Source organism: Botryllus schlosseri, chromosome 12 (genome assembly GCF_051294905.1).
Source record: "Botryllus schlosseri isolate E-star chromosome 12, Bs_hap1, whole genome shotgun sequence".
Taxonomy (NCBI): Eukaryota; Metazoa; Chordata; class Ascidiacea; order Stolidobranchia; family Styelidae; genus Botryllus; species Botryllus schlosseri.
In genome coordinates this window covers 25,321,201-25,393,289 of record NC_137247.1, presented here as the reverse complement: position 1 = coordinate 25,393,289, position 72,089 = coordinate 25,321,201, and the positions used below count along the sequence as shown (strand labels likewise).

General features: G+C 39.6%; 5 protein-coding genes and 2 long non-coding RNA genes across 7 annotated transcripts; 5 read left to right on the top strand and 2 right to left on the bottom strand.

Moving 5' to 3' along the window:
- Positions 1-13,715: 13,715 nt before the first annotated feature.
- LOC145452456 (uncharacterized) lies at positions 13,716-14,892 on the bottom strand. Its single transcript, XR_013919376.1, has 2 exons — positions 14,382-14,892; positions 13,716-13,871 (listed from the first exon to the last, which is right to left on the bottom strand). It is a non-coding gene; the product is annotated as an uncharacterized LOC145452456 (long non-coding RNA).
- Positions 14,893-23,982: 9,090 nt separating this feature from the next.
- LOC145451781 (3-oxoacyl-[acyl-carrier-protein] reductase FabG-like) lies at positions 23,983-24,719 on the bottom strand. The gene is made up of 3 exons (XM_080330017.1): positions 24,572-24,719; positions 24,461-24,497; positions 23,983-24,284 (listed from the first exon to the last, which is right to left on the bottom strand). The coding sequence occupies exons 1-3, from the start codon at positions 24,615-24,617 to the stop codon at positions 24,077-24,079; spliced, it is 291 nt and encodes a 96-aa protein (XP_080186143.1). The 5' UTR covers positions 24,618-24,719; the 3' UTR covers positions 23,983-24,076.
- A 6,319-nt stretch (positions 24,720-31,038) lies between these two features.
- Positions 31,039-31,812, top strand: LOC145452690 (uncharacterized). Its single transcript, XM_080330857.1, has 3 exons — positions 31,039-31,252; positions 31,312-31,380; positions 31,441-31,812. Exons 1-3 carry the CDS (start codon positions 31,187-31,189, stop codon positions 31,714-31,716), a joined length of 411 nt encoding a protein of 136 aa, XP_080186983.1. The 5' UTR covers positions 31,039-31,186; the 3' UTR covers positions 31,717-31,812.
- Positions 31,813-31,977: 165 nt separating this feature from the next.
- On the top strand, positions 31,978-36,553 carry LOC145452562 (uncharacterized). The gene is made up of 4 exons (XM_080330730.1): positions 31,978-32,136; positions 32,451-32,564; positions 32,757-32,861; positions 34,900-36,553. The coding sequence occupies exons 1-4, from the start codon at positions 32,032-32,034 to the stop codon at positions 35,209-35,211; spliced, it is 636 nt and encodes a 211-aa protein (XP_080186856.1). The 5' UTR covers positions 31,978-32,031; the 3' UTR covers positions 35,212-36,553.
- Positions 36,554-45,291: 8,738 nt separating this feature from the next.
- LOC145451495 (uncharacterized) lies at positions 45,292-48,366 on the top strand. Its single transcript, XM_080329710.1, has 9 exons — positions 45,292-45,557; positions 45,614-45,709; positions 45,822-46,080; positions 46,440-46,548; positions 46,611-46,808; positions 46,880-47,086; positions 47,144-47,273; positions 47,336-47,412; positions 48,090-48,366. The coding sequence occupies exons 1-9, from the start codon at positions 45,320-45,322 to the stop codon at positions 48,195-48,197; spliced, it is 1,422 nt and encodes a 473-aa protein (XP_080185836.1). The 5' UTR covers positions 45,292-45,319; the 3' UTR covers positions 48,198-48,366.
- A 2,768-nt stretch (positions 48,367-51,134) lies between these two features.
- On the top strand, positions 51,135-54,793 carry LOC145451509 (uncharacterized). Its single transcript, XR_013918936.1, has 4 exons — positions 51,135-51,270; positions 52,103-52,161; positions 52,519-52,596; positions 54,622-54,793. It is a non-coding gene; the product is annotated as an uncharacterized LOC145451509 (long non-coding RNA).
- A 12,847-nt stretch (positions 54,794-67,640) lies between these two features.
- LOC145452760 (uncharacterized) lies at positions 67,641-70,190 on the top strand. Its single transcript, XM_080330914.1, has 2 exons — positions 67,641-67,961; positions 68,582-70,190. The coding sequence occupies exon 2, from the start codon at positions 68,628-68,630 to the stop codon at positions 70,188-70,190; it is 1,563 nt and encodes a 520-aa protein (XP_080187040.1). The 5' UTR covers positions 67,641-67,961; positions 68,582-68,627.
- The last annotated feature ends 1,899 nt before the right edge of the window (positions 70,191-72,089 follow it).

The following is a 72,089-nucleotide window of genomic DNA, read 5'->3' as shown; positions in this document are numbered from 1 at the left end:
CTCTGTTGACGGATAATTTTCCGCTGAGCTAAAAAAAATTCGGTATACCTGGTCTTCATATCAAACGAGAAGCTTACATCTGGCATCTTTGATGGACCTCAGATTCGAATACGGATAACGGATCCTAATTTCTTATTAAGAAAGGAGCTCACTGCATGGAATACCTTCTAGGACAGTGGTTCTCGAACTGGGAGATCCCCCATTGGGGAGAGAGAGAGCATCTGAAGGGAGGCACGAAGTTGACGTCAACGGAATTGATTTTTCGCGCTCCGCGCGATTAACTTCCATCCCATGGTCATTGCTCTGTCTATAGTCCGAATTTCATATTTGAAAATGATCTCATTAACTGTCATAACCGTCCATGCCATCAAACTAGCCAACGGATTGCCAGCATTCAGGCTCCATTTTGTGATATGACGATGGGCGCGAAATGTTTCACTACCATAAAGGGGGCGTGTCTAAAAAAGTTTGAGAACCACTGTTCTAGGATGTAGTAAATAAACGTTTTTGAAAGATCACAAAGCACCCAACTACAAACAGTTGGTCTGAGAATTGGTATCTGCATATGGAAACCTTGGAGCAAACATGAGCATTAAATCTCACTTCCTATTCAGTCATCTTGATATATTTTCTGATACTATTGTTAATTAGAGGGAATAAAGGGGAAAGGTTCCACCAATACATCAAAACAACAACAGAAAGATATCAGTGCAGATGCGACGAACGTAATATAGGAGGCTATTGCTGTACCGTTCGAGAAACTGCACTTTCAAGCGAAAATAGTACAAGAGACAATTTTGCTTTAAAATAACCTATTATTATTATATTCTAACTGATTATTTTGAATTTAAAATATAGGGGGTTGACATAAAACTGATTCAATTAATGCACTTTATTTCAGTATCTAGATAAACACCTATACCATGAATGGAGTTTATTTATGTACATGATATCCGTGAAAGTATCCAACTATGATAAATCTAATACCCCGAAATATAATTCTGTTGAAGTATTTCAACAGTCTTCAGCGTGTAGAAATAATAAGTAGATTGAATTTCTCAACTTTATCTTACGACTGAGCCGATTTTTAATCTAGCCCGGTGGTTCCCAACCTTTTTCGGTGTCAGGGCCAAATTTAGAATTTCAGAGTACGGAGTAGTTTTATTGCCCTGGCGAGATTTCAATTCGTATTTTTGGAATCAGTGCGACACTGGCTTTCGATAAAGACCGGACCTATAAAATTATTCGGACGCTTGGGTCGGGAGTTATAGGGCTACCAATTATGCTGCTTTTTGCGGCTAAGCAGTACACATCTCGGCGTATTCAACCGTCAGTCACGTGTTGTGCATCTATCCGTAGATTACACTGGTCAACAAAATGAAGAAAAAAAATTCAGGCAGAACATCTGAGAGCCGTTTCTGGGGTTTTTGAGGTTGCTGATTACGAATATCACATTAGTTTTGTCAGATTGGCTCTCTGTCAGAAGATATTTATACCCTTAAAAAAGCCCTAAATTACTGTATTAACCCTTAAATATTTCACTTGGTAGGAAGAAAATAGTAGTTTTTTCTCATTTTATACTGCGCCTAAATGGCTAATTGACTATGAAGAACCCTCATGTCATTCTCAGTCATTCTATCAATATTAACATGGCATGAGGCGAAATATTTGTTTGTCAAAAAAGCAATTTGTCAAGCCTAAAAATTGTACTTTTGCACAACGGAAATTCATATTCTCCCGTATCAATTGGTCATTCTACCAAAATTAAAGATGAGTATAAAACTATAAAATTTGTCCTTGAAAGGCTTGACTACAATACTCATATGTGTCTTATTTCGTTTGACTGGTAAATGGATAATTTTCCACTGATTTAACAAAGTGGGTATACCTAGTAACCCTATCAAACGAGAAGCTTAAATCTGGTATCTGGTATATTCGAATACCGATGAAAGATTCCAATTTCACATTAGGAAGGACTTCACAGCATGTAATTTCTCCTAAGATGTAGTATATAAAACTTTTTAGATGATGAACTACAAACAGTTGATCCGAAAATTCGTATCTGCTTATCGAACACTTGAGCGCAAACATGAGCATAAAAGCTCACTTCCTGTTCAGTCATCTTGATATATTTCCTTATCATCTTGTTGATTAGCAAGGGAAGAGGTTCTACCAAGACATCAGAACAACAAACGAAATATACCAGGGCAGATGAGATGAACCATTGCACATATCATGTCACACCATTTCCGGAATCTTTCGAGAAACTGCACTAAATAGCTTACTGGCGAAAATCGTGCAAAAAACAATTTCGATTTAAAATATATCAGTATTATTGCATTCCAACTGATTATTTCAAATTTATAATAGGTTGTTGACGAAAAACTGATGGGATTATTGCCACGTTATTTGAGTATTTAGGTAAATACTTATATACATGACTGGAGTTCATTTATGTACATGGTATCCGTGAAAGTCTGTGACTATGATAAATCTAATACCCCTAAATTTAGTCCTGTTGCTGTATTTTGATTTAAAATGGTCTTCTGTGTGTAACAAGTAGATTGAATTTCTAAACTTTATAGTACGACTAAGCCTATTTTATATCTAGTCAATACCGCGAAAATGGGAGATTTTGGTCAAAATAGCCCCATGGGTTATCTCAATAACAAGAGCCAATTTGAAAAAACTAAGGTCATATTCGGAATCAGTGCCCTTCAGAACCCCCAAATCACTCTTACTTTGTCTGCCTAAAAATATGTGTTGACCAGTGTTATTTATCAATTCCTATAGCTATACCTATATCTATAGCTACTGCTCGTTCAACTGGAAAGTTAGGGCACATTGCATTGACACAGCAGTGACGTAGCGTTAGCACTCAACTCACCACTTTCCTGCAATCCCAATTAAAAACTCCAGACTCCGAGTCAAGCAAGAGTATTTTATAAATACAATTTTTATTTTTTGTCATAAATCGATTTCTTAATATTTTTGGGAGCCGCAAGAAGGCTAGCTGGGGGCACGGTTGGGAATTACAAATCTAGCCCATACAGCGAAAAAATAGGATTTTATTCAAAATAGTCCCATGGGTTATCTCCAAAACAGAGCCAATTTGAAAAAAACTAAGGGTATATTCGGAATCAGTGCCCTTCAGAACCCCAAAACCACTTTTACTTTGTCTGCCTAAAAATATGTGTTGACCAGTGTTATCATTGCAGTCACGTCTCTCTATTGGCATCAACCGTTGATGCGTTGTGTTCAGTAGACATTATATTTTCAGGATATTATTGAAGGACTGCAGAAAAAAGGTCACGACGTCCGGTTATTTCGTCTACCTTCATCGGTCGTCCAGTCTATCAAGTCAATGAACGACACGGGATGTCTTATTGCAGTAAGCGATGCAAGAAAAGGAGGCTACACTGATGGATATTGATAGGTGGAATTGCGTGCTCGAATTCGCTGCCACCATAGGCGGGAACATTGTTGCCAGTAATAATATATCATGCGTGCATGCCCTTATTTCTCATTAAACGTTTGGTCAGACGAGGCGCATTACGCTTAACGCAAGCGTTCACGGGCAGAACAATAACGAAAAATTTATTTCAATCTTTGTATAGCTTTGTGCTGTCATCCGAAATAAGATAATTTAACGGCGCTACTAGCAGTGTTGGGATGACTCGAGTCATGACAGTTAAAAATTTTACGACAGTTATTCTTTTATCCAAAAATATTTAAAAGAGCAACTGAAATGTTTGCAATCCCAACGCATAAGTTGCTGGCATGGAAGGCTATGACTGTCGAGAGACTTCTCAAATATGAAATTTCGTCTATACACAGAGCAAAAATCCCGAGCTGGAGGGATATCGCACTAAGCGCGACTAAAATTCCAGATGAAGATTTTGTCAAAATATTCATGTGCAATGGTAGCACGCAGCATATAAATATTTTGGCAGTCCTAATGTCTAATCCATTCTATTACCCAACTTGAGCTTAGTTCAAACGTACCTGACCATAAGCTAAATCAAAATCCAACGGCCGCGTGCAATTCAAACTTGGTACTTCTTCGCAGGACTAACAGTTTTTCTCTACGAGCCGCAGGTCTTCTGGTTGAATTGGTCAAAAATCCATTTTGCACAATTCTCCGTCAGTGCGGTAAAAATTGTGTCTTCACATCTCCTTTAGTGTGTTGTTCACACTGTCTGTAGTGTGCTGATAATGATGCATCCCACTGAAAACCAGGATCGATTTGGAGGTAACATTTTCGCATCATTTAGTAGGTCCGACCCACAAACGATCAAAGGGTCTGAATCCTGCCCTCGGCCCAAATCTAGTTCGACAAGCCCGCTATAAACAAATAACATTTTACAATGGAGCATGCTAAACTTTTACATTGTGGCGGTCATATATAGCCTATACACGGTGTCACCAAAGCAAAATAAAAATTAATTGCGTTTTCTTTTTTTGCTCCTCATTGCTGCTACAATGAACATTCTGCTAACTCAGTGGTTCTCAAACTGATAACAATTCAATTGAATACTTTTTAGGCTGCTATAAATGCGCTTCTTAAGAGTGGTACTCTACAAAATGTGTCCTAATTGAGTATCCTCGGACTGGCTACTTCGAAGTTGTAAGCCACTTCGATTTAAAGGTTTTTTGTAGATTCGAAAGGCATTTTATACATGGCATGTGACATGACGTTATAACGAATTGTCTTTTTCCTCCATAACTTAGTGTCTGTGTACGCACGTGCACGGATGCCTGATACACAGACAAGAAAAGCAGCATAGACCAACAGCTATACACGCATTTACCAGTTACTCCTAATTCAGAGACATCTATTGATCGATGCAAGGCCCGGTATCAGTCAAAATCTGTCATCGGTGTATGTATGGTACGAAGCAACTGTTCAGATGTGGTCAAAGTAGTAAAGAAAGCTACTGAAGTAGAAGTAGAAGTAGTGACGAAATATTTACTCAAGTATGAGTAGAAGTACTTCTACATGAGCAACCTGAAACTACTTGAAGTAGAAGTAGAATTGACTGACTTTAATTATACTCATGTAAGTAGTTTTGACAACGATCGCAATTCGTTCGCATGGATTGTCAAATGCTGCAAATGGAGCTACGCGGAAGAAGAGCTTCATTTAACTACTTCTACTTGACAAACTGAAAATAGCGAAAAGTAAGTAAAGAGATCACAAAATATTACGAAGTAGAAGTAGAGGAAAGCTACTTGAGTACCTCGAAAAGTAGTAGTACTTCGTCACTGACCACCTCTGCAACTGTTAAATTTAAAATGTTAATATAATTAGGATTATTGCCGTTGTTAAAACTTGCAAGTTTCAGCAGAAATTAAACTCATTCGTAGTTCACAAAACATCAATCCTCACAGGCGGCTTCGCGCCCCCCTTTAAATGCTTTCACACCACCAGTTTGAGAACCACTGAGTTAGCAGAATGTTCATTGTAGCAGCAATGAGGAGCAAAAAAAGAAAACGCAATTATTTTTTATTTTGCTTTGGTGACACCGTGTATAGGCTATATATGACCGCCACAATGTAAAAGTTTAGCATGCTCCATTGTAAAATGTTATTTGTTTATAGCGGGCTTGTCGAACTAGATTTGGGCCGAGGGCAGGATTCAGACCCTTTGATCGTTTGTGGGTCGGACCTACTAAATGATGCGAAAATGTTACCTCCAAATCGATCCTGGTTTTCAGTGGGATGCATCATTATCATCACACTACAGACAGTGTGAACAACACACTAAAGGAGATGTGAAGACACAATTTTTACCGCACTGACGGAGAATTGTGCAAAATGGATTTTTGACCAATTCAACCAGAAGATGTACAGCAGTTCGACCGCCGATATTTGATTTACATTTATTAGGACAGAGGTCAAAACGGGTCGGGGGCCACTTTGTAAATTTCGTAGAGTCCGCGGGCCGCATGAATTCAAGATCGAGATGAAATAGGCCACACAGTCTAACAACAACCTTTTAAAACTTTACATTAGTATAACGCTGTGCTCTCTAACATGGCGACGGGCATAGTTACCACAAAAGAAAAAAAATTGTTGAAGAAATGCTGATGGAACAAAAATATCATGATCGTCACTTTCATTTTATTTTGAACTATGCCTGACAAAACTTAGGGTAGGGTTACCATATTTGTTTCAAAATGAGGTATTAGCACATTGTCAATCAATATGACGTCACAGCAGCAAAGCTTTGTCTATCGACTAGAAGTGGTCACGATCCGGCTCGGGAGTACGTGGTTGTGTGTTGTAAGTTGTAACCAGGACCGAAACCTACCTACCACCCAAATGAATACTGATCTTGGGCCCACCGTACGGTAATAGACACAACTTGTAGGGGCTTACTATACGCATCTGGTCGGTAAATTATTTGAATGAATTATGTCAATAATATTGGTTCTTCCATATATTACTATATAATCTTGATCCTCTCTCCGCCCACATGATCAGAGTTAGCGTTAGAGCTGATGGAGGATGATGACTTCGAAAATGCCAGAAGCGTAATTGTACATCGTTAAGTCATGTCCATGTCACGCCGATACGATTTTTATCAGCCTAATGCCGATGCGCACTGCACCATCGAGCTATATAAACACCCCACATCCTGTGGTTTACAGCATTCTATGGTCGCAACTCAATTTCCGATTGGAAAATGTTCCGTGGCCCAGCTCAAAATTTGATGAGCTGATTACTATAATTAAAGGTCGGCACATTTGCCCAGACTTACTCACGGTCTAATCTCATGGAGCTGATTGCGTTCAACATGTTCGCGAACCCGAGAATAAAGGCAAACTACCCAAGGTTTAGAACCACAATCTTTGAATAAAAGATCCAAACGGCCTAAACTGACTCCACGAATACACAGTTATCTTGTAATTGCGAGCACAATTAAACTTATTTTTGTAAAGCAATGTAATTTTGATTTATTTTCGATCGCAGTTCTGGCGAGGGTGGTAGCCCCCCATAATAAAATCACTATACGTGATACGAAATCATGTAGCATAAATATACCCAAAAATATTATTGTTCATGTCGATTTACGAAAAACTCATGACCTCAGGCCTTCAAAATTCCGGACATTTGGGCGTATTTTAGAAATTCCTCCCGGACGCAGTTTTAACAGTTAAATTCCGGACATGTCTGGGAAATTCCGGACGTATGGCAACCCTAACGTAGGGATAGTTAGACATGGTAGCCCATTTGCTGGATAACTATCTCTTCTTAAAGATTGATCTTGTGGGGAAGCCCCAAGTCATTTTGTAAGCGTCTTGGTCTTGGCAGTGTCTCGGGGTCTGGGCCATCGCACGTCAAGGCAATATGCACATACATATCACCTAATTCTTCCTCCGTGGAATACCATCGCCGAAGCCGTGAGTAATAGTGATGTTAGACACAGGAGAATAGCTTATTTTGAACAAGAACAACAATATATTTTAAACTGAAATCAATTTCAGCATTTCAAAATGATTTATTAAGCGTTCTTCCGAAATCTCAAATCATGTCGCGGGCCGCATCATATGACCTCGCGTATTTTCTCTGTAAAAACTCTTGCAAATCATGCCGGTTGCCTTATTTGAGCAAGCGAAATTTAAGTTAAGTTTTCGAATGTTAACATTCGATGTTTACATTCGATAGTTACTTAAATCTTTTGCAAGTTGCATTCTTTAAAATGTATTTCGGTGATATAGGTTACATATGGTATTTTTGAAGCTCAATACAAGTAACATTTAGATTTCCAACAGCTGTAGACAACACTAAAAGTGTGAATCTACGATTTACACGCTGTTTACACACAATGCATCTTTTGATGTGGCTTGGTATGCTTATTACTGATGGCTTTGTAATCTCGTTGATGTATAATTGGTGAGGTTAAGCTTCATAAAAACCTTGAGAGTTTCGTCAGTTAAATGAGGTCATAAGCTCGTCTTGATGCTTCTTAAATGCAAGAAGGACTGCCCAGTACCCACCCGCGCAGGTGGAGTCAGACATAGTCACTGAGGAAATACAAATACAACAAAATAAATCACGATCATCACTTCCATTCTATTTTGAACTATGAGCTGCGCACGATACCTAACAACACTCTTCAGCAACTAAAGCAGGGGTGGCCAACCTTTTTGCTATTCACGGCCACATTTCGATATCTTAAGTAGCCTACGGCTGCATTCCAGTGCATAGTGGTGATGAACTAACGGGAGGCCAAATACTCACGTTAAACTGTCCATGTCTATTACCGGTGAACTCCGAACTATCCTATTTAGTTATATCGGCTTACTATGCGAACCGAAATCGTGAGCAGTCATGGTATGAATGGTCACAGGGATCGATTTTCTAGGCGCGCGAAGCGCGAAAAGCTTTTTTTTATATTAACGAGCGAATTTCGTCATTAATATTAGTATAGTTTCACATATTACTATCAAATATTTATTCTTTCTCGGCCCATGTGATCGAATTCACAAGGAGAGTGGATGCAGCGGGTGTGTTCGAAAATTTAGGGGGGGGCAGGTAGCACGCCTACTTGGGAACCCCTAGGAATCAAGATGGGATGAAATGTGGTGACCTAGTGGGGAAACCAACCGGGACCCGTACCTTTTTGGCCCCATATTACAGAGGTATTTTATGGAGTACCATGTGGGTAACCCACTAAGCTGACAGAGAAGACAATATTCCCAGCTAGCACGCCCACTTGGTATCCAGGTGGAATTTAAGTGGTTAGGTGGGATGGATGATCGGAATGGGTGAGTAACATGTAACCCACATCGACACCAAGCGGGATTTCCATCCATAAAGATGCGTGGTTATACCATACCAATCTCAGGTAGATTGCAATAAGTCTCTTCTAATTGTACCTATCAATTTGAACTCGGGGAAGGTTTACTTGTTGAGTTTTTGATATCAAATCATCTTGAAACATGAGAAACCCACTTATAGAGGAGCTCAGATTTCCCATATATCACCCACACAGGAACCAACCTTATTTTCCATCAATGTTATTTGGTTTATTTCATCGAATAATAAAGGTGGTTCCGTATGTAGTAAAGTTTTCTAGCTATTGCTATCCCTGTTGGTTGCTCGAACCTCGAACATTAAAACCCCTATACCATGCTTTACCTCGTCAATGTGATTTGAACTATTTAAAATTGACCGTTTGTCACGCTGAAGTGAACTTAAATTTCCGTTGCTAGAGTACTCAATTCCTCACAGCGTGCGTTATAGGCGCTTATCGTCACTACTACCCGAATTCAATTCATATGGAGAAAGCAGTCTGGAGATGGAAGTCAATTTGGAAATGTCCCAGCGACCATCATCGCAAATGAATAAATCGGAAACCGATTATAATATGACTTTACTACACAGATCAACAAACCTTGCTGTAGGAAAATAGAAAAGAAGCATCGATTGGGGAAAACTACTCGGTCGCATGTGGGAACCGTATGGAAAATCGACACGTCTTCATTGATGAAAATCACAAGTTCAAATTATTTGATCACATATATTTTACGAGTAAAATTAATCCCGAGTTAAAAATAGTAGATACAGATAAGGGATCAAGGTAATGGGATCTACGCTAGAAAATTATATCGCACGCTGTGAGGAATTGAGTACTGTAGAAAAGGAAAATTAAGTTCACTTTAGTGTGACAAACGGTCAATTTTAAACAGTTCAAATCACATTGACGAAGTAAAGCATGGTAGGTGTTTTAAAGTTCGATGTTCGAGGAACCGACAGGGATCGTATATTAGCTAGGAAACTTTACTACATACGGAACCACTTTATTATTCGCCAAATAAACCAAATAACATTGATGGAAAATAAGGTTGGTTCCCGTGTGGGTGATATATGGGAAATCTAAGCTCATCTATATGTGGATTTCTCATGTTTCAAGATGATTTGATTACAAAAACTCAACAGGTAAAACTCCCGCGAGTTCAAATTGATACGTACAATGAGATGATAGACTTAATGCAATCTACCTGGGATGGGCATGGTATAACCAAGCATCTTTATGGATGGAAATCCCGCTTGGTTTTGATGTGGGTCACATGTTACTAACCCATTCCGTTTTTCCACCTCACCTCATCACTTGATTGTTATTAGTACCCTTTGTTGCCATCAGGATTCTCAGTACAGTGGAAAGATATTGGATTTGTCCAAACGTAGGCCTAGCAGAAACAAATTCCCTCCGTCATGAGGAGAACATGATTACCAATCGGTATTTTATTACGCAGCACATCATTTCCTCTGCTGTTCGCATCTGTGCTGTAGGGCTCAGATTACAAAGGACACTTATATATTACAATTGAATATCAACTCGCATTGAACCGCGCATGGCGCGAAGAAAATTTCAGGAAAAATTCAAACCTCTCAATAATTAGGGAGTTATTTCGTAAATTAAATTTGCATATTGACAGCCGCCAACACACCCTAGTCGAATTAAGTGACGACAGCCGCATAATTTTAGTTCTACTGCCGCAGATTGGCCACCTCTGGAAAAAATAATTCATATTTGGGTTAGCTAGACAGGGTACTTGCTGAAAAAACCATCTCCTCGTGAAGCTTGGTCTTTTGGGGAGCCCGAAGTCGTTTCTAAGCGTCTCTGTTTTGAAAGTGGTTGGCCATTGCACGTCAAGGCAATTTGCCCATGCATATCAGCAAATTCTTCCTCGATCGAATGATATTACTATCGCCGAAGCCGTATCAGTTAGTGAGGAATGGTGTTATTTGGCACAGGAGAATAGCTCACAACAATGTGTTTAACTGAAATCAATTTCAGCATTTCAAAATGCTTTACTAAGCGTTCTTCTTAAATTTCAAATCAGGCCGTGGGCCTCAAAATATGACCTCGGGGGCCTCGTGTTGGTGACCCCGGCACTATGACATCACAATTCGTCCACCCCCAGGTGCTTACAAACCTTACGAAGCCACACAGTAGAAACGACACGGTGAAGTCACGCAATAAGCATGCGCAATTTGATTGGCTACTACCAATCTGTCTGGCCGACGGTGGAAAGAAGAACCATATAGGTCTTTTGAATTCGAGAGCGACCAGTTTTTGTACACCAAAGGTGCCGCCTCTTCTTCGCTGGGTTCGGCATTGAATATACACACTTTCGACTTCCGAATTCCGATACCTAAGTGTTCGAGGTTTACCTAGGCTCCTCATCGCCACCTCATCCGCGTCAGCGGTGTCTAACAAAAGCCTAGAGGTGGGCCGTGCTTTAAGTCGGCAGTTACGGAAAATAAGAAGAATATCGGCCTGGTGTAAATGACCATAGTAGTCGACAAACACCATGAATACCCCAAAACAAACAAACAAACAAACAAACACTTTTGTTGGCCGGGAAGTGTGGTGCAACAGCAACAAACTGTCTCGGAGGCGTGGATTACTTGATTGATTTCCTTGATTGGATTATTTTACTGTTTGGCACATTGCAAACATCTTGTGTTTGAAGACATGGGTGGCTTCATCACATGCATACAAATGAATGATCCGATTGAATATGAAAAGGCAGCCGTACATGATGGGCAACCAAAAAATTGACCATGCCCTAGTCAAGAAAGTTTAGTCAGGGGCCAATTACTAGAGTACTCAAGTGGTTATTTGTTTAGGCTACTTCCACCTCTACACCTCTAGGACAGTTATTGAGCAAAACTAATTTCTTTTCAGACTTTGGATTTTGTAAACTGAAAGTAGTTTTGGCGCATGATTGCATCCCCTCTAATTTTGCGAAACATCAGTTTCAAACGTTATGATGGGCCATATAAACTGTGATGAAATATTGTATGTGGGCGACAATGCGGTGGGAACGGAACCACGCAACCCGCCATCTAATTTATATTCACCGATGCCTTTGTGAAATCATATTGGTCACTCCATAACCGCTGTGCGCAAAGCGCGACGAAAATTCTGGGCTTTACTCAACTTTTATTAAACTCAAGTGTTTATTCTCCGTGAAAACAGCCACTAAATTTCTCTGACTATCTGGCTGATTAAAGGGTTGAGAGTGAAATTGGCATACAAACTCGTCAAAATAGCTCTAGTACCAAGATGACCAAACTTATTTTTGGAAATTGCCATTATCATTTTGTGTTAGTCAAGAACATGCACCATGCAAAGATAAAAGTCGTCACCTCGCAATAAATTGTAAACGTAGTCGACCCTCGACCAAAGCAACTTCATGTAACCAATTCCTTGACTGCTTTCAAGACACTCATTTCTACTTCCACTTAAAGTACTTCTGACACGTCTTGTAACTAATTACTTCTACTTGTACTGGAGTAGAAATTACGGCCTTACTTCCACTTCTACTCGGTTACCAAGGATGACTACTTTGACCACTTCTGGGTATAGGATGGCTTATCTTGTCGCATCGGTGAGCTGTTCTAAAAATATTTGATGGTTGCATTACTGAAATGCGCACATGCAAGCGACGTCTACTATTTATCGACATCCCGCGTGATTTTCCAAATCTACTTCAATCGTATTAGTTGTGAAATAGTCACCCACAGTAACGAAATTAAGTTCAGCACTGACCCTGCTGATTCCAGCTGCTTCGGTCATATCTTCCATCCAAAATCAGGCGCCACAATAGCCGAATAGTACTACTTGAAAAAAACAAATAGTCTTACCACAATATAAATCAATCGCCCTACTTCAAACGCATTAAAAAAGTACTGACGATCAGAGTTGAGTACCGTAACAAGACTACGTTGCGGAAAGATTTCACGAGCGCGATGCACGAGCAAGTAGCGTGCTAACCAAATCCTGGTTGCTATGTGCTACGAGTCACGTGATCAAAGTCCTGCAAATAGCCTATTACAAAAATCCAAATTAATTCAAATACACCCCTAATGGAGAAGGGCTGCCCCACCTTCTGCACTTAGGTAATGACTAGGGCGATTTTTTTTTGACATGTAAAAAAAAGTCAAAATTAGGTCAAAATTGTAGCGTTAGGTCAAAATTTGTCAAAATTGTTTACAAAGTCAAACATTTTTTGACCTCTGCATTTCGTTTGTATCGTCGATTATGCGCTGTCGGTGAACTTATCATTTGATATTTTACAGATTGTAGCCTACATTATAGGGCCACAGTTGTAATCGGCCCATCGTCTACTCATTGTGAATCATAAACGGTCAAATGAAACAAATAGTAACATGGTTTATGGTCAACGTACCGCAATATCCTAACTGAAGCAAGAATGCTTGGACATTGATGTTCTTACGTCAAGAAGCGCAAACTGAAAAATTGTGATGCACACAAAAAAAAATTTACCTCGATTTACCGCGAAATGTCTGGAAGCAGGGTGGCCAGCCACTTGGCAGTAATATAACATTACCGTCACTCAATGTAAATTCAACTTACACCCGTCCGGTAATCTAGCTTTACACGTCAGACTGTAATGTTACAGTCACCTCTGGTATATTCAATCTGCATTCTCTCCTGTACATTTACGAGCGAGACTGTAATTTTACCGCCTACCTAGTACCTACGACCCTACATGCTGTTCTTTGTAAATCAGATTACATGCCAGCTTCTAAATTCACGTACATCCATACCTATCCCAAAGCAACGCGATGCCAAAATACCGCAAAAGTTTCTTCACGCTCTAAAACGACATTGGGACAACTGTATAATATATAACAGTGTATATTCATTCATGATTCGCAATGAAAAAGAATTGCTGCTGGAGGTCTAATTCTTCTTTAGGAGGAATGCAAATATAGCACAAGTGGTCCCAAGAAAAGGTGAATTAATTCCACCGCCGGATAAACTTCCAAGTGTTTCTTTTTTCTCGTCTTCATTCCTTCTGTGTGACTAGTATCTTGCAGTTCCACTAAAAAGAACTCATGCGTAAGTCGCTACATTAAGCAAAGTTCCTAACCTAGACATGACATTACAATAACTATCAAGACAAATAGGCTAACAAAAATATAACAATTTTTGAAGTACCGGTACTGGTACATTTTGTGATGACGGCTCCGCCCTTTACATGATATAGTAGAGATTCATGACTTACTTTATCTAATGCAGCGGTTCTCAACCTTTTTGGACATGCGCCACACTAGGCAATGGCCAAAAAGTTTGCGCCCCTCTGCACTTATCGTCACGTCAGAAAGAGCACATCATCGAATACAGAGATAGGCAACCTTTTTGCTAATCACGGTCACATTTCAATTACTTAGGTAGCCCAAGGCCGCATTTCAGGGCAAATCTGCCGCGTAGCAACCTATATTGCATCTAAGTCTGTCTTAAGCAGTGCAGTTCGCCAGCTATTACCAACAGCTACCCAGCGCACTGAGCTTTAGGCTACTGCCAAATCTATGAAGTAATGAATGACTTATACACGTGGGAATTGCTGTAAATCTTCAAAGAATATCAAAAAATTGCTCAAATGAAGTTGAGTGCGACTGCTGGAGTTTGAATTTGGCGAGCTTTCTTGAATACGAAATAAGTTTCTTCTTCAACAATCGTCTTCTGAAAATGGTTGTGAAACACATGTTTAGTCAGAATTCAGACAGACTTAGTCAATTTCTCGCGCCCCGCAGGTTGAGAACCACTGATCTAATGTATTGAAGCAAAAGGTTCCTCATTTGAGGTGGCATGTGTGCCAAACAAATCCAGCAATGGATGGATACATCTCTATGCTATGGCCCGAAAATTACATGAACAAGCCAACAGTTCCAACTTATCTGTGGCGGAGTATGGTATGTGGTGTCACAAGTCACTATGTAAGTCGACTAATATCCCAAAATAGAACAGAGAATGCGGAGAATGAAATATTTCAATAATGAAATCAAAGTCATCCCGGTGGTGTGCACAGTCGTAAATATTCACGGTAACAAATACTATGCAGTACTGTACCTTTTACGATGCGTATCCCATTCAGCATTCCTAGGAATCCTCAACGTTCCACTTTCTCCAAGCACAACAAGCTTCGCTCCACCCGGGTTGGAATCCCGGTTCGTTTAGCGAGACACCGATTCCATATTGGCGCTCCACCCTGTGCTCAAATCTCAATAATGGCCAGACGACGATACACGACACTCGAAGCTCGAACGATTTCAAAATTAGTGGTATTCATCCGCTGACATGCCACCAATAATATTCACTGGCCATGTTATAATGTTTGATTTAGGTCGTATTTTTTCATACAGAAACATTTATCACTACATATAGTCCCTTTCTTTTCCATCTAATCTCGTATAAATTGATATATATTCCACATGATGTTCACTACTTACTGTACTTACTTAACCAGACGCTGCTTGTGATGTCACAGTTGCGCGTTGGTTGTTTACTACGAAACTCAGAAAAAGCAGTATAGTCCTGTAGAATTTGCGCTCAACCTAGAAAAAATTCTTATAAAGACGTATTATATACCGTTGGAAAGATAATTTTATCAGCTTTTCAATGATGGGTTTTGTCATTTTTTTACCTTGGGGTAAAAAAGTTATGACCAAAAACGTTCCAGGGGGTAAAGCACTATTTTGTCTGACATTAAAATACAATTATAAACTAAAACACGACACCTTCGTAACAGAATACAACACCATAACTTGGAATATCACTCTCAGTAAAGCAAACTAACAATCGAACAGCAAAAAAATGAAACATAACTTTATTAAGAGGTATTTATCATAAGTTAAGGGGGCAAAAATTGACCGAGACGGAGATAACACTGATTTACGAATTTTGAAAAAAAAATAGCGTCAAAAATTTTAATGATTGATTTAGGCTAATTTATGTTTGCTGACTCCGATTCTGTGCTTAATTTCTCGGTCACGTCAGATTTTTCCGTATTAATTTTTCTCATTTTCACAAATTAATCAAATTTCAGCTTTCGTTAGTGACATCACGGTAAGCATACAATAGCAACAGATCAAATATTGGTATTGAAATCATCTATCATGTGACCTGGGTTGCTGTAATACACAATCAGTGAGTTTTTCGGTGAACTTGAATACAGTGATTCTCTATCATCGTCCAATCAGAAGCTCTTTTCGACCCATACATTTACACTGGTGAACAAATACCATACTTGAATAGAGGCAGATATGTTTTTAAATGGTATCGAGGCTTTTTGTTTGTGTTTTGCAATATTAAACGCCAGTTTTAAAAAGCTTTACATTTGCGGCGGTTTCTGATTTGCCGTAATATTTTTACTACGAACTTGAGCAGTGTTTCTCAACCTTTTTGTATTCGCGGACCCCTTTTGGACCCCCCCCCCCGCCCCCCAAGTTTTAGTTCAAATTGTGCTCAAATATCGTACAATCGTCATCTGTCTTGTGCAACTGATAACTGTATGCTAGTGATAAACAGCAACAGAATTACTTTTCTTGAAAATAACAGCATTCTATTTATGTAGAAATTGGGTTGACTTTTATTATTTCAAAGCTAATTATTCAACTGCATTCATTTTTTGAAATACGTGGCCGTGTCTTTAAAATCTGCACCTTCGATTTCATATCAACGAGTGCTGAAAATCTATTTAGACAAAGAACGACGGTGGCGAATGTAATAACAAGGCATAACGGTTCCGACGACACATTTGGGTATGATCGCAACAATGATGACACCAAAATTGACAAACAATTTTTTTTATTGAACATATAACGTCAAGCCTGTTAATTTATATCTAGCAGCTCATCTTGAAGTTATTAGTGAAATGGTTATGTAGGCCTATATCACAGGAGAAAACGGATTTTTGCGAACATTTCAAAGTCTCCGTGATTGACTTTACGTATCAAACCATTTATTTTTTACCCAATGCCCAGCAAAACACCTCTATACAGTCGAATATTTGTATCAGTGGGCTATTGGCAATTTAGCAACTAAAATGAGTCCACACAGCAGGATATTCAATCTCAGACAGCCATCCTGTTGATGTGAGTTCTACTGTAATGAAGCAAAACTGCCTCGTGATTTTCCTAATTTGAAAAATATAAATTAGCTTATCAACCATTTTGTAAATTCGCTTCGCTTCGTGAACCCCCTGGAAATGCTTCACGGACCTCCAGGGGTCAGGGGTCCGCGGACCCCTGGTTGAGAACCACTGAACTATAGTTTGTAGTGATTGGCGTTGCTACTCAAGTAGCACAAGTAACTCCCTATATTTTCTACTCAATTAACAGTATAAGTAGTAATTTTTAGGACACGTGAAAACTACTTCAAGTGGCAGAAATATCTAAGTATATTTGGTCGGGTGGAGGGTGGTCGCATACTTTCGACAGTTAGTCGGAGGTGGCTACATACGAAATCGCAACATGTATCTTCTCGGGCAACGCAAAATGTTTATAATGACACAATACCCATTGGTAGAACATTCGAAAATATATTCAGTTACCGCGCTTTAGGGACTGTTAAGTCTACTACATTCATGAAATCATTTGAAGCCAACATCGTCGCGGAGCGGAGCTTTGTTTGGAATACATTCGTGTTAAAATTAATAATGTGGGCAGATATCTCCATGACATTCCCAGTTGATTTACTAGACACACAAAGCACTAAAACAAAACCCAATGCAATTAATTTCCCGTATTGCCAATCACAAATGGGAATTCGGATTGCGTACATCTGGTTCCAAGCACATGGTATGAACCCTTCCCCGATGGCTGTTATAACAACCTTGATTTGACCCCGAATATACCACATGCAATTATTATATATATATATATGCGATTGAAGCGCAAAATATTTCCAATAGTAAAATCTCAACAGGAAAACAGCGACCGGAATTTGACCTCTTACCAGGACCGTAACTGCCGCACCCCATATCGTCCAATTGGGGGTCCCGAAATTATGTCGGTGAATGAACATAAATTATTTATACATCACCTATCGACAATTTATGCAACTATTTTCAAATTTTTTCGCGCTGGTCGCGATTTCATGTTGCCAAATTTTTGATTATTGAGTACCCTTCCCCCACGAAAAAAGCATGATTTATAGAAAATAAAAAATAGGCATTTTGGCGTCGACCATTACCACGCCGCGATGCTCGAAAACATACGAAGTATTTGCCAATATGGTACTCTGAAAAGTGGGCCAATAGATCGCCGGCGATAAAACCTTAGCCGAAAAGGATTGCACATATGTCGACCGGGAACTTCGAAATAAATATAAGCCTATCTAATTTTCCATAGCTGCCTAGATGGCTCGTGTCTAATTATTCTATCGTGGCAATCTGAACCCAACAGGTCAAATAACATTTCTCAGAGAGAAAATTTTTGCCAGAGAAGAAATACGAATTTTCGATAAAGCCTCCACAAACGTTTCTTGGATCTCGCGTGGTTTCTCAATAAATTACGGCATGGTGTGTGGATGTACTGTAGGTCTTATGGCCATTTTCTTAATTTTTCTGAAAAGTTGCGACCAGCGTTTCACAATTCAGTTTCAAAGCATGACCAATTATAGTGTCTAAAGTAGGGTTTCATTTAAAACAAACGGTGTTTTGAAACACTTTTTTAAACATATTTTAAACGAAAGCCTTATTAAAAAACAAAATTGTATTTTTTTCAAGTTATAAAATTATGCCATAATTGTGAATTGTGTAAATACTTTCCAAAAACATGTTGTATGAGCACACGGACAATTACCACCAAATTTAGCCGACGTATATCGTTGGGATGGTTGGAACCCTAAAAAATAGTCGGTTCAACAGTTGTAGTACAGATATTTTGTCAAAGGGGCTATATTTACCCTATATTTTCAATGGTCAATTTATATCAATTATGACGTCACAATTCAATATTCATGACGTCATGGCTTAAAAACAAAAAACCAATGAAAAACATGTTTTAAATTAGGGCCTTGTTTTAAGTATGTTTATTTTTAATTGATTTTGGTTTTAAATGCAACCCTAGTCTAAAATGTGTGTGGTACTATCACTCTCGCAGAAATGAACTCCCGAATGACACAGTGAATCTCCAGCACGATAGCCTTTTCTACACTTAACACAAACTGCTGGTTTCTTTTTTGACTAAGCACTACCCAAAAAACAAGCAAGGTAAATGAAACAGACTATAGTAAGTAAACAATAACATAATGAAGCTATAACGGACAACGACAGCTCTACTTGCGCCCCCCCCCCCCCCCCCATTCCCTGTCTTGCTCACTCTTACTCCCTGAAACAGATATATAATTCTATTTTATTTTCATATATTTCTTTTGCATATATATCCTGCTTTTCTGTTGATAATTCATTACTTTCTTGCACTTTGTTCATGTTTATGTCAATTTTTTCCCTAATTTCAATTTCTACCCCTTCGCACGTTTTTGGTCATAACTTTTTTCCCTCAACGTAAAAAAAATGACAAAACCTATCACTGAAAAGCTGATAAAATTACCTTTCCAACGGTATATCATACATCTTTATAAGAAATAACAGAATGAAGTTATAACGAACAACGACAGCTCTACTGGTGCCTCCGACCTCCCCCAACGTCCCCCCCCCCAACCCCGTCTTGCTCACTCTTTCTCCCTGAAACAGATACATCGTTTTACTGTCATTTTCAGGTATAGCTTCTACATATATATCCTGCTTTATATCCTGCTTTTCTGTTGATAATTCATCACTTTCTAGCCCTTTGTTCATGTTTATGTCAATTTTTTCCCTAATTTTAATTTCTACCCCTTCGCACGTTTTTGGTCATAACTTTTTTCCCTCAACGTAAAAAAAATGACAAAACCTATCATTGAAAAGCTGATAAAATCACCTTTCCAACGGTATATCATACGTCTTTATAAGAAATAACAGAATGAAGTTATAACGAACAACGACAGCTCTACTGGTGCCCCTCTGCCCCAACGTCCCCCCCCCACCCCGTCTTGCTCACTCTTTCTCCCTGAAACAGATATATCATTCTACTGTCATTTTCATTTATAGCTTCTGCATCTATATCCTGCTCTTCTGTTGATAATTCATTAGTTTCTAGCCTTTTGTTCATATGTTTATGTCAATTTTTTCCCTAATTTCAATTTCTACCCCTTCGCACATTTTTGGTCATAACTTTTTTTCCCCAAAGTGAAAAAAATGACAAAACCTATCATTGAAAAGCTGATAAAATTACCTTTCCAACGGTATATCATACGTCTTTATAAGAATTTTTTCTAGGTTAACCCATTTTTAGACCAAATTCTACAGTACTAGTAACTCGTAACCCTAACCTACCGTAACCTATAACAGATTGCCATGTCCGCCATTAACAAATGATCAACTGAGCATGCGGTGCTGACTTTTCTAGTTTCCCGAACTATATTATACATCCTAAACCTATATTTTCACTTAGCAGTCCTATCCGCTGTAACCAACGAGACCGGTCGTATAGCCATACCCTTAAAATATAATATAGTGGCTATGGTATACCACATTAGCTACGATTGTCAGTTGTTTCTTTCACCCTAGTATGTACTTTACTGAAATTGGTACTAGGCACTGAGCTATATAAACACTGGAGTGCGCTACTCGCGATATTTACGTTGTCACTAGAAACAGTTGCATTGTGGGTAGTAGGCTGGACGATTTAGTACAGGAGCTTATGGAGAAACGTCCAGTTTTAAAATATATTTGATTCGTATTGGGTTTGTAGTATTTTATACGAATGGAGCTTTGAATGAATAATCATCGTAACATTCAGGTTTTGTTTCTGCCCAATATCTCGTGTTTGTATCTGTGTTATCTGTGTATTTCGACATGTCGAAGATATAAGTGGTTTCGATTGTTCGTGGTAAAATAAGGTCGTCTATGTGTCATCGTATGTATTTATTTGTGGTTATATTCCTGATGTAGATTGCTTTACTCGTTGTATCCAGCTAAATAAACGTACTTATGTTCAGAAATTTCTATGATCGCTGAGTGCCTTATCACAATTACTTGGGTAAGGCGATTGCCATGGCATTAACAATTTGACTTGGGTAGGCCTATGATACCGCTTATCCTGAGAGAGTTTTCTGATGCTGTCTCCTTACTCCTTACCTTCAGTTTCAGGTCACCGTATATGCAATGATACAAATACACAGTGCAGTTTGCTTTTATTACTAATGTTGGATAGCAACAAACTGGCATATTTTACGTGTACAGAAATAACCAAGCTGTCAAAAGATGTATAATGCCAGTTCAGTTATCTTTCAGATATATGTATCTATAGGAAGTAAGAGCATCTACGATTGCCAGCTTGAAGTTATTATCGGAGCGTGCCTCAGAATTACCTATCCTGGATTCAAAATCTTCATACTGCAATGGAGCTGATGTGAATGCTGTAACTGCCAGCTACGTTGCTGATGGAGAAAATTCAGCATCATGGGACATATCAAAAGGACCTGCTGAAATCAATTGAATGCCATTGTGGTTATTCTACGTATTTATTGTTTCAGCGTATTTAAATAAATCCAAAAAAGAGAAAGTAAAGATATGTCTGCTATGTGTAGCGATGGGGTAGTGATTTCTGAAGAAGTGACTGAATGAGTTCATTGAATGAGAGAAACAAGAAATGCATGGGTCCTTATTCAGATGTAGCTAGAATTGCCTAATTCACAGTGAAATTGAGGCTATGTTGGTTACAGCAATCTGTGCACTGTGGGAGTTCATAATAAATATTAATTTTATCGAATCAATACGGCACAAGATACCATCTAGATGGCGTACATGTATTTGATCATAATTATACCTATAGCTACCCATATACGTGTGTACATGAAGCTTGGCTCGTTTTGCAGTTTCATGAAACCAGAAATTAGATTAGATTCAAAGCTAACTGGACATGTAAACATTTCAACACAGTTTTTCTGCCCACGATACTTGCCTACCCTACTAGATGGAGCACTCGAACCTGGCTTTAGATCAACCATTTCTGTGGTCACACGCAACAACGCTCTGTACTGCCTCGTCACACGAAATACCGCGCTGTACTGTCTCGTACCAAAATGCTGAACTTTAGTTTTCAGAAACACCAGCTTCAGTTATCTATTAAAATAAAAAAATAAAAACAGAAATAAATGTGGGGGGGGTAAGTCCCATATGATTCGAGCTCTGAAAAATAGTATTAAATGTAAATGCAAGTAATAATGACATATTCATTGGGATACCTTTTAGCCGTTGTATCTTCCGGTTTCGGTCTATTTTCTTCATTTTTTTCTCCATTTTTTTCTTCAGTTTTTCTTCATATTTTTCTTCTTCGTACACAAATGATAATTTATCAATATCCATATCCATAATTAATAATCTTCTGTAAAGATACGAAAAACGGTTAGTACAGAATTACAATAATGAAAACTGCCCATACAGAATAAAAACAGTGACATGGCTGGTCATGCTATTACAGGAATACTGATGAACTGACATGGTGCTGGGACTGCTGATATAGTCTGCTCTGATCATACCAACATCCATATACTTGTGACAAAATGTTCTGGTATAATGACACTTTACCATGGCCTATTCATTAATGCTGTGGCTTATCTGGACATTGATTGACTGTGATGGTCAGGAGATATTAAAAATAGAAACTGATTCTTCAAAGATAGTCTTGCTGCCTTGCATATTCTGCCATTCACTCACCGGTGAAATGTTCTTGGATGCCGACGCTTTACCAAAGACTCTTCATCGCTACTACCATCGCTATTACTTCTCATATATGACTCCGTGGATATCTTTTTCTGCCTTTTACTGCACCCATAGGCGCAACAAACACTACCACCAAAACGAGATGTCTTCGACATGTCGAAATACACCGATAACACAGATATAAACACGAGATATTGGGCTGAAACAAATCCTGAATGTTACGATGATTATTCATTCAAAGCTCCATTCGTATAAAATACTACAAACCCAATACGAATCAAATATATTTTAAAACTGGACGTTTTTCCATAAGCTCCTGTACTAAATCGTCCAGCCTACTACCCACAATGCATCTGCAACATGGTGACCACGCAAATTTGCTTAGCCGGAGATGGCAGTAGTTCGGGGCTTGGTACTAGGGCCAACAACTTGCGTATGATAGACCCAGTCTCGCGAACGTGGTTGAATCAGGTCAAATCACCACAAAAATGATATCAGTAACATTCAGTTCCACGTATAACATTGGCCGCAGCGATTTTCAAGCTAATCAATTTTGCCAATAGCCTGATAAACTGCAGAAACGAGTAACTGCCGGTAATTTTGCGAAGAAATTCTGGTAACTTGACTTTACAGCTAAATTAAGGTAATATTACATATCAAAATGTAAAATTACAAGCTGCTCACAGTTATTGGCTGCGACTGGTAATTCGTTGCAAAATTTACAGAGATTTCCCAGTAAATCTACCAGATTTTTTTCAGTGTGTAGACAACATTGTCAGAATGAAGCAACACGGTGTGTCACCAGCAGTGTGCACACAACTTCAGTGTTGTCAGCCAACAACTGCTGCTGTTGAACGTTCTTTCTCCATTCTTGACAAGCTACTTAGTGAGGACAGACACTTTCTACCCGAGAATGTAGTAAAGTATCTTTCGTTGTACTACAACAAATTTTAATTATTTCCACCATAATACGTAATGTAACTATTGGAAATCTTCATAGGGCCAGATGTCGTTGAAATATTTTTTTTATGTAAAAATATGTCAGTTTTTGAGCCAAAAACGTTTTTTCAGGCCAATCTACTTTGTAATGACAGACAGTTCTAACCAGAAATGAAAATAAGTAGTACAATTTTAACATTATGTGCGAAAACAGCTAATTTGCATACGTGAGGTCAAAATTTGGTCAAATTTCAGTTTTTTTAGGTCAAAAAGAGTCAAAATTCAGATTTTTTAGGTCAAAATCTTCCGTTTTTAGGTCAATAAAAAATCGCCCCAGTAATGACACTTTAATCGGCTTTGGTTAGAGATTAGGTTTACAGTCCTTTTGTTCTATATTTCATACTAATTCATCTGCAATCCGTCTAAGATAGACAAGTCAAACAAATATCTGAATCTGATTTTATTTGCACATGAGCGACAAATAGGAAGGTGGTCTTGTAGTACATCTTTCAAAATTCCTGCCTTTCCGTCGGACACATTCAACTGCTAAGAATCATGCCGCCATCTATTGAAAGAATTGTGCCTGTCGTCATCTCGCTCCTGCAAAGAAAGAGAATCCCTTCCGATATCTGGTGCGAGTTTATAAACCCTAAAGGCTGTTTCTTTTTGCTGCTTTCGAAGCCTTTCTTCTTGGATTCGTCCGAAGTATACATGCCGTCAGTAATACGAGTCTCTACGAAACCCGGGCTGAAAAAGCGGTCGACTCGTTATACGAGGGATTATCATCGTTACTACGGATCCTATAGTATGTATATGACCTATCTGAAATGTAACCCAATCGATCTACGAATAGGGCATAGTTACATTAGTAAACGGTAAATACGATATTAACCAAACTGATCGTCTATCGTGGAGATTCTTACTTGATGCTGTTCACTCTGACTCCAAACGGGGCGCATTCTGCAAAACCCAAAAATGCTAGCAGCATATTCCGTGTACAGTTGTACGTTGTACAACGATTGCGATTTACATACCCGAAGAAAATCCTCGTGTGAAATGGTCCAGCGCCGCTTTGGTCATACTATACGGCACAAGGTTAGGTGAAGCTATGATGCCAGAAACGGATGAAACATTGACGATACAACCTAAAACAATTTAACCATGAGGTCAGAATAACGATGATGTAGCGGAAGCCGAAAACCTTTTTGAAACAAAGGTAGGCTACAACAAATCATATTGCATGCTTTGTAAAGTTCCCACCGGTCTATGTCTACGTCTACAAACACCAAAGGTTGTTCAGAATTTACTGTATAAGACGGTTACCATTTGTCCTCCTTTTTGAAGAAATGTCCTCCCTTCGCCCAAATGCCCTCCTTTTTAGCCTAAAATGCCCAAAAAGACCACGAAAGCCGTTGAATGTTGGTTTAACAGATATACGACGGGTAATGCGGCAGGCGATTCTGGATAAGGACCTTTTTTTAGTCAACGTCACAGAACTATAGGTGGGTCATTTGTGAGCAGAGCCGGAGATTTCCAGTAAATATTGGAAAATCAACTGTTTCCTATTTCGCTAAACTATCTTTTAGGATTTCATAAAAGTGCCCTCCTCTCCCGATTCCAAAATATGGCGATCCTACGGTATCAGGGTCACCGACACAGATTTTGAAAAACAACCCATTCGTACACCTGACTAGTGTCGGATTTGTTACGTTTCATTAAATATTTGGACGTTTTCCATGCCGCGGTGCGAGTGGATTGTAGCCTACATTTACAGATGTACTATTTTACTTGGCGAATCGTTAAGAATGATGATCAGTCTTAAGTATGGTTGAGGGGTTCTTAGGAAGTGTGCAATATTTAAATGATGTCCTGAAACAAAATATTATCTACATTGAGGCTTTGTATCAACCCTAACCATAACAGCTGCATAACCCCTGATATATATTGCATTTGTTAGACTAAGTAAGATCTTGACGCTCAAATATGAGGGAAACCCCATTTTCAGCCGATATTCTTCCAGCTCAAGATGCGCACATATACTAGGGATGAGTTACAAAAGAGTAACTATGAAACATTTTAAGGCAGTGGTTCTCAACCGGGGTCCGCGAAGCCTCTAAATTTGAAAAAATGATTGATAACCTGATTTGTAATTTTTATTTATAGGATAATCACAATGCAGATTCGCTTCATACCTGCTAAAACTTCAAGACTCACATTAACAGCGTGGCCGTCTGGGATGAAATATCCTACGGCGCAAACGTATTTTAATAGTCAAAGTCCCATAATAGCCAGCTGATACAAACATATTGTCGTCGATGGGTGTTTTGATGGAGTTTGTGAAAAAAAAACAAGTAGCTGTAGTAAGGTCCATCAGGGTGACTTCGGAAGGTTTGCAAATCATCTTGGATTTGAAGTCGTCAGTCTCAGCAAATTGGTGAACATTAGTTTAAAATGGAAATTCCCGAGGTTTTTTCCCTTATCTGACCCATTAACGGGATTGAAACTTCGTCAAGGTATACATTTTCATCTGTAGGCTAATATACACAACCACTATCCCAGAATAAATTCAAGGTGAGCTGCTGCATGGAAATAACTGGGCTTAACGTTCATTAAAAAATCGGTTTATCAATTCTGGTGATATATATGTTGTGATCATACCCAAAGGTGTCGTCGGAAGTGTTTCGCGTTAATATTACATCCGTCACCACTTATCTTAATGGAAATCGATTTTTGGCAATCGTTTACATTTACATCAAATCGAACGCGCGGATTTTCAAGACACGACTGCGTACTGACACGGAATTTTTACACAGTATGACATTATTTCAACGAAAAGTAATTTTGTGGCTGTTTATCACTAGCCTACACTCTAAGTCGAAAGCGTCAATTTAGACACAAAATTGTGCATTCACAGATGCAATATAGGACAAACACACAAAGTCGACCGAAATCTTTCACCGCAGTGGTGTCATAATATGTGCAAGTCCACACTTCATCAGAACAAGTTTCGAAATATGTGTTTCTGCTCGCATCTTATCAGCTGTCACCGGCTTTGGTCAATATGAAAGAGTTTACGCATACATTTTAATAGTCCGGTCCGCACGAGTTTTGAGATCAGTAAGGTTGAAAGGGATTGTGAGGTCGACGCTGGAAACGCTGCTTTCTGAAACTTATCATAATGTCACTGGTGGATTACCAGATCATCAAAGGCAGGGTATATACAGCCAACATTCGTGTGCCGATCATGACGTCATCAGTAAAGCCAATGACCCTGGGGCCCGTTTGCTCCCGCTGGGTTATTTGTAGGGGAAGAAATAAGCTGTAAGATGTAGCCACTCAAGTGATGCAGCATTTCCATCATAGATGTTGAACGGCATTAACGACTTTAGTGTGAGTGATGCGTGCTTTTAGCCCCGTTTACATATAGCTCAGAAGGAATGTTCCCTCTAATTTTTGATGAGTTTGCAGCAAGCGCTCACCTACTCACTGCGTGGTCCATTAGACAACAGTGCGTAACCGTGACGTGTGCGTAACTCTGCGCAATTGTGCACGTGCGCAGCAAAGGGGGAACATTGCTCAGAAGCCATTAATAGGGTCCATCAAACCACTAGGTGTCGCCAGACTTTAGGTGGTAACCGCCTTTGTTACGTGTGCGGTGGCCGTATTCAGAAACCTGTAGGTTACTTTCTCGATTGTGTAAGGGTATTTTATGTGTAAAAAATGGCTACAGCATATTCTACGGGGACCGTGAGCTCGCTATAAAATGAACTAAAACTTCGGAAAGCTTCTAATGAAGGAAATAAGGCCGTTTTGATAACTAGGTGAGAATGTGAAATTGTCAACTAAATGTCGGCTACCAGCTCAGCACCAGAAGTTTTCGAAGTTTTAGTTCATTATATAGCGAGCTCACGGTCCACGTAGAATATGTTGTACCCATTATTTCCATATAAAATACCCTTACACAATCGAGAAAGTAACCTACAGGTTTCTGATAACGGCAACCGCGTACGTAACAACGGTGGTTACCACCTAAAGTCTGGCGACACCTAGTGGCTTGATGGACCCTATTGGACTGCTTTATCATCACTGTCGCTCCATTATTTTAGTGTGTGGCTTTCTTGCATTTACCAGGTTTTGTGAACGTTTCTCTTATCATTTTATCTTCCTACCAAACTGACAGATTAAATTAATCATTACCACCACATGATTGTCTTTGACTATGGCTTCAATTATATTGCGTTTCCTCATTATTGACTATTTGCCGTAGCAAATCAGAAGTATAGCAATCAATCAATCAATCAATCAATCATTGTCATTACCATGTAATTCTGAAATACGTTGGTCAGTAATTTTAAGTGTTACCTGCATGGCTATTATCAGTGCATTCTGCTTTTGACTGTTGACTGAATAAACACCTCTATATATTCTCTCTCTCTCTCTCATTTACGCTTCACCTCTCTCGGTAACGGCGGGAACTCAGTCAGGGTCAAAGGTCAATACACCGCATAAGTAGATGGATCGGTAAGTCGCAGTACAGTGGCTTTGCGGATGTAGTTGAACTTGTCGCGGATTTCATAATGGCGGAAGGAATGGAGAGGTTCTTGATTGCGAACGGCATTAAGAGAGAACACATTGATTTAATCGAAGGTAATTCGTTTAAGGATATCAACATGTGATATGTTATGATTATGTGGTTAGGAGGGTTCTTATAATAGCAAGAAGCAGTGAGAGAAATATAAGTAGAGTGCCTTTTACACCAACCTGCAGTAGTATCAAAACTGAGTTTCATAATATCAGTTAATCCTCTAAGTTGGTGGAATTGTGATTTATGCCTAGTGATCTAACTATAACTCTTGACCAAGTTATGTGCATCTTGCTTTACAGGCTACTCATTTATCCAATTATATGACATTTTCGCTATTTTATGTCCAATAAAGAGTGTTGGTTGTGCCCCTTTGTTGGGTCTGCTGATTCGCTCTCTTCACACTTATTGCGGCGCCATACACAACATCCGAGTCTGGTCATATCATGCAGGATTTGTGGCATAATTTTTCCAAAATATGAGGACCTCTGTAGGCATTGTCGAAGGAGACATAAAAATGTGAAGACATCGGACTTGTTCCACTGTGAAGCATATACTCCTCCTGACTATGATATGTTACCTGCTTCCGATGGTGAAAATAGAAATGCTGAGGAATCAAACAATGGCCCTTGTTCTGAAATATCTTCGATTTTACCAACAGCAGCTTTATTCCTGCGACTTCAGACATTACATAAATTGAGTGATGCCGGACTCGAAGATATTATCCAGTCAAATAACAGTGCTAATTGTTTTCCTCTTGTAGGTAGAACAATCAGTACCAATAGCAGCACTTGTACATCCCAACAATTGAGAGAGCAGGGATTGATACCTGAAGTTTTGAAATCTAAAGCAGGAAGAAACAAATTCTATCGAGAACATTTTGGCCTAGTCGATCCGGAAGAAATCGTCTTAGGAATGCGGTTCTCAAATGAATTTACCTGTGGAATGTATAAGTTGATTGAAAAACCTGCCTTGGGTTATTTTGTTCCATTCCTGAAGCAGCTTGAAGCGTTATTGAATAGTATTACCAAGCCATTGGCACATACGCTATGTGCCAATGGCATAATGAATGATGTTACACAAGGAAAATATGTCGAATCGCATGCAGGGATTACTAAAAATGCTGATAGCCTCATGTTTGCACTTTATCATGATGAATTTGAAATAGTGAATCCTATCGGAGCTCATCGCAAAAAGCATAAAATGTCTGCCTTTTACTGGTCCCTTCTGAACATTCCACCGGAATGCCGTAGTGAACTTGGTAGTATCCAGCTCTTGTGCATTGCAAAATCTATTGATTTGAAAGACTTTTCTGGTCGTAATGCGCTTTTGAAGGATTTTTGTGACGCGATGCAGCAAATGTCAAAAGGTGTTACTCTCACAGTGAAAGGTATAACAAAAATAGTACATGGCTACCTTCTGTTTTGTGTTGGCGACACCCCGGCTGCTCAACTACTAGCTGGCTTCAAAGAAGGTGTTGGAGGAGCTTTTAAGCCATGTCGCACATGCAATGTTGCTAAACAAGATCTCTCGATTTATTATACACATGAGCAGTGCCCAATTCGAAACAAAGGCCAACATGAAAATAGTTTGCAGGCTCTTGAACAATGTGAGAGTGCTCAAAACCGAATCGCAATGTCTCGTGAACTTGGTGTTAATGAGAGAACTTTCTTATCAGAAATACCTTATTTCGATGTGACCAAATGTATGGTCCATGATGCAATGCACATATTGCTTGAGGGGATAGTGAAAATGGAGTTGAAGGCATTTTTACTACATGAAATTGAAAATGGCACATTGACGCTTGCTCGACTGAACAGCCAGCTTCGGAACTTTGAGTATAGTAATACAGACCGTAAAGATCGACCTCAAATGATAGAGAGAAAACACTTGCAACCAACTGCGAATTTTCCGCAAACTGCTGCCAATTTGCTTGTATTGCTTCAAGCTCTGCCTTTCATTATTGGGCCAGATATGTCTGAAATGAATGATCATTGGTTGAATTTGCTAAGGTTACTTCAAATACTTCAGCTCTCAGTATCTACTGTAGTGTCTGAGGAAACTTACGTTGATCTCAAATATCTGATTGCTGTTCATAATGTAGAAATCATACGCCTGTACCCTGATTTGCCATTCACTCCCAAACTACACTATCTGGTCCACTTCCCAGAACAGATGAGGCAGTTTGGGCCCTTGCGGATGCAATGGGCAATGAGATTTGAAGCAAAGAATGGCTTTTTTAAATCAAAAAGATGGTATAATTTCAAAAATTTAGCCCTGAGTTTGAGCTATTATCATCAACGTTGGATGTGTATTCAAATGATTGACAAAAAAGGGGAAAAGAAGACTAACTATTTGGAACCGATTATAAGTCTTCATGAAACCTCCGAAATTCCCAGAGCTGACGTACCAGAGATTGAAAACCACATATCAAATTCTGATTGTGAACATATTTTATCGGCCAGAAGTGCATGTTATCGTAATATCTGCTACAGTTTGGGAGATGTGTTTGTCGATAATATACCTGACTTTGACTTTCCACGTTTTATCCTTATCACTGATTTGTTTTTTGTTAATGAATGTATCATATGCCGATATTGCAAATTAGAAGTGCTATTTTTCAATGCAAGAATGAATGCCTTTGCTGTACAGAAGGAATCCCATATTGGATACCGCAATATATCTGATTTTCAGTACCCTTGGCCACAGATAAGCCATAAAATACGTGGTCGGCAATATGTTATGACCAAAAACAGTGGACAGAGTTGGCCTTTGTAAGTTTGCGGGGATGCTAAAATACATTTCCTTTATTTTCAACAGAAAATGAGATTGATGAAAGTGTTTTTGGGACATTGACCGAAGGTGACTTTCAGAAATTGTTTAAAGTTGGAACTGCTCGTCGTCTGTTGAATTTACAAAAAGTATTTATATAGATTCCTTCTCAATTTCCATGTAATGATATAGTTATCTATTTGTTCTCAAGACTTGGAAAACCCTTCAACAAACCAATGCTGATAATGACATCCCTATATCTTTGGATGTATCACAAACTGTAATTTCTTGCGAAATGACGGAGTTAGAAGATGGCAACGAAAATGAAACATCTTTTCAAGATTGCTCTGCCGTTGAACATGTAAAATTTTTGTCATTAAACCATGCATTTTCAAATCTTCAACTATTTGTATTTTGCAGCTCCCATTACAGAAGAAGATTGTGGAGAAAGTTACTCAGAGCGATGTCTCTGCAATGTCTTCGACATGTGTAAGTTATTCCATTTGGAATAATCGGGATTTGTTGAAATCCAGTATGTTAACTATTCAGATTGATGCAGACGAGAGAAGCATTACACCGTTTGAATATACCCGACGCAGAAGAATGATGCCGTTGCCATCATTCAGTGATAAAGTGCGAACAGCTCTTCAATCAAACTCTATTTTCACTCTCGAAAATAGACTTGTTGAGGAATCTGCATATCATGTTCTTCGAAATGGGGACATGACAAAGAAAACAGACTACTCTAATTTTTCTCGGGCTATGTGCGAGAGATATCCGTGCATTAAGGTTGATATTGACGGAAAACATCCTTCGGTGAGTTGACAGAGTTCGGTATATTTTGCAACAAGTAAATTGGTGATCAAATGATTTTCAGTATTACTTCTCTAAAAAACTATCACAAAAGTTGAGGAATCTCCGACAAAAGGCAAAACCGTCTGGCGAGTCTTCATGCTTGAGTTCACCAAAATTGTGTTCAAGCACATCAGGTTGTTTACATGGTTATTAGTCCTTTTTCATCGTTGATAATTTGTGTGCAATTCAGAAGCTTATCCTTCTTTGACCCCCGAAGAAGCGAAGGTGAAGTTGGAAGCTGAATTAAAAAGACCTGATGCCAGTTGGTCAAATCTCCTTTGTCTGATGAAGTACACTCATCAAGATCGACGCAACCAATTCAAGTTGCTTGAATTCGGAAGTGTTCCTGAAATATTGAAGAGCTTTCCTATGCTGAAGGACATCAGACTGGTTAGTTTTCTAATAATTTATTCGTTGAAGATCCATTCGTTATTTTAGCCGTGATAATGACCAAAACAAAAGTGCCCAGATGTGTAAGCAAAATTAATATATATATAATATAAGAATAATAATGTATTTTTGGTTTACATTATTACTATCCTTCATTAAACTGGTGAGTATCATTATTATTATTATTATCATCATCTAGTGAAATAAATCTTGTTGTATTTTTATCAAATCCCTCTATATAACCTATAGAAGTGTGTATGCATGCTCTGCTCACTACTAGTCGCTTCTATAGTAATGCTTTACTTTTGTAATAGATCAGAGCGGAGTTTCAAATGCTCGTTCCGAGGAGTGTAGAAGAGATGCGTGATAGGTATTGCGAAATGCTTACTACTCTTGACAAAATATTTGGAGTAGAGACAGATGAAGAGGTTTGTAATAATGAACTATACTAGAATGCATATTAGTTATGATAGTCGCGTTAATTTTTGTTGCAATTTTATATTGTATATATTAAATATTGTTGCGGCACAACTCTTGCCATCATATTAACCGAAATGCAATACCTGGAAAGTCCTTCACCAAATCTTCTACATGGCTAATATGATTGTATTCATTTGTAGGGAGAAAAAGCAGATGAGGTTATGCTCCTGATGGAGTTACAAAACGCGTTAACTGAAAAGAGAATCAGGGCACAGCATGATTTGAGGGCGATTAGGCTTTATCAGGTAGGTTGTAAGATTTGCGGCTTGCTTAACCTGGTACTGTGTGAACAATGAACATATATTTACCATAACGTCTTAATTTGTACTGATATTAACTCTTGTCCTGATTTTCAGCAAGCATTGTTCGGCGTTTTCCGTAACATCTCAAACGTTTTACATGGCAGGATCTGGCACAAGTTCGAACTTTACAGACCGTCACAAAAGTACCGCTAGTTGTCTGAAAATTTGGTGGATTAACTTGGGCACATGTAGAGTTAGTTCTAATTCGGGGTCTGCTGAGTTCACATTTAGCCGCAAAAATGTGGCATAATTGTTTTTGGGTGCTGAAAATATGCCTATGTTTAGATTGACTATGCGTGAGACGGTGCAATAAATACACTCGAACTTAAAAAAGGCTTCCGAACAATAAATGATTATTAAATATTTTTGAATTACATCATATTTTTGATAAGGATAAAGTTAGAATGAGTCGTAAAATCGTTTTCTTTCCATACCATGAAAAATCTTTTCTGCTGCTGATGTAATTTTTGGTACGGTAGTCCTGAATTTTGAGTCCATGATGCTGGCTACCATGGATATAGACCAGTGGTTCTCAACCTGTAGTACGCGTACCACTAGTGGCATGCGAGGGTCTTCCAGGTGGTACGCGAGTACATTCAGTGTTTTTTCGACCGAAGGAAGTTATTAGCTTAATGGGTTTGATTTTGAATTTATTTGACTAGAGGTGAAAAAAAATTCCATGCATCTCATCAACCCGTGCTGATAATGCCTACTTTAATATTTGGTATTACTAGGGCGATTTTGCTTTATACAATTGAGCGTTTTCCAGCTTGTAGCCCACTTTATAGGCCTACCGTTGTAGGCGGCCCATTGTCTGCTCATCGTGGATCATAAACTGTTACACGAATCAAATAGGTTGACAATTGACATGGTGTTATGCTCAACGTACCGCAATATCCTAACTGAAGCAAGACTGCTTGACATTGCATGGTTATTTTATCAAGAAGCGCATAATGAAAAATTATGATGCATGACAACATTGACAGTATGAAGCAACATGTTGTGTCACCAGCAGTGTACGCACAGTTTCAGTGTTGCCAGCCAACAACTACTGCTGTTAAATGGTATTTCTCCATTCTTGGCAAGCTACTTAGTAAAGACAAACACTTTCTACCCGAGAATGTAGGAAAGTATCTTTCGTTGTCCTACAACAAATTTTAATTACCTCTACCATAATATGTGGTGTAACTACTGGGCCAGATATCGTTAAAATAAAGTTTTTTCATGTCAAAATTTGTCAGTTTTTGGTCAAGGACAGACAGTCCCACTCCCTACCAAGAATGAATATAACATTATGTGCGAAAACGCCTAATTGGCGTACATGATGTCAAAAATTGGTCAAAATCAAGTTTTTTTAGGTCAAAATCCTCCGATTTTAGGTAAAAACCTCGCCCTAGTTATCGCACCTCACAAAGCTCAAATACGTGAGTATGATGTCATAAACAGTGAAAACATTTTGACCGCCTACGGCGTGCGTAAATATGTAGGTAGTAGGCGAGCACCTAATAAAACCTCGAAGTGGTATGTGGGTGGAAAACGGTTGGGAACCACTGATATAGAGCATAGAATAAGTGAATGTGAACATACTACTTTTGCCGTTCCAAAAGGTATCTGTATGATAGTATACTGATCAAATCTGAATGGATCATTAAATCTTAGTAAATTTACTAGTTATGGTTTACCATCGACAGTAATCAGAACTTCATATGTTCAAGTACTCATTTACAGAAGATATCTGATTACGTGGAAGAACCCATACATGTCAACGATTAGATAGCATACCGTGACGACAGAATTTGCGATCACTTGTTTCCATGAGTTGAGCTTGTTAAACTATGTTGACCCTACAGCTGTATTTTTATTACATATTCATTATGGAGAAGTCCCATAAAAGCATTTCTATACCTAATCTAAATCTTGTGCTTTCACACATGGATTATTGGAAATATAATTTTAATTAACATATCTTGTTTAATTCCAGGCCCATTCCCTCGAATTAACATCCACAAAGCTGAGTCCCCCACATCTCGTACTAGCGCATCATGAAAATGGTGACCTGCAGTCATGGATCGTTGCGAATGGCATCCGCATAGAGGGATCTTCTCACACTAAAGCGGAACTATTTGAGATAGTACTTGATCTTCTCGCGTGTTATTATGTTTGGGACCTCGCATATCCAAAAGTTTTCCAGATACTGTCATTTTTACAGTATGTCCTGATTGGAGACAAAAATTTTGGGTTTCAATCAAACAAGCTTCTCTATTTTATGAGCAGATTTCAGAAATCCAAGTGATGATTTTGATATCGTTTACTGACTTGGACAGCTACACAATCTTGTTGTGGTCTATCTGTCTAATTAGTGAAAAACTGTGTAGCTAAATTTCTTATTGTAATCTAAGTTTTGAAGTGCTTCGTCTCTCTCATTCGAATCTAATTTGTGAAAACAACTGAACCTATAATTCTAATTGTACTCTAATTTTGAAAAACAGTATAGCTATCAATCCAATTCCACTATAATTTGTAAAAAGAACTGTGCTACTATAATTCTGGTGATACTCTTAATGATGAAATGTTTCTTTGCTCTCAATCGAATCTAATTTAGAAAACAACTGTAGCTGTAATTCTAATTCGACTCTAATTTTAAAATTAAAACTAGCTATAATTCGGATTCTACTCTAATTCGGAAAAAATACTGTAGTAATTATTCTAATTCTAATCTAATTTTTGAAAACAACTGTAACTATATAATTATAATTTTGCTCCAATTTGTGAAATCTTTATTTGCTCTGATTCAAATCTAATTTGTGATAGCAACCGTGTCGCTATAATTCTAATTCTACACCAATTTGTGAAATGTTTCTTTGCTCTAATTAGAATCTAATTGGTGAAAACAACTGTGTCGCCAGGATTGTAATTCTACCCCAATTTGTGGAATGTTTCTTTGCTCTAATTTGTGAAAGCAACTGTGTCGCTAGGATTCTAATTCCATCCCAATTTGTGAAAGGTTTCATTGCACTGATTCAAATGTAATTTGTGGTTGCAACTGTGTTGCTATAATTCTAATTCTACACCAATTTGTGAAATGTTTCTTTGCTCTAATTAGAATCTAGTTTGTGAAATCAACTGTGTCGCTATAATTCTAATTCTATACCAATTTTTGAAATGCTTCTTTGCTGTAATTAAATTTTATTTTTGAAAACTGCTCTAATTAGAATCTAATTTGTGAACTCAACTGTTTCGCTAGGATTGTAATTCTATCTCAATTTGTGAAATGCTTCTTTGCTCTAATCAGAATCTAATTTGTGAAAACAACTGTGTTGCTAGTATTGTAATTCTATCCCAATTTTTGAAGTGTTTCTTTGCTCTAATTAGAATCTAATTTGTGGTTGCAACTGTGTTGCTATAATTCTGATTCTGCACCAATTTGTGGTATGTTTCTTTGCTCTAATTAGAATCTAATTTGTGAAAACAACTGTTTCGCTAGAATTGTAATTCCATCCCAATTTATGGAATGCTTCTTTGCTCTAATTAGAATCTAATTTGTGAACACAACTGTGTTGGTAAGATTGTAATTCTATCAGAATTTTTGAAAAGTTTCTTTGCTCTAATTAGAATCTAATTTGTGAAAACAACTGTTTCGCTAGGATTGTAATTCTATTCCAATTTGTGAAATGCTTCTTCGTTGCAATAAAATATTTTTTGAGCTAAAGCTGAGTGAAAATTCATGGATGGCTGGTATTAATTTCGAGCTCTGCACGGGTTTGCATGAACACACCACCATTAAACACAGGATAGCTAGGCACACATCGGCTCCAGCACGTTCTGTGGTAGTTAAAAAAAAAACCGGATTTGGCATGTAATTTTGCGTTCCTCAGCACGCATTCGAATTTAGAGTGTATATAAATTATTGGATTTAATAAAGGAGGATATTTTCCATGAGGATACAAATTTTTGAAAAGCAATTGCTCCCCAAAGAAGACTGATTGTTACATTGAGGTTGGATATAAGATGAGATGTAAGATTGTAATCCAGTATCTCAAATTTGTTATGAAATATTATGTTGTTTGCAGGTATTTGATAACTGGTGCTACCCAACAAGACTTGTCGTTTTCTTTCCGAGTTGGTCACACCACTGTTGGGGTGATTGTTGACGAATGCTGTAAGGCTATATGGAATAAACTCATTGCGTTGGAGCTTGTTCCACCTACAACAGCAAAGTGGCGAGAAATCGCTCGTGACTTTGACAGCATTTGGCAATTCCACAATTGCATAGGTGCAATGGATGGGAAACACATTAGACTAAAGGCTCCCTCCAATTCCGGCAGTGAATATTATAACGATAAGGGCTATTTTTCACTCGTTCTTTTGGCCGTCTGTGATGCAAATTACCGTTTTATATTGGTTGATATTGGTGACTCTGGACGTCACTGTGACGGAGGTGTGTTTAGCAACTCGCAAATTGGAAAGAGATTTGAAAATAACAGTTTGGCAATTCCATTAATTGCTACTCATACTTTGCTACATTGACTATATTTCGAATCTGGATTACGCTTGCGATGTTCGTAGGCAGCGTAATCATAGCGTATTATTTAACAGGCTTCAACGTAAACGAATTTCCTGTCCATATGATACAGCCTATGGTTTTAGTCCACGCATCAACATTGAAAAAGCAGGTTTTATGTTTTGAATTCCAAGTATCCTCTCGCGGGTCGCAAAGAATAGATACGCGGGCCGCACTTTGCCAAAACACCTTTGCCTAGACACCTTTGCCTAGACATCCTCTACACCAGTGGTTCTCAACCTTTTTTGACACGCGCCCCCCTTGGCGAAGGTCAAAAAAATTGCGCCCCCTGACCCCCCCTTATATTATTCGTCATGTCAAAAAGAGCACATCATTTAATACAGAGGTGGGCAACCTTCTTGCTAACCATGGCCGCATTTCGATTACTTATGTAGCCTAAGGCCGCATTCCAGGGCATAGCCGCAATGAACGATCAGGACGCAAGATAGCTATGGTAAACTGTCCATATCCATTCCCGGTGAACTCCGGACTATTATACTTTTCACAACGGCCTATTGTACGCACCGAAATCGCGAGTGGCAATGTTATGAATAGTTGCTGGGAGGTGCATATTGTCGCGCGGAGCGCGAAAATTTTTCAGAGCCGCGAATGAATTGTTATTTCGTGAGGATTCCCATTCCTGTGCTCCAATTAAAATCGAAAAATGAAGTCTTGTTGAATTGCGCGGAGCGCGAAGAAAATTTCAAGATTAAATAAAATCTCTCGAAAATTCGGGAGTGAATTCGTAATTGCAATTTGCATGTTTTACGGCTGCCAACACATATTAAATGAATTAGGCGTCGACGGCCGCACAAATTCCCTTCTACGTACGGGCTGCCCACCCCGTATCTGATAGTATACATAAGGTATATCTTACGCCAATTTTGAATCAGCATTCCAGTTGTTTAGTCTTTTACATTGCTGACAAATTTCCCCAAACTTGTTTGAAAATAACAAAAAAACATTAAAAAGTGCATAAATAAATTTCAAGGTAGGTTGCACTGAGACTAATCCTAATGCTGGTAGTGACTACAGAGAGCACGGCGTCGTTCTGTCCTGCCATGCTAAATTTGATCAGTTTTGGAAATGAATTCAATTGTGTTGATTTATAGCAAATTGAGGGCGAAACCGGGCAACCTATATTGCATCTACACTGTAAAAATAATACTTGTAAAATAGCTTGTAACGAGCTAATAAATGCTTGATACAAGCTCAATGGAGCTTGCAAATGCCAAATGCAAGCATATAACAAGCTGTCATAGGTCGGTGCTTGTATTTGTGCTTGTAAATTGTTTATATTTTCTGCAAGAAGAATGAACAAAAATAGCAGTCTGAACTCACTCAAGATTCGTCACAGACACGATAACACACCCCAGACACCATAACACACCACAGACATGCCCAGACACGATGTCCGAGTGTCAACACATAGTTTGCACACGCCCCCCGACATGCCCCAGACATGTCCCAGACATGATGTGCGATCGAAAACGCAGTTCGAACTTACTCCAGACATGCCTCAGACATGATGTCTTACTGTCAACGCATTTCGAACACACCCCAGACATGTCCCAGACATGATGTTCGAGTGTCAACAACAGTTCGAACACACCCCTGACATGATGTTCGATTGACAACGCAGTCCGAGCCTATCTCCAGACATGCCTCAGACATGATGTCCGAGTGTCAATACAGGCCCAACACACCCCAGACATGCCCTAGACATGACCCAGACAAGATGCTCAAATGTAAAAACGCAGTCCAAACACATCCCAAACATGATGTTCGATAGACAACGCAGTCCGAACCTGTTTCAGACATGCATCAGTCATGATGTCCGAGTGTCAACGAAGCTCGAACACCGCCCCCCCTCCCCCGTCAACATGCGCTGACATGTCCCAGACATGATGTTCGAGTGTCCACTGCGCTACAAATACCCCCTGACATGATGGGTGATTACCAACGTGGTCCGAACCTATCTCCAGACAAGCCTCAGACATGATATCCGAGTGTCAATACACGCCGAACACACCCCAGACATGCCCTAAATGTGTCCCAGACATGATGCTCGAGTGTCATAACGCAGTCCCAACACATCCCTACCATGATGTTCGATAGACAACGCAGTCCGAACTTACTCCAGTCACGCCTCAGACATGATGTCCGAGTGTTAACGCCGTTCGAACACACCCCTGACAAGCCCCTAAGATATGTGAGTTGAAACGTTGTTCAAAAACACTCAGACATCATATCCGGCAATAGGAAAATGCACAAGACACAAAATACTATGCGATTCCAATGTTGCTATTTTTCATTGTCATCCTTTTGGTCATTATATTTCAATATAAACTCCCAATTCACCCTGTTTGCACAAAATAAATCCGCCGGTTTTGCTTGAGCGGTTTATCAAAAAGGCGCGAGATCAATACGAGGAAGGATTTGGATTTCAATTTCAAATAATCGCAATTAATAATTTTATCTGATTCAAGAACAATGGATATCGATTTTAGATTAATTTTACGATCAATATATGTAGAAATGAACTTGAAATGTCACATAACTTTACACTTCAACGTGTTATTCGGATCAGATGCCTACCTTTTATTGATTTGGACTTGGATTTTAATCTCGAATTCGTAACAGGATTTTGATTTTACAATATTATATCCGCCCATCTCGGCGCGAACGCAAATGGCGAAACCAGCCAGTTTTGTGGTGGTGCAGGTTTCTTGCGTTTTGGTTTCTTCGTTTATTACAACTTAGGATGAGTCTGTGGCTGTGTCCTACCGAATGCTGCGACGGGGTAGAGTCGTTTCCCAATAGAAGATCCTTATTATCTCAACTGAGGCGGTTCCACCGAAACGAAAGTAACTTCTTGTGCAAAATTGACTGCTGCAACCGAGAGCTTGGTACGTACAAGAGAGTTACGAGGTACATGTTTATCAAATGCACAAAGAAGTACTAGAGAAGTCAAGAAAAACGACAGACAGCAATAGTCAACTTGAAGTGCCTGCGGCTGAGAATGCAGGAAATAATGATGGACAATTGATGAATGAGTTGTTCAGAGCGAGAGCGGTACTGATACGTCTTCGAAAGAAGTAGCAAAAAGAATTAAAAGTTTTGAAGACAGTTTCTTTTTATTTACGTTGCGATGCCGGGAAGAATTCACTTTACCAAAGTCAACATTTCGGGATATAATGCTGAACGTTGTGGATGTGCTAGATAAATATAAAATTGAGATATTTTCGCAAATTTCTGCATCTAGTACGAACTCCATTCCGCATGGCCCCATTAATAGCTCTCATTTGCTTTTGCCGGACATAGTCGATATGATGAATGTTACCCAGAGTGACTGGCGCTATTCCAAAATGTTAGATCGATACGGCTTGATCAGACCCGTTACGCACCATTTTCAGGATGAATGTCAATGTCAGTATATCCCAATACTACAAACCTTGCAAGCATACATTTCTCACAGAGATGTCATACAAAGCATAGAAAAGAAAATGCTGATGCGTAAGGGTCCTGATGAATTCCTGTATGATTATACTGATGGAAATATTTTTCTCAATAATGCATTTTTTCGTGGCCAAAGGGAATTGTTGAGGATTCATTTATATCTAGACGACCTGGAGTTGTGCAATCCTTTGGGGTCTGCTCGTGGGAGTCATAAACTATGTGTTTTCTATTTTCAACTGGGGAATATTGAGAAAAGGTTTTTGTCAAATATGCGTAGCATTCACCCTCTGGTTATAGTAAAATCTTCTGTTGTCAAAAAAATCGGTTACCATGCACTGTTGGAACCATTAATCACTGACTTAAAAACATTAGAAACTTCTGGTATCGAAGTAACTTTATCCCTTTCTAATCGGCCGGCCTACTGACCAAAATTTTACTGCATCCACAAAAAAGACGATAAAATGTCATCCTTATGGTTTAAATCGACGCCCAATATATTGCCGTAAACCTGAAGTAGCCGCCTAGCGGTCTGAGATACTCTTACGGCTCAGACGCCAGAGAGAATAGCGGTGTGCGAGAAAATGTTTTCGATTTCTTGAAAATAAAATACAATTTTGTTTTCCTATATCTTCTGACGTCATACTTAGGCCCTCTCTTGGTTTATGACCACCTGATTGCGTTTCGCATGAATCTCTACGTTCCAACGAGACATTACACGCTACTATAGCGCTTCATAGCCCAGCGCTACGATCTTGGAAAGGTAGACATGATATTCACGGATCACGCGGCCGCAGCCGATGAGTAATCGATTACGTAATCGCGTAATCTCGTGGAAGGCAATTCACTTCCAATTCTACATAACATAGTAACTATTTTATCTATCTGCATGCTATTGAAGTGGTATCAACCCCAAAGGCTTGTTATATGTAACTTTCAACTGCATAACGGATTCGTAGGTATACACATATTGGCTTATTCGACACTGCCCAATGCCCATATACCAGTGGTCGGGAACCTTTTTTGTCCGAAGAGCCATTTTAGTCCTATTTTTCAGATTTTAACTCCCAAAGAGCCATACATGTCAATCAATTGTTAAGTCACAATCGAAAATTCGGTGACGTCATCGTACCTCCAATTCGAACTCACTATACATGGGATTCGTCGTGTCCTCGTGTGGGCCACATTTCCCTCTAAAAACTTGTACTTATCATACTGGTTGCCTTATTTAAACATGCGAAATTTTAGGTACGAGAGCGTAGGTTTGTCGAGATCCTCCTTTTAAATGCGAGAATCCATGATCACATGCGTAGGTTGGACCAAACATGGTCACCACAGCAGTGTATATGCCTACCCACTCTAAGCTCTGATACATCAGTGACGTCGGGTCAGCGGAGGCAAGTGAAGCAGTATCTCACCTATCGCCAGGATGAGTGAACGAAAATTGTGAAACGTTCAATTACTATTGGTATTTTCAATCGATGTTCATCAATGACAAGATTTTGAACATTTTCTCCCAAATCCCACAATTTTCATATTAATTGTTCGTAAATAAAGCGCGAAACGTAAGGTAAGGCAACATTGATAACGCACTTCATCGTAAATAGCTTAGAATTTGTTATAACTGATATTAATTGGATCTAACTGTCGCACTGATTCCGAAAATCTAATTACTGATCGAATTCTCAAAGTAATGCGTAACGTCGCGCTGCACGCCTACATTTGATCGCCGGTGCTATCAAAGCTACTTACCAATCAAGAACGTGGATAGCTATGACATTGTTTTAAATTCGAATTTGTGATTGTAACGTCCACGGCAGTTCATTTCACGCCGTAGATCAGGAAGGTATGTGCATTTGAAAATTGCGTTGTCAGATGGGCGTCGCCATGTCTGCTATTCTCTTTCGTCGATCAACGTATCGTGCAATCCAGGAGTTCGAGGCGGGTACATCGAATTCACGAGTGATATTGGTCGCGAACGCGACAGCATTAACTTAAATTTGAAGATGGTATTGTCTATACTTCTCAAATAAATGTTTATACTGCCGCGAGAATAATTATTCTGGCCGTAATGAAAATTTACTAACAAGTTGCTGCTATATTGATCAATTCAGTAAAAAAATATACATCTGTCGAAGAGCCATATCTTATACACAAAAGAGCCATATATGGCTCGCGAGCAATAGGTTCCCGACCACTGCCATATACGCTCGAGAAGTCAGTTCATGTGATACATTATTGCTTTATTTCACATCAATTTGAACTGTATTCTTCACGGCTAGTGTTCCATGTATGATCAACAGTAGTCATAGAAGCCAACAGTAACTTCGTGTGCCATCTAAACCGATATATAACTGCCTCTATATGATGTTGTTATTACAGGCTCTGGTACCAAAATAGCCTAACTCTCACGCTTATTTGTGTGGTGGTAGGGCTGGTGTCGGCTTTGTTATACAATACTAAACCCCATGATAGGGATATTGATGAATATGCCAGGATAATGGCCAACTATATGTACAATTTGCAATTGTCTGAAGCAATTGTACATGTGTTTGAAGCCGCAACGAGTCGGATGAACTTACGCAGCCATGATTTTCACGTAATAAGGTATTGCTTTCTTTCACGTCGATTTGAAACATCTCTACGTGCTAATCTTCGATATAAGGACTTTCATTGAATAGTATGAACAACAACAAGTCATAGAAGATAACTGTAATTGGTTATATGGCGTCTAGAACGGAAGATACAATGGTTTATATTCCAGGCGTTCATTCACGCGAACATAATTACAAATTCAATTTTGCGGGAAACGTTTTTGCGTGTTCAATCTGCATTTCAAGCAGGATATACATTGATATAATAGGTTGTACATGGTCTTATGTATGTGTATTCATAATAACTATCCATATAAATCGATTGTTACCGTTTAGAAAGTAATGCAGGTCGAGCTATCTTAGAATAAATAACAACTCCTCCGTGTTAAACAATCGCGGACCAGTATACTGGTCCGCCGGTCGCAAAGGGGGAATGGTTCCATGAGACACTTTCATGGTGGCTTGGCAACCGTAAGTACGGACAACCTCGCAAGTCATGAGTTAGGCGGCTTTCGCCAATGCTTCAGCTCTGGTTACATATGTCGGTTTTGCACCTGTCAATATTCTGAGTTTCGTGAAATATCTAATGGTCGTATGTTTAGCTTGCGAACATCAACGAATCATAAAGCACATGTTCGAGAAGCACTGGCAACAAATGACGAAATATTTGGCGTGAAAAAAGATTGCTCTCATTTGACACTGTAAATGCGTTTCCGCCCGATGCAATGCACGACGTCTATGAGGGCGTATTACAGGTGACGTCAGACTACATCCTCCTCAATTTGATCTACCAAATTGTGCCAAAGCAGCGCTTTGTAGAACGTGTAATGTCATTTCGATATGGAAGGCATGAGATTCGTAACAAGCCCAACTTTACTGGAAAAATGAACAGGCTGAGCGCGTCGCAAACTTGGTGCTTTTTCCGTCATCTTCCATTTTTGTGGGTCCTGACATCCCTGAAGGGAATATGATCTGGGCCTGGTATTTGCTCCTATCAGAAATCTGTGATATTATATTTGCTGAAGTTACAAAGAGGGAAAATGCTCATGAACTGGTGCATCTTGATACCGAATTCTTCGAGACTGTCAAAGAGACGGCACCGAATATTTTAAAACCTAAATTCCATTTCCCTTTACACTACGGAATAATGATTTTAAGGTACGGCAATCTGAGGAATCTCTGGTGCATGAAATTTGAGACCTACCATCAACGATTGAAGAAAATCGTCAAGGCGAATTCAAATTTTAAAAATATTTCCCTGTCAGTCGCATATAGGCTACAATATCGGAAGTGTTATGAATTTTGTTCGTCTGATATTCTGCGTGACGATGTCCCAAGTGTTGATTCACGGTTATTGCGCCGGGATTCGATTCCAAAAGAGTACAGCGAACTAATTCGAGTTCAACATGACGTAGACAGCCAAACTGTGGCAAGTGTCAACGTATTTCATGACGAGTCGCACAAATATGAGGTTCAAGATATTTATGTGGTTGATAAAACTGCTGATGAACTAACTCTTTGTAGAATTGAGTATATATTGTTTGACAATGCCGAGTGCTTCTTTTGTACTAAATTGATAAAGTCTATTCAGTTTATCAAACACTTTCATAGTTACTCTGTAAAAGAAGATGGCTTCCGTGTTTTTCGTCCTACAGACTTGATGTCTCATGAACCGCAGCAGATATATGTAATCAATGACATTAACTTGATAAGGTTACGTCGCGGCGTATATAACTGATCAATATTTGTGATCTGATGTATTTCAGGTTATTGAAATAGTCTTTCTTGCTATGGCTAACAGTCAAGAACAATTGAAGTCGAAGGTGACCTATGGTGACCGCTCAAAAGTGTTTAGAGTAAACTCTGTATCAGAAGTGAAAACTGCTGTATTACACAAATTCCCTGAAGTTCCCGCTGACAATTCCAACATTGAGTACTATGACAAAGATTTTGGCTGGGCTGAATTTGACTGTGACGTTGAACTATGCAGCGGCGATATGTTGAAATTGAGTGAAAAGAAAAACTCAGGTAATTTAGTCTCATTGTTATACGTGGTTGGTTACGTGATATTTTTTGTCTTGCAGAGACTTCGAAAGTCACAGATTTGCTTGGTGCTGGTGTTTGTAATTCAAATTGCACCAATAATGGGGATGTTTCATTGACTGAAGAGCAGACGAATAGTAAGTATTTTTTCCACCGACTGTTTGACGGTGTATAGCAGTCGCCTTGTTTGTAGCTATCGCTTCCTTTTGGAGCCAGAATTTTGTCTCGTAAGTGATATTTCAATTGCAGGAGATATGTGCAGTGGTCTGCGGAATTCAGAACTCGTGAATGATCTGGAGCCCTCTACATCTGTAACTGATACCCCATTGAAGGATGCTGAAGAATGCACTAAAAAGGGTAAAAGACAGTCTGACAGCAAGTATCAGGTGTGCCTACCTGCTTATCTGGAGAAGGAGGTGGAAAAAATACAGTCAAAAAGCGCCTTGAGGCAAACTACAAGAAGAGCAATTGTGGATCATCTGTTCAACGATCTAACAAAACGCTATGGGTGTGTATTGGCTGTTAAAGTGATCTGTATTCTAGTGCAGCGTTTTTCAACGTGTGGGGAAGTACGGCACTTGTTTGACTTACGACGCAACACTAATCGTAGCTTTGACAATAACTTGAATTGGGTGTATGCTATCTTTCGCTGAACAATCATCATATTTTCGTAATAACAGTTCAATTAGCGCAAGGGGCCATGCACACTAGGTTGGTCTGTTACCTCCTGATTCACAACCCAACGCGCTGTGACAACTGTAACTCTCCGTACTCGCGGTATACTGAATAATATATACTGGGAATTACCTGATACCAATTTTGGCGCATTCAGCTTGATTATGTAACGCACGTCCACTTTTCATTCAGACTTCAAGTGCCGCCGCTAGTAAGAACACTGGTATGTTCAGCTCTAGTGACAAAATATCCCCTTCTGGGATCAAGCTTGGCAGATGAAGATCCTTATCTTCCTCCATATGTGAGTTTTGAAACATGAACTATGGAAGTGCTACACTCAATAAAATCATTAAAACATTTTAGTACCCTTGGAAAAATCAACTCAATAACAAAATTTGTAACGCACGTCGGAAAGTAAAAGATCCAGAAGATCCGGTTCTCATCGCAAATAGAAAAAAGTATGGAAGGACTGGTCCACGGAGACGGCTTCATACGGAAGAATCGGACGCGAGCAGCCCTCGATGCAAGAATCCCCGAAATTCTAGCATTCTTGCTAACGAAGTATGCAATTACTATTTTCGTGGCACATTGGTCGGAAACAACTGATTCATATCATCAATTTAAAATTTCAGGTCGGTGAATCTTCAACCAATGAGGAAAGCTTGAATGAACATAAGTCATTCGTATTATCGGAATCAAGTTCATCTAACCCAGCCAAGGGAAAGCTGATGAAAGCAATGAAAGCCACTTTCAAAAGTCGTCGGTTAGACATAGAAGTCCGCAACATGCAAACTGCTGACATTCTTGTGGAGTATCCCCTTCTTAAAAATTCACATTGGGTAAGAAGCAATAGCATTCGTTTGATTTCTGTTTAACAATAAATGAAAATGTTTCAGCTATTGGAAGAAATGAAGCTGATTAACAATGGTCTAGATATTCTGGACAAGATCCAAGAATTTAAATTCCCCAAGCATGCAACAAGAGTCAAGTGGAATCAATTGCCAACCAGCATTACAGATGCGATAAGTACGATGCTTCAATTATACAAATTGCTGGACAACTCCAAATAAGATTTTGTGTTTTTTCAGATTCTGCAGATAATTGGATGGTCGGTTTACCTGCAATGTTCAACGAATCCTTTGACAAATTCTTGATTATTAACCAGGTTCGCACCAAGTACATATCAACATTGCATTACTATAAAGTAAACTTTACTGCGCTGATATGTCAGTAAGTCATGGTAATTCTCGAAATTAGTTATAATGTCAGGTAAAATAGCAAGGCCAATCAAAATGACATTAGGCTGACCGCTAAACTTGATGATGACGACTTCGCCTGTGTACTCGCAGCTTCGCACAAAACGATAGAGGCATCTTCACCGAAACCTATGATATTGCTATGTCTAAAAGCCGAATAATCCTGTCGTTGCCAAATGTGCCCAATGGCATACAAAGGCAACCCCCAATATAAGCAAGTAAAATATTTATTGATCGAATTCATTCATTATCTTTGAAAAAATTTTGCGCCTATCATGACCAGGACATGAATGCACACTGCACAGTTGCACAGAGTTTTCATGACATAATTTTATCAAATTTAAAGCGTAGTTATGTAAGTCTTGTTTTCAACGTCACCACATTTAGGTGGCCCGCTCAATGGTTACTAAATCTTGTGTTTCCCTTTATCCGAAAAGGTTGGCCACTATTGTTTTAAGCAATGTCATAGTCATCATTTTGACCTGATACGTCAACCATTATTCTGGTAGTATTATACGCTATATAATTCCATACTCTCCTGTCACCTTGCCTTTCAGTATACAGTTGTGTGCCCTCTTTGTTTCAGGATAATTCAGCATCACCCTACCCAATCATACATCTTGACACTGAAGAAACCAAGTGGACGGTGCACTTCGACGGGCTAGTGATAAATGACGTAGTAGATTTTACATAAGCTTTGGCTCTCATTCTGTCACTGTGCTGGGTATTCAATATCCAGTTCGCGCGTGGTGTGAATAACACTCTACATTTCTTGTCCATCTGCATTGCAAAAATCAAAGGGCTGCGTATGCCGTCTGCAGTCGCTTCAATGCGTGATAAAAATTGATGTGCAGTTTTGAAATTCAGTTGATCATTATCCAAATTGGTCCGTTATGAAGTAGTTTTGCCTTTCTGGGATGCTAAAGTAGATTCTGCGTTAAGTGATTATGTTTTCAGCATACTTCATTACTTGACAGTTTTGACGCCGTAAAGTATAAATAGTCATGGAATAGGTTTGTGCTGGACTTAATAATTTACTTTTAAAACTACACGAGATATTGTCAAACAATTCATCTTCTTCAGCAGCAGCATGCTGTCTTTAGTTGACACGCTCATGACCTTGCCTTAAAACCTTTTACCTCTTCAATATTATTGCTTCTTGCCTGAATATTCGAGTTAGCGTGCTGGGTCTTCTGCAGGCCGAGTCATGCAAACATTATTTTTGCACAATTGCCTTTTCTAGTGCTGCTGTTTATTGTCCATACTGTGCTTAAGCCTGTATATATTGCCTGCTGATCTGCTGCAGTTGTTAATTGGCTGTAAACAAATGAGCCTTTTGCTATACATTTGTTAACAGTCATGGCCACCGAATGCACTGGGTCTTTCCGCTTTATAGTACTGCCAGTGCAGGTGCAAGATTTAGCAATAATGAGAGAGAGAAGAAGAGATTTACAAGGTACGGGCTTGTATTCAGGTAACAAGATTTAGCTTGTCAGCTTGTAACTGAGTTACTAGAAAAAGCCTGTAAGCTTGTAATCGGGTCTAGCATGTTTTTTCTTGTTTATTAACAAGAATAATTTTTACAGTGTAAGTCTGTCTTAGGCAGTGCAGTTCGCCAGCTATCAACAACAGCTACCTATAGCGCACAGAGATTTAGGCTACTGCCAAAGCTATAAAATAATGAATGACTTGCACGTAGGAATTTCTTTAAATCTTCAAAGAATATCAAAATTTGCTCACATGAAGTTGAAGTCAGCCTATACTCCGTGAGCGCGACTGCTGGAGTTTGAGTTTGGCAAGCTTTCTGGAATACGAATTAAGTTTAATCTTCAATAATCGTCTCTTCAGAATGGTTGTGAAATACATGTTTAGTCACAATTTATACAGACATTGAAAAAATTGACAAAAATTTCTCGCGCCCCCCTGATAGCCTCCCGCGCCCCCCAGGTTGAGAACCCCTGCTCTACACTGTAAAAAATCTGGTAGATATACTGGAAAATCTCTGTAAATTTTGCAACGAATTACCGGTAGCAGTCAATAACTGTGCGTAGCTTGTAATTTTACATTTTGATATGTAATATTATCTCAATTTAGCTCTAAAGTCAAGTTACCAGAATTTATTCAAGTAAGTACGGTAAGTAGTGAACAACACATGGAATAAATATCAATTTATACGCAATTAGATGGAAAAGAAAGGGACTATATGTAATGATAAATGTTTCTGTATGAAAAAAAACGACCTAATTCAAACATTATAACGCAGTGGCCAGTCAATATTATTGGTGGCATGTCAACGGATGAATACCACTTATTTCGAAATCGTTAAGGCCTCTGCACACTGAGCTCGCGACCCGATAAAACGAGAGAATCGCGCCTGTCTGCGACGAGGCTATGCACACCGGAGTTGCCGGCAACTCGCAACATTACGTCTGCGACAGGGTTGCGAGCGAGGTCGCATCACTTACTGAGCGTGGTCTCGATGTCACCGCTGTAGTTTACCAGGGTATTTATGTGTTACGACGACTACAATAGTTTCTTTATCGAATTAAAATTGACTTGAGGTCATTGTAGATCTTGAAGCATAATTGCAAGAGCACTTTTGTGCCGTCAGCTGTATCAGTAGGCATACTTTGTGAAGAGTCACACCGGTACTTGAAGTCCATGAGACAGTTGATAGTTTCAGAGCGAAAATGATTGGGATATATAGCCTGTGTGTGTCTCGTTATGGAAGCGTAATGGATTTTGGTTTTATGTAACCTACCTTATACCATTCTACATGAAAGATATGTTGATCAGGTACGTCAAATAATCTTTGTTTTTATTTTGCAAGGTTTGCATTTGATTCTGATGGATTATAATTTAGAGAAGTGTTTCGCAACGTTTTGACCTTGCGGAGCGGTAAAACCTAAGAACAAATTTGTATGGGAATGAATCACCATTGGCATTTTACTGCCGCAATGCAACCAATGGAATAAGTTCAATGTTGATGATTAAAATAGGTCTCCACTTTCACCTGGCTGCCGAATCAGCATATATGTATTTTGGCTGGAAATTGGGGCTTTCGTCGTTTGGCAGGTCTACTTATGGTGAGCGATACGACAACTTTGTGCGTCTACTATACTATACTATATTCATATTGTGTCTGAAAAAAGCAATGCCCGGCCCAAGCCTGATCATACCCTATATTTCATAAGCTGATTACTATATAGCAGTGGTCGGGAACATATGGCTCACGAGTCATATATGGCTCTTTTGGGTATAAGATATGGCTCTTTGCGAAATATTGATTTTTGTATTGAATTGATCAATATTGCAACGAGTTGTTGGAAAATTTTAATCACGGCCAAAATAATTATTCTCGTGGCAGTACAAACATGTCTTTGAGAGGTAAAGACAATGTCGTCTTCAGGTTTAGGGGTTCGGACCCCCTCTTTTCAAAATCATCAAATTTAAGTTACTGTCACGCCGGCGGCCAATATCACGTGCGAATATTATGTACCTGACTCGAAATCTTGAATTTCACACTACGTTTATTAATCAAATAGGGACATATATGGCTCTTCGGACAAAAAAGGTTCCCGACCACTGCTATTTAGGCTAGTCTAGTCGATATGTATGTTTGTGTGTATGTTTGACCTGATTCTTTTTTGTTATATTAACAGACGCCAAAGTATGGACACCTTGTCATTTGCTTCAATATGGCGAATGAAGAGTGGACAGTCAGTTTTGAAGCGGAACGCGAGACACAAATACACAGCATTCATGAGGTATTGGAAGTGATGATGTCAATTCATTGAGAATTAATAATTCAATTTTTCACCCAAGATTATAAAATCTCTGAGTTTCATGTCTATTAATTTTCATAAGCCGTGATTGTCTCTGTATTGATTAGTCATCAAAATCAGACATGGCGCCTATTTGATACCTCCTTAGCAAAAAAAGCACTTGCTCTATAGCAGGGGGGCCAACCTTTTCAGCCAAATGGCCACATGAAATTTACGAACCATTGCGCGGGCCGCTTGAATGTTGATGTCCTTGTTTCGTCGTCCTATTGGAGTAAACCAGATTAGGTAACGGTAAAAATAGAACTTATATTACTACGTGTCAAAATCGATAACAATAAGCCATCTGCTAGCTATTGACGTAGCCAGGAGCCAGGCACGTTTTCGTAGATCTTAGTACGGTATATGACCATAAGGTAGAATATTTCACAGCGGATTTATTTTACTTGGAATTTTTCTTACCCCTTTACACGATTTTTGGTCACTTGATTTCTTGCGCCGAATTTACAGAAACGAGTTCAACTATATTCCAAAATATTAGAGAACGTGACCCGTGTCTTCCAACAAGCAACTTCACGTTTGCACTTGCAGAAAGATAGTCGGTGATGGCATCGTTGCACAAAATGACTGGCGCATGTTCGCAGAAATCTTCGATATTCATATGTCCAAAAGTGACACGCGCGATGGTTTGTTGGATTATTGTGGCCCTGTGCCGAAAAGGCTGGTCGCTCCTGAACTGTAGTAATTGAAAGATTACAGCAATGTCATTAGGTAGTAAACTAGCTTCCCGCAGTAACTGACTCTGTATTTTTCACAGAATCTCGGATACCGGCCGTTGTTCATGAAAAGTATAACCACTTCCTATTGATTGATCAGGTACGAAGCTCATCAATGTTATTTGCATATGAATCGATTTGCAACTCCACTATGTAAATTATGCACCATTGGTATTTTATTGCCGCAACTGATATAATTCGATTCGTTCAATGTTGGCGACTAAAAAAAGATCGCCACTTGCACCTGGCTGCCAAATCTGCATCTTTTATTCCAGCTGTACCAAGTTTAATTTTTTTCCGAAAGCCATGGCTTGCTCCGTATATTTTGACTGACTCTCCACTTATGTGTCATAAATAAATTGACCGCCATCAATGTGATCACAGTTATGTTGTCATCAACTTGTGAACTTGCTCCCGCAGTACCCAACTCCCGACTTCATTATTGTATTTTTTACAGAATCTCAATGTAGATTGGATGGTCGCAGTACCCGCCGTTTTTCACGAAAAGTATGACCACTTCCTATTGATTGATCAGGTACGAAGTTCATCATTGCTGAATTAGCATCTGAATCCATTACCAACTCCTATGTAAATTACGCACCAATGGCATTTTATTGCAATAACTAACATAATTCGTTCAATGTTGGTGACAAAAAAAAGATAGCAATTTTCACCTGACTGCATAATCTGCTTAGTTTATTCCAGCGATTCTCAAACTGTGTGTCACGGATTTTGAACAAAAAACCTTATATAATATTCAATATAAGCAAAATGTTCACACGAACCTGAACCTTTCAGGGTTCTTGATCTTACCATCCCTTTATTCACGTTATTCTGTTGATGTGAGCTCTGGGAGTTTTACTAGTAATGAAGCGAAACTGCCTCGTGATTTTCCGAACTATTTTGAGGCTTCGCGAACCCCCTGAAAATGCTTCGTCGACCCTCTGTTGAGAACCACTGGTCCAGAATCAACTTACATCTCAACAATCTACTTTTCAAGTTTTACTTCAAACAAAATATGCCTGATCATGCTCTTTATGTTTCATGGGCTGATTACCAGTGTTGGGATGACTCGAGTCACCTTTTTCATATGACTTGACTTGACTCGAGTCACTTGAGACGTAATCATACATCTGACTTCGAAAAGGCAACTTGAATTGAATTCTGACTTGATTTGACTTGACTCGAATCACTTAAGACGTAATCATACATCTTACTTTAAAAAGGCAACTTGACTTGAATTCTGACTTGACTCGAATCACTTGAGACGTAATCATACATCTTACTTCGAAAAGGCAAATTGACTTGAATTTTGACTTGACTCGAGTCACTTAAGCCGTAATCATACACCTTACTTCAAAAAGGCAAATAGACTTGAATTCTGACTTGACTCGTGACTTGACTTGACTCGATTCACTTAAGACGTAATCATACATCTGACTTAGAAAAGGCAACTTGACTTGAATTCTGACTTGACTCGAGTCACTTGAGACGTAATCATACATCTGACTTCGAAAAGGCAACTTGATTGATTTCTGACTTGACTTGTGAGTTACTTGACTCGAGTCACTTAAGCCGTAATGATACATCTTACTTCTAAAAGGCAAATTGACTTGAATTCTGACTTGACTCGTGACTTGACTTAACTCGATTCACTTAAGACGTAATCATACATCTGACTTTGAAAAGGCAACTTGACTTGAATTTTGACTTGACTCGAGACACTTAAGCCGTAATCATACACCTTACTTCAAAAAGGCAAATCGACTTGAATTCTGACTTGACTCGTGACTTGACTTGACTCGATTCACTTAAGACGTAATCATACATCTGACTTTGAAAAGGCAACTTGACTTGAATTCTGACTTGACTCGAGTCACTTGAGACGTAATCATACATCTGACTTCGAAAAGGCAACTTGATTGATTTCTGACTTGACTTGTGAGTTACTTGACTCGAGTCACTTAAGCCGTAATGATACATCTTACTTCTAAAAGGCAAATTGACTTGAATTCTGACTTGACTCGTGACTTGACTTGACTTCTGACTTGACTTGACTCGAGTCACTTAAGACGTAATCATACATCTTACTTCGGAAAGGCAACTTGACTTGAATTCTGACTTGACTCGTGACTTGACTTGACTCGAATCACTTAAGACGTAATCATACATCTGACTTTGAAAATGCAACTTGACTTGAATTCTGACTTGACTCGAATCACTTGAGACGTAATCATACATCTTACTTCGAAAAGGCAAATTGACTTGAATTCTGACTTGACTCGTGACTTGACTTGACTCGAATCACTTAAGACGTAATCATACATCTTACTTTGAAAATGCAACTTGACTTGAATTCTGACTTGACTCGAATCACTTGAGACGTAATCATACATCTTACTTCGAAAAGGCAAATTGACTTGAATTCTGACTTGACTCGAGTCAAAATGACTCGTCACTCGAAGGTGGTGGCTTGATCCCAACGCTGCTGATTACTAAATGTCTGCCTGTGTGATGTGCCGTGTAGATTTGACCTAATTCTTTTTTGATATAATATCAGACACCCAAACACGGAAATGGATACCCTGTCATTCGTTTCGATACGACGAATGAAGAGTGGGCAGTCGGCTTTGAAGGGAACACGTGACACAAATACGCAGCTTTCGTGAGGCATTGGCGGTGATTTATGTCAGCATGCATAACGAATACTTAATAAACCTCATAAACACCGATATGGCATTCCTGGTATATAAGAGTGCAGCATGAATAGGCGTTTGACAAAGGTATGGGTTGGTATTGGTAACCGGAGATTGAGCGTTTGATGAGGATGTAGCCGCAGAAATTGAAGCCTATTCTGGGTACACAACCACGTTGCACTGTCAGCTGTCTACGCTTCGGTTGTAAGTCAAGCACGCGTCTTCTTGGATGAAGTACGGTTTTTTCATGATACAAATTCCCAGCGATAAAACAACTTACCAAATTATTAAAACCTGATTCCTAATACAATCAAATAAGACAATTAAATACACATCAAAGCCAAATATAACCCTAACTACAATGATACAGCCCTAACTAATACGCGTCAAATATCACTCCTTTCAGCACAGCGCGCAGTTCCAAATGAATCAAGCACGTGTAGTTGTGAAATACAATAAACCATTCATGCGTCACAATCAAGATGCAGTGGCGTATGGCGAACTCATTAAAGGGTGAAATTCTGCGGCAACAGAGGATATTCAAGCAGGATATAGGTTGTTATGCCTTGGTTTGACTTTTGTAAAGCATATCCCAAGGTTGATATATCCGGATAGGTAAGGGTTATATCCGGATAGGGGTGGTTAGACCAGTCTACCCTGTGGCGTGGTTAGACCAGTCTACCCTGTGGCGTGGTTAGACCAGTCTGCCCTGTGGCGTGGTTAGACCAGTCTACCCTGTGGCGTGGTTACACCAGTCTACCCTGTGGCGTGGGTAGACCAGTCCACCCTACCCTTCTGATCATGGGGTGGCATTTTAAACCACCTCTAGGGGTGGGCCCAGTTTTTACAGTGTATGCACTGCCCGAAAAACAAGTGGTCAAAGTGTGTCGAGCTGGAATCGAAATTTCTGATACCAATAGATCTCAAGACCGTAACCTTTGACATGATTAGGTACCATGGTACAGATGTCAGATTCCATCAATGTTACATTTCATCGAGCTTTTGGGTACAGTGCAGACTTGGACAACTAGATAATTCTAGTTGTCTAATTTCACTAAATTAGAGCGAAATGCCAGTAATCTAATTCTAATCTAATTTGTGAAATGTTTCCATGCTCTAATTCTAATTCTAATCTAATTTGTGAAATGTTCTTATGCTCTAATTCTAATTCTAATCTAATTTGTGGAATGTCCCTATTCTCTAATTCTAGTTCCAATCTAATTACTGTTTTCCTGAAAATGCCTCTTTGTCCGAGGCATATTGCACTATTGTAGTGAGTTAACAAGAATATCCCCCTTGTGCAGGGAAATCCAGTGCCAAGCCACCATCGCCTTACTTACACCGTGCAGTCATAGTAGATATTATGACGAATAATAGCCTGCTAGAGTATCTTGTAGTCTGCGAACAACATTCTAGTTTTTTAAACTTTACGTTAGTTAGGCTTACCATATTTCGGAAATGAAAAAAGAGGACACTTTTTCAGAAATTTCAGACAAGCAAAACTGGAGAAGAATTCTCAAAAACAGGTAAATTTCACCCGCTTCATGATCGGTTGACTGAAAAAAAAAAAAAAAAAAAAAAAAAAAGGTCATCACTTCCGCTCAGAGCCCAAAAACACGTTTTTCACTCCACATTGCCAGGTGGATGACTTAAAAAAAAAAAAAAAAAAAAAAAAAGGTCTTTTTTTTCGCTCAGAGCTGAAACCACCACTTTTCCCTCCGAAATACCCGCCGGAGCTTCACTTCTGCGCTAATTTGCGTCATTTCACTCGCAATTTCCTCTAAATCTGACCTAAATTTTCAAAAAAGAGGACAAAATCTCAAAAAAGAGGACAAAAGGGCGTCCTCCGAGGACACTTTCAAAAAAGTCAAAAAAGAGGACAAATCCTCTTAAAAGAGGACGTATGGTAAGCCTACGTTAGTACATCGCCGTTCTGACTAACATGGGCGATACCCATGGTCACCATAAAGAAGTAATATTGTATTAAAGTATAGTAAAAATCGAGCCAAGCTTGGTGTACAGTAGTTAACCATTCTCATGGTTATGGGAATGCACTGTTGTTGTTGTTTATTAAACAAAATATGTGGCGCTTATCGCCTGACGGCCTTTTGCACCACCCACTGTGATTTCATATGAACTGAATTTTGCGCTGTTTATTTCCCATATACAATTTCATTCAATTTCCAAGTTTTTGCGAACTAAAGTAGCTCTAATTCTAATTCTAATCTAATTTGGAAAAAGCTTAGTAGCTCTAATTCTAATTCTAATCTAATTTGGAAAAACTGTGGAGCTCTAATTCTAATTCTAATCTAATTTGGAAAAACTGTGGAGCTCTAATTCTAATTCTAATCTAATTTGAAAGAAACTGTGGAGCTCTAATTCTAATTCTAATCTAATTCAGAAAAGCTGAAAATTTTCTAGTTGTCCAAGTCTGGTACAGTGCACACTAGTATAGTAGTACCGTACACAATAGTATATCCTAATTTGAGCGGAGAAATGAACAACAGGAAAAGAAAGATTCGTAATGTGACTTTGAGAGCTTGTTTGGCTTACAGTTTATTTGAAGATGCTTTCCCAGGTGTCAGCAGGTGTGTCATTTAGCTGTTGAATTTGTATTTTCTCCGCTGTAATTTGGTGTATGAAACTTTCTTGGGCAGATCATTTTGGACGCATGACTTATGGCAGGAAAGAGATGAGAAGTCCGAGTTTCTCTTGGCAGAAAGTGTTCTATGTGAAAATGGGGACCCGCAACTGTGCCATAAATATTTTCGGATGTCGAGAGAAAAATTCTATAAATTATTGGATTTAATAAAGGAGGATATTTTCCATCAGGATACAAATTTTAGGAAAGCAATTGTCCCCAAAGAAGACTGATTGTTACATTGAGGTTGGATATAAGATGAGATATAAGATTGTAATCCAGTATCTCAAATTTGTTATGAAATATTATGTTGTTTGCAGGTATTTGATAACTGGTGCTACCCAACAAGACTTGTCGTTTTCTTTCCGAGTTGGTCTCACCACTGTTGGGGTGATTGTTGACGAATGCTGTAAGGCTATATGGAATAAACTCATTGCGTTGGAGCTTGTTCCACCTACAACAGCAAAGTGGCAAGAAATCGTTCGTGACTTTGACAGCATTTGGCAATTCCACAATTGCATGGGTGCAATGGATGGGAAACAAATTAGACTAAAGGCTCCCTCCAATTCCGGCAGTGAATATTATAACTATAAGGGCTATTTTTCACTCGTTCTTTTGGCCGTCTGTGATGCAAATTACCGTTTTATATTGGTTGATATTGGTGACTCTGGACGTCACAGTGACGGAGGTGTGTTTAGCAACTCGCAAATTGGAAAGAGATTTGAAAATAACACTTTGGCAATTCCTCCAGCCAACTTTTTGCCTTCGATCAACATTATCATGCATTATTTTTTTGCATATGATGATGCCTTTCCATTACAAATTGGTATGCTTAAACCAGGGGTCGCCAACTCAAAATGGGTCGCGGGCCACTTTTCAAATTTCGTAGCGGCCGCGGGCCGCAAGTATTCAATATCGATATAAACTACGCAACAACGTTTTAAAACTCAACGTCAGTACAACGCCGTGCTACCTAACATAGACAATGGGCATAGTGACCACAGAAGAAGTAATATTTTATGAAAGGAATACAAATAGAACAAAAATCATTAGCATCAAGTTCATTTTATTTTGAGCTCTGAGCTGTGCACGATACCTGGAAACGCTTTTCAGCGACCAAGTAATCGACATTGGGGCTAGCGAGATACGTTACTAGCTGAAAGACCATCTCTACGTTAAGCTTGACCTTGCGGGGAAGCCCTAAGCCAGTGGTTCTTGAACTTTTTTTTTATACACGCCCCCTTTATGATACTGAGAAGTCTCGCTGCCCCCTTACCGTCATATCACCAGATGCAATCAGAATGCTAGCAATCTCAACGGTTAGTTTGATGGCATGGAAGGTTTTGATTAAGTGATGAGAGAATTCTGTTATATGAATTTCGCACTATACACAAAATATGAACGTTATGGAAATCGCGCGAAGCGCGAAAAAATTTCAGTTGACCACAGCTCCGCGCCCCCTTCAGATGCTCTCACACCCCACAAGAGGGGCGCGCGCCCCACTTTGAGAACCACTGTCCTATGCCGTTTTCCAAACGTTTCGGTCTTGGCAGTGTCTGGGTCATTGCACGTCAAGGCAATAGGCCCAGCTCAGTCATATCAGTTGGTTATTCTCCTTCGATGGAATGCTGTTGACATCGCCAAAGCCAAAGCTAGTGACGAATAATGATGTTGGGCACCGGAGAATAGCCGTATTTTGAAACAACAACAACAGTGTGTTGAAACTGTAGTCAATTTCAGCATTTCAAAATGGTTTTCTTAGCATTCTTCCAAAATTTCAAATAAAGTCGCAGGCCGCAAAATATGACCTCGCGGGCCGCATGCGGCCCGCGGGCCGCGTGTTGGTGACCCCTGGCTTAAACCATACCCAGGACGTTTTCTTGCGATAGCAATGAGAATTTTCAACTACAGGCTCAGTAGAGCTAGACGGGTCGTAGAAAATGCTTTTGGGATACTAGCAGTTCGATTTCAGATCTTCTATCATCCAATCAGCTGTGATGTAGAGCGGGCCAAAGTTGTTGTGCAGGCTGCAGTTGTTTTGCATAATTATTTGCAATCCAGTAACAGTAGCAAAAGGGCCGACATTGGTATTCTATGGGACGTTGTTGGTTCAAATGGCAGTATCATTGATGGAAATTGGCGAGCCGAATTTCCCACAGTTATCCATGACGGCCACCTGGCCGCTTTATCATCCATGGGATCAAATAACTACAGCAGGGAAGTTGGACATTATAGAAATATATTAATGAGATATTTTGAGACGGTTGGTTCAGTTCCCTGGCAGTGAACTTGTTTGAGTGTTTCTTGGCAGATTTCATTTTGTTGTGTTGTTTGATACATTCTTTTTGTATTGGTGAAGAAAGTTCTCCACTACTGCTGAATTTTCTCCACAGATTGGTAGTCTATAAATTAAACCTGTCTGAAAGTTGGAATTCAAGATTATGAAATGGATTCCTTTTTTAACCAACGGCTCATCGACCTTGTGTCCCAGCATGCAGTAATCTGGGATTTTCAACTGCATCAACATAAAAACCGGCCATTGATCGAGGATGCGTGGAGAGATATCGCAGCTACCCTCTCAGTTGCTCGTAAGTATATGGACTTGCACATCGTCAGCTGGGAGACCAGACATTTATAACTCTGACCTTCTATTTCAGCTTATCTTTGCCCGCGACGTTGGACAAGTCTTCGGACACAATATGGCAGAAAACACAATAAGCGGAAGGATATTCCCAGTGGGTCTGCTACAGCCGTTCCCGAAACGTGGATATATTACTCTCAAATGAGTTTTCTGGGCCCAGTCTTGACCCATAAGGAGTAATGGATGCCATTTTGTCATTAGTTCAGCAATTGAGTAATTTTCAAATTGTTGCTGGTTTATTTTTAGTTCAGATGATAATTTGAGTTCACAATCAGTGCTGCTGGAAGATCAGGCGGTTGTGAGCATTTCGGCATCTAGCGATGGTGACATGAGTTCAGATATTTTCAATACGACATGTAGATCCTCATGGTGCTTGATAGTTTCAGGGGGCTCGATCAACGTCTCCCCAGTTGCTGCAAATCTAGAATCCCCAGTTGCTGCTGATGTGGATTCCCAGAATCAGACTGCCCAACGATACCAAAATAAAAAGAGGCCTTATTGTAATGCAGACAAGAGCAAAGTTCAAGTAATTACAGTAGGCCAGGTCTACCTCGTGTCAAAGGTGGTATCAATAGTCACTAGCATTACCCAACTAAACGTCAACTAAGCGTATAACCAAAACTGGTTAGTTTATTTATGAGTGTAAGATGTGTGGCCAGAGTCATGATTGGTTATTTTGAATAATACAGAGCTGAATGAAAGAGATAAATGGGAGGCAGTAGACCATTGTTTTGCAGTATGTTGATAGTTGAGTCTCTGAAAATTTTTTTTAGTTTGGATGTGATTATGTAATTGGGGGTTGGTTATGCTGGTATGTCATATAAGCCTACCACAGCTTCCTATTAGCTTTGCTGTTGTAATTATGTTCATAAATCTATTTTTAAGGAGGAGATGATAAACTTCCTTAGAGCTTCGACTGAAGAAGTGAGCCATCCCACGGACCAGTTTCAAACTTTCGGCGACTTCATCACAAACCAGTTGCGGTTGATGCCTGAAGAGCAATCCAGAATCAAAATGAAAAAAATATCTGAGATTATCTTTGAAGACTGATTGAAAAATAAAATGAAATTGCTGCTGAATGTCGGACTCTACATTATGTAAGAATTTGCGCACCGGGATATGAAGACTTGCTGGTCACCGAAACCAGAGTTTGACCATTAGAAAATTCTCAGCTTTTCACAATTGAATTCGACTTACAGCTTCGAAGTTTTCTCCAAATTAGAGTAGAACTAGAATTATAGCTACAGTTATCTGCAAATTACAATCATAGCTTCGGTTTTCTTAAAATTACATTAGAATTACCGAATTCGCAAAAACTTGGGACATTGAACCAACAATCATTATAAACATAGCAAACGTCTGTACAGCAGGTCTGGCTCGCTTTGCACTATACAGCTCTGCAGCGTTTACAGGAAACCAGAAATTAGATTATAGCAAAGTAAGATGTCATAAATTAGATCATAATTACAACGTCTGTACAGCAGGCCTGGCTCGCTTTGCACTATACGGCTCTGCAGCGTTTACAGAAAACCAGAAATTAGATCATAATTACAATCATTTCGCTTTAATTAGAATATTGACGAATAGAATTATCTAAATGGTCAAGTCTGACTGAAGCCGTATGCAGAGGATATTAAGTTTGTGTCGTGTGCAGCAGGGCTTTGGAGCCGGAGCCGGAGCCCCGGAGCCGTGCATTTTCACCGGAGCTGGAGCCGGAGCCGGAGCTCTACATAAAATTCAGCCGGAGCCGGAGCTGGAGCCCGTTATTTGAGGAGTAGCTCCGGCTCCGACCTATTTCATAAGATGCTATTATATACGCAACAACCATATCTGCTGATTTATCATAATTGAACAGCAGGCCTGAATTTTAATGCTGTGCAGAGCAATGGCATGAGTAAAGTGCGATCTAGTGCAACTGCTGTATGATGTTGTCGACGATTGACAAGTATTCAGTATGACGTCACAGCCGGCACGGCGGCACCTATATGTCTTCGTTGCTACATCGGATGTTACTGACGGCTGGCAGACTATAGATTACTATAGATAACTAACCTATGGGTAGATTAGTAATCTATATAGACCAGGATTGGCACACCTTTTCGGCTAAAGGGGCACATGCAATTGACGAACGAGTGCGCGGTCCACTAGCCACGCCAAGCGGGTAAAATTTTCTAAGTTTATAAATAAACAAGGTCAATAATATTATTACTTGTATGAGTATGGCGGGTCTATTGTATACCGCCCGCTAGGCTCAGTTTGCAAGGACACGGCTATTCGGCGTCTGATGGCCACATCGATATCGAAGGTCTCCGATAATATGAGACAATCATTTTGTGCCTACATTTCACCGTCGACAATCTTTCTGCGAGCGCAAAGGCGAAAAGACTTTCTCCCGTAATTGTGAATACAGTTAGACTCAGTCGGGTAAATTATGCGTTTTTTTCACTTTCAGTAGGGGGTAGGCTACCAAGCAAGAAATCGTGTGACAATTAAACACGCGAAGCATGAAGAAAAATTTCGCTACTATTTTAGTTTATTGTAATGTACGACGATTTACTGAAAATGTGACTGGATCCTGGATCTGCCAATGCGTCAGAACTGATATTTTAGTCATCAACATCCCAAGTGTCGCAGCCAGAATTGTAATTTTTGGTTGGCATTGCAAGTTCACAATCGGAGCAATTCATTTTCGATAATATAATATGAAATTAGCTCGCGGGTCATGCAAAACCCTCTCGCTGGCCACGTTTGGCTCACGGGTTGGCCACCCCTGATATAGACAGGCCCATTCGATAATTTCAGACCCGGAGCCGGAGCTGGAGCCGGAGCAGTGGTAATAATGCGGCTCCGGAGCTGGAGCCGGAGCTAATGTGTGATAGAAGAGAGCTCCGGAGCCGGAGCTAGAGCAGTTTAAATTTGCGTCTGCTCCAAAACCCTGGTGTGTAGTCATAGTTTTGAATTATGCCGAGCCTAAATCTACAATGGCAGATGACGCAATACATTGTGTTCTTTTTCTTCGGATAAACGCATACTATTGTGCGACTTCATTCATATGATCATTGATGTTGATCGCCCATAGCAGTATGTATTTTTGCCCAGAGAGATTTCTGGCAGAACTGGCGCTTGAGGTAGTTGCCGCTTGTGGGCACTGTCGAGTACTCATTTGGCAGCAGTGTGCATTGCGTCGCGACTTACGACTCGCAACGCGCAACTCGCGATGTTGCGTCGCGAGTTCAGTGTGCAGAGGCCTTTAGAGTGTCGAATGTCACTCGTATCGTCGTCTGGCCATTATTGGGATTTGAGCAAAGGGTGGAGCGAAGTTTGTTGTGCCTGAAGAAAGTGGACACGATCGTTGAAGATTCCTAGGAATGCTGATTGGGATACGCATCGTAAAAGGTACAGTACTACATAGTATTCGTTACAGTGAATATCTACGACTGTGCACACCACCGAGATGACTTTGATTTCGTGATAGAAATATTTCATTCGCCGCATTCTCTGTTCTATACGGCCGTACACCAAACCGGACGCTGATTGGTCGAGAGACGATGGCCATAGAAACGGCGCAACAACGGAGGACGCTGCATTTACCTAAGCCTTAGTTGGCACTACGATGTATTCCTATAGCCGTGTAGACTGTATATAAACGACAAGATTGCAGTTATATGTTCACTTCTTCATCAATAATAGAATTAGGAAAGGAAATAAAGTATTCAGTAACACCTATTAAAATATAATGCCGAAATACTGCTGTGTTTATAAATGCAGTGCCCCCAATGGCAATGAACTCGGGAAGAACAGACCTGTCCATTCATTTCCTTCCAACGCAAAGGACAGGAAGGCTTGGGAATGCAGGGTAAGAAGGCATGACTTTAAGCCTACTTCCACAATTATCATTTGCTCCTACCACTCCTGCAAGGAAGACTTTACTGCTAGTGCATTAGATACACCAATACAGTTTAGAAAAATCACGTCTAAAAGAGAGGTGCGATTCTCAGTCACAATCTCCGTGGTGAAGCAGAAGATACGCACATTGCAAAAAGGCGGACAGTGAACTCAACTGTCTTCCTCCAATGTTGTGGATTATACCTATTCAGGAACTAGTTCTGTTGAAGATAGAGTTATGTTAGTCCTGTTCCGTTCCGAATAATAAATTGAAATGTATGGCAAAAAAGAATAGAGAAATGCGAGTTCGAATTATGACTTGAGTATAGTTGGCTGAGCATCACATCCAGATAAAATTCCTGGAGTTTTGGAATGTTTTGTTTTCAGTCAGGGTCTCTTGATACTTTGCAAATCTGCATATCCTTTGTAGTCCAAACAACATAATGTGCCCACTGCCCAGTCACTATTTGCGGCATGAATCTGGGCCAGAATTCGATGCCAATAAGAGTGATTTATACTTGTAATTATCCAGCAGCAGTCAAATAAAAACTCTTTTTCTGTGATATCTGCCTAAGTTCGAATTTCATGAGCTCATCGAGTGTTGTTACGATATTTCAGGGGGCACTTTACCTCAAGCACACCAACTGCCGATGCGGTCTGCCCAGGCAGAATCACTCTATCAGGTGAAGCACTCCGATATCCATATGGAAAAATGACAGGATCAATCTTTGCTGCATTCACATGAGTGATGCTACATAGTAGTCTTGAATAGCCCTTTCTTCGTGCTATAACCGCCACAACATTGAATCCCTGTTCATACTGCACCGTCCTTGAAGTGATTTGCAAAGATATGGTGGCTATGGAGTACCTGCTGTCTTGTTCCTCTCAAAGCAGTCCAAACCCCTACCAAAATTGCTACTTGTTGTACTTTGTACTTGAGAGAGAGAGTCTTTATTTTCTACCAACCAACATACATAAAAACAAACGGCAATGATGGTGGTACAGAAATATGCATGCACAGTATTCGGTATCATATATGAATGATCGATACGACCGTGAAGGTCAACTAGTCTGATCACACCCGCGCCAAACAGGCACACTTGAGTCGAAGAGCACTGTATTTACCCAATTCTGCACATTCTCTCTGTTCTGATTTCCTGTTAGCAATCTGCATATGACTAACTTTGTTGGCTTCTAACCCTAATGTTCAAGTGTTGGCTTTGAAGATTCCATTTGAATGCTACAAGATAAGGATTCTAGATCAGGATCACCAGATGACAATGTAGGATTTGTATGTGCAGCATACACGACATCGGAGGAAGACAGTTAATGTCACGGCATGGCAGTGGTATTAGGAGCAAATAAAGCTTGTCGAAGTAGGCTTGAATTCCTGGCATGCTACTCTGCATTCCTAAGCTTTCCTGTCCTTTGCGTTGGAAGGAAATGAATGGAAAGATCTGTTCTTTCTCAGTTCATTGCCATTGGTGACACTGCATTTATAAACACAGCACCATTTCGGCATTATATTTGAGTATATGTTACTAAATATTTTTCATCCTTTCCTAATTCCATTATTGATGAAGAAATAAACATTTAACTGTAATCTTGTCGTTTTTATACATTCCACACGGCGATCGGAATATATCGTAGTGCCAACTAGGCTTAGGTAAATGCAGCGTCCTCCGTTGCTGCGCCGTTTCTATGGCCATTGTCTCTCGACCAATCAGCGAAAAGTTTGGTTAACGGCCGTATTTCGGGATATTAGTCGACCTATATACTGGCCTGCGACACCACATACTCTGCCGCGGAGTAGTTGAAACTGTTAGCTTGTTATTGACATTTATCGGGTCATAGCTTAGATATGTTTTCATCCACTGCTCGATATGTTTGGCTCACATGCCGCATCAAATGAGGCACCTTTTCTTTCAATACATTGATCATTTAAGTCATGAATCTCTGCCATACCATGTCAAATGAGGAGTCGTCAACTCACAATGTACCAGTACCGGTACTTCAAAACTTGTTATATTTTTGTTAGCCTATTTTTCTTAGTCTTTATAAGTCATGTCTAGCTTAGCAACTTGGCTTAGTATAGCGACTGACGCGTGAATTATTTTTAGTGGAACTGCAACTGCAAGATACTAGTCATACAGAAGGAATGAAGACGAGAAAAAGAAACAATTGGAAGTTTATCCGGCGGTGGAATTAATTCACCTTTTCTTGGGACCACTCGTGCTATATTTGCATGCCTCCTAAACAAGAATGCACGATTTTCATTTTTGCTCACGAGCGCCGCCATTATGGTCAACGGATGGCGGCCGGTGAATCGTGCTTCATACGCGCAGATGGCAGTTTTGGAGTTGGTTTCGTTATTTATCTCCGTGGCTGGTCGATTTGATGTTGTTCAGGGTATCGATGCTAAATTAAGAAAAATAGCACGTTCAGTACTAGCATGGAATCTTTTTGAGCGAAAAACTGTCTATTTTCAGTCGTTTTACGAAGTCTTTCGGTACTGGTTTTTGTTGTGACAACTCGTTACTCACGAGAAAGAGAAGCCGAGAACGTGGCATATCAACTTAATCTCTCCTAAGATATAGTGCACATATATTTGTAAATAGCTGGTCGTAGCAGATATATTTACGTAATTTGAATTAGTGAATTTTTTCGTGTAATACAGTTTATGCTTGATACCGTATGGACATGTTGGTTTCTTGCAAAGAACTTTAACAGTAAACAACCTATTATATTGCCTGTGACTGTGAGATAACAGACATGAATGGAGATGCGGGATCGTGGACTGTGACAGGAAGATCACACTATCATTGTTGTGTTCTAAATGCAACGACGACTCAAGAAAGACCACGAATCTATCTTTTCACAGGAAAAAATGGATATAAAAAATTTGACGTGAAGTCCGGCCGAATTTTAAAGTGAGTAAATTACCATAAGTGTTTCAATCAGATTATACTCTCTCCTTTTCTTTTGTGATAACGCAGGGTTGTAACCAAGGCACAAGGCCCCGAGTCACAAGTCAATCTCCATTTTGTAGTTTGGACTCTAGTCAAGTCGAGTCATTTTCAATTCACCACCGAGTCAAGTCCCAGTCCAAGCATAGAGCAGAGGGTCGAGTCCGAGTCATGGTATTATGACTCGAGTCCGAGTTCAAGTCATTATTTTGACTGTTCTTTTCCTTTTTTTTCGAGCATTTGGCGAGCTACCGTGCGGACGTGTCTGATTACGCTCACGGGACCGACAATCAAAGGCGTATTCTCTATCAAGAACTGTTAGAGTATGTCTCGCTCAGGAAAGGTCGCATTGAATGAGGAAGATATGATAAGGAAGATATTGCCTTCGCTGCTAGAAAAGCTAACAGGAGAGATCAACAACATGCTGCAAAAGAACCAAGATCGGCTGTTAGAGGAGATTGCCACCATCAAGAGCAATACCTCCGAGATATCTGCTAAAATGGACAAACTCAATACAAGACTAGATGTGCTAGAAGAACAGGTTCAGAAAAACCTAACAGATGTGGAAGCCAATCGAGAAAGTATTGAGACTGCATTTAGTCGCATTGACGAGCTCGACCGCATATCTCGCCTCGATTTACTAGAATTTCAAGGCATTGTGAAGAAAGAAAACGAGGATACAAAGAAAGTTGTTATGGATATCTGTAAAGCGATCGGAGTAAGTCTGGATGAAGAGGACCTATAATTATGCTATCGTAAACCTCTCCGAGATGCTACAAAAACATCCCCTATCATAGTGAAATTCTTCGATCGAACTATCCGAGATGAGATCTACTTTGCAAGATTGAAACTTCGCGACGTTTCGAGCGCAAAGTTGGAAAATTGCAGCTCAATCTTCATCGCGGAAAATCTCACCGAGAGGACCCACAAGTTATTGTATGACGCCCGTCAACTGAAAAAGAAGCAAAAATTTGATTTCCTTTGGACCAGACATGGGAAGATCTGGGGAAAGAAGAACGTTGACTCATCAGCATTTCTAATCGAAAAACATAGTGATCTACAGAAGATCCTGTGAGCAACTATTCTCCCTCACGCAACCTATTCATAGTAAGCGCATTATTTTTCATTCTTTCATTCATTATTATGCCTTTGCCCCACTATTCCTTTGATCTTGCTAGTAGGCGACATGACAAACACAATATCAATGCCACGGACTGTTTGCAACCTCAATCAGACCTCCATGAAGGTGCTGATTTGTCCCCAGAAAGCGTCAACTTTAACAATGTCAAGAAATGTGAATATGTTTGCCTAGATAAATTGACTGATATCTTATCGGGATCCTCCAACCCAGATCGATTCACAATATCTCATTTTAATATGAGATCCCTACAGAAGAACCATGATGATCTTTCGGAAATTATAACGTCGCTGAATAGTATGCCTACTCTCATCGCTATTTCTGAGACCAAACTCAAATCTGATCCGACTTCTAATATAGCATTGGATGGATATACGTTCCTGCACTCACCAACCCGTTCCAATGCGGGCGGCGTAGGCCTCTATATCAAATCTAATCTGCGATTCACTGTGCTAACGGCCTATAATCTTGCGTATCGAGACTGTGAGCAGCTATGGGTCAATTTGGAAGATTTTCAGCATAACAGGTCCCTAATCATTGCGATCATATATAGACACCCTAGATCTAGCGTGGATGATGTCACCGAATTCACATTGGAAATGAATCGAGCCTTGTGTAAAATCAACGAAAAGTCGAACGATTGTTTCATCATTGGAGATCTTAATGTTAACCTCAAAGCAAAAAATAGCCCGACTGTGAACCGATATATCAATATGTTACAATGCTGTAACTTCGTACCATTAATTTCCCAACCGACTAGGTATTCGGACAGTTCTAGTACTCTTCTTGACCATATTTACACGAATTTATCCACCCGGGAAATCCAACCGTGTGTGTGCTCATATGTAATATCTGACCACTTGCCTGTTTTTGCGATAGTTGATTTGAGAACTAGCAAATGTAAACGCTTGCGTCATTATAAACGTGACCTCGATGGTATTGATCCTTCCCGTTTAGCAACCGAATCTCAATATGTGTTCTCTAGATTATTTGACAAACCCTTAACCGTGAGCAATTTTGAAGCATACTTCGATGCTTTCAAGAATGCCATTGACGAGTTATTGAACAGTCATGCTCCTCCGATCACACTCAGCAGGCGCGACCGTAAATTACTCCGCAAACCTTGGATATCGAAAGGTATTCTGATCTCTATTAGAAGGCGTAACACAATGCATTATCCTCTTTTTGTTAAGGGCAATGCTGAGCAGAGAAAATTTTATAAAACTTACTCGAATAAGTTAACTCGTATCAAAAAAAAGGCTAAGGAAAACTATTTCTTGAAAGCTTTCGTAGAGAATAGAAATAATCCGAAAAGGAGGTGGAAAATGATCAACAGTATCATTCATAGGGATTCCAAAACCTCGAGTAAGCCATTGAGTATCACTGATTCGACTGGCGAGATGATGATTACCCCGGGTGAGATTGCTGAATCGTTTAATGACTATTTTTGCACGTTAGGTCCATCGCTAGCGCGCGAATTGCCATCGCCGACTGAGCGCCAGTCATTTGCCTCGACTTCCTCGAAATCCATTTATTTGAGATCCATATCGCAAAGCGAAATTGTACAGCCTATAGCTGGCCTTCGCAGCAATAAGGCTAACGGTGTAGACGGCATCCCTGCAGCTTTTCTGAAATTAATTTGTCCGTACATCTCTCCACCAGTTTGCAAGATATTCAACTTCTGTATAAATAATGGAATCTTTCCGAACCCCTTAAAAATAGCGAGAGTAGTCCCAATCTTCAAGCAAGGAGATGACACCAACAGAAGTAACTACAGACCAATTTCTATACTAACAACCATGGCTAAAGTGTTCGAAAAGCTAGTCCATATGAGGTTGATGGATTTCCTTGACAAAGAAGGATTCAATACCTCCCAGGCAATTCTCGATGTGACGGAGAAATACTATAAGGTAATTGAGCGAAACAAAGTAGCATGCAGTATATTCCTCGATCTCAAGAAAGCGTTTGATACCGTTGATCATGACATCCTTCTTGCCAAGTTATCGGCCTGCGGTATCAGGGGTGTTGCCAATGACCTTTTCAGATCTTACTTGAGCAATAGATCTCAATGTGTCGATATCGGTGGCATCAACTCGTCATACGAGGCGCCATACGATGCGGTGTCTCTCAAGGGTCTGTTCTTGGTCCGACATTGTTCTTGATATATATCAACGACCTAGCTAAATCCACATCGATGGAAACCACCCTATTTGCTGATGACCCGCACCTCTTCGCCTCATCAGATTACGTTGATGAGCTCAATGCGAAGCTTAATAGGGAAATGACTTTGGTATCCAAATGGATGATGTGTAATAAATTAACGCTGAATGCTGCCAAAACCCAGCTTATATTCATTAGTAACGTCATAAGTACTAAAGAATATCGCACTGTTAGTGTAATGGTAAATGATAAGACGATAAACCCTTCTAGGGTTGCAAAATATCCTGGCATATTCATTGATGGCGATCTATCCTGGAAGGAGCATACCCAGAAGCTAGCGGTTAAACTCTCCCGTGGTGTTGGCATCTTACGGCGCCTTCGAAATCTAGTTCCGAAGACGGTGCTCCGAGAAGTGTATTTTGCAATGGTTCACAGTCACTTGGAATATGGAATTTTGAGTTGCGGCTTCTGCAACAAAACTACTTTGCACCCAATACAAGTGATTCAAAACAACGCCATTCGTGCCCTTACGGGATCATTTCGATGTAATCTTGGGAAGTCATATCGGGAGTGGAGAATATTGAGAGTTGAAGAAATTAAATATCTGGAAGTAGCTAAATTCATGTATCGTTTTCACAATAAACAGCTTGCCTTTAGTTTGGAGGATGAATTACAACTATCAACATCCACCCATAGTCACAATACCAGATTTTCAGCCGCACCAAATTACCGCCACAATTTAGTAAGGAAGGAATTCTGCAAACGATCTCTTTTGATAGCCGGTCCTATCATCTGGAATAATGTGCCCATTACAATTCGTGAACGAAGCTTCAACGGTTTTAAAAAATCACTGATAGACTATTTGCTGGACCCTTCTAATCAACCCATTGGTCTGTGATTGATCCACTGTTGTTGTTGCTGTTCGAACATGGCTTTCTTATGTGTATGTTGTTCGTTTATGCCGATCTCTTTTATTTTTGTGTTTTTGAAATTTATCATTGTGTTCGTCTGTCTCGTGAGTTATAATTTGTATGCTCTCTAGGGAAGGGATTGACTAGATGACCTCTCGGTCGTATCGTCCCTTCCCTGTCCATACCGATTATTTGAATGTTTCAAATTTTCCTGGTGAGACGAATTTAATAAATGATCTATCTATCTATCCATCTATCTGTTCAGTTTCCAGTTAAAATCTCGTTAAACCCACTTTATAACTCTGTTTAGTGATATCTAATGGTTCGCATTTACAATATACTAATTTTCCTCATATTTAGCAATTTCTGGTCGCATTTTCAAGTATCAGAACCAAATCCCAATGGTGTGGTTACTTTACTATTCTTGGAAATTACCATGAAATGTTGGCCTTGGCCGTCCGAGTCTCGAGTAATATGAGTTGGTTCGAGTAATGCGCACTGACTCGAGTCCAAGTCGAGTCAATACACAAATTGACTCTAGTCGAGTCGAATCATTTCCGTATTTTCAGAAAATGACTCGAGTCAAGTCGAGTCATCAGAAAATCGTGACTCGGGTCTGACTCTAGTTGAGTCATTACAACCCTGTGATAACATTGCTATTGACTGTTGTCAAGATAACTGGAAATACACGTGTTTGAAGGGAACATTTTAATGACGAAGATTTTGTCTTGCAGACGTCACTATTTGAAAATTGGAGCAGTTCCTGGGATATTCAAGTGGATGAAGTCGCCACCATCAAGAAGGGTGTTGCACGGGCATCAGAGGTGAGATCAATGTAAACTGACATCATATGATGCTACAAATTACTTTCAATTCTTAACAATGACCGGTACATTTCGCGAACTCGGCACATATATCAATTGGGTGGAAGGGAGAGTCCAATCACTACATGATACTGCCTTTCCAACAATATGTAGAGTGCATTACAGC

What these genes read in the sequence shown, in the direction of transcription:
- LOC145452760 (XM_080330914.1), top strand. Translation starts at nt 68,628, where the DNA reads ATGAATCGAGCCTTGTGTAAAATCAACGAAAAGTCGAACGATTGTTTC.
- LOC145452562 (XM_080330730.1), top strand. Translation starts at nt 32,032, where the DNA reads ATGAAGTACACTCATCAAGATCGACGCAACCAATTCAAGTTGCTTGAA. An exon ending in TGCTGAAGGACATCAGACTG is followed by an intron (nt 32,137 to 32,450) that starts GTTAGTTTTCTA and finishes CTTTTGTAATAG; the next exon opens with ATCAGAGCGGAGTTTCAAAT. An exon ending in GGGCGATTAGGCTTTATCAG is followed by an intron (nt 32,862 to 34,899) that starts GTAGGTTGTAAG and finishes GTTTAATTCCAG; the next exon opens with GCCCATTCCCTCGAATTAAC.
- LOC145452690 (XM_080330857.1), top strand. Translation starts at nt 31,187, where the DNA reads ATGACGGAGTTAGAAGATGGCAACGAAAATGAAACATCTTTTCAAGAT. An exon ending in ATTGCTCTGCCGTTGAACAT is followed by an intron (nt 31,253 to 31,311) that starts GTAAAATTTTTG and finishes TGTATTTTGCAG; the next exon opens with CTCCCATTACAGAAGAAGAT. An exon ending in CTGCAATGTCTTCGACATGT is followed by an intron (nt 31,381 to 31,440) that starts GTAAGTTATTCC and finishes TTAACTATTCAG; the next exon opens with ATTGATGCAGACGAGAGAAG.
- LOC145451781 (XM_080330017.1), bottom strand. Translation starts at nt 24,617, where the DNA reads ATGACCAAAGCGGCGCTGGACCATTTCACACGAGGATTTTCTTCGG. An exon ending in CACACGAGGATTTTCTTCGG is followed by an intron (nt 24,498 to 24,571) that starts GTATGTAAATCG and finishes TGGGTTTTGCAG; the next exon opens with AATGCGCCCCGTTTGGAGTC. An exon ending in GTCAGAGTGAACAGCATCAA is followed by an intron (nt 24,285 to 24,460) that starts GTAAGAATCTCC and finishes CCGCTTTTTCAG; the next exon opens with CCCGGGTTTCGTAGAGACTC.
- LOC145451495 (XM_080329710.1), top strand. Translation starts at nt 45,320, where the DNA reads ATGGCTAACAGTCAAGAACAATTGAAGTCGAAGGTGACCTATGGTGAC. An exon ending in GAGTGAAAAGAAAAACTCAG is followed by an intron (nt 45,558 to 45,613) that starts GTAATTTAGTCT and finishes TTTGTCTTGCAG; the next exon opens with AGACTTCGAAAGTCACAGAT. An exon ending in ATCCTTATCTTCCTCCATAT is followed by an intron (nt 46,549 to 46,610) that starts GTGAGTTTTGAA and finishes AAAACATTTTAG; the next exon opens with TACCCTTGGAAAAATCAACT.